The sequence below is a fragment of the Nannobrachium achirus genome (assembly GCF_963921795.1).
Source record: "Nannobrachium achirus genome assembly, chromosome: 10".
Taxonomy (NCBI): Eukaryota; Metazoa; Chordata; class Actinopteri; order Myctophiformes; family Myctophidae; genus Nannobrachium; species Nannobrachium achirus.
This window is the reverse complement of record NC_137819.1, coordinates 61,500,078-61,572,166: the sequence shown is the minus strand read 5'-3', so window position 1 is coordinate 61,572,166 and position 72,089 is coordinate 61,500,078. Positions and strand designations below refer to the sequence as shown.

The window sequence follows — 72,089 nt, the reverse complement described above, 5'->3', positions numbered from 1 at the left end:
TGAAGACTCGGTAAAAGCTTCTATCTGCGCCCCCAAGTGGTCAACATCCGATATTACCGGTGAACATAACCATAATAACCAATTCAATGCACTTTGTCCAAAATGACATGACGTGTTGAATTTTTGTGGGACCCATAAAATATCCCTGGGACGCATCCGAAAGACACTCCTTGGGTCCCGGGACTCATTACATTAAAAACCTATTAACATCACTGTGTTCTCCTGAACACCTCTCCTGTCTTAAATAACGAGACAACGGGGTTATGTTATGCTGCCAGTCTCGTAGCACCTTCTTCCTGGTTACATCCGTAACCTCTTATCCACTGCAGCGTTTATGAAGCGTGGGTGTGTGGTTGCTTCTTGCCGCCACCCACCCACTTATGATTTCCATAATAAAAAAATATGTATTTTTAATACCTGGTTTGAAAATGACTTGTACCTTGGTTGGTGTGTGTGTGTGTGTGTGTGTGTGTGTGTGTGTGTGTGTGTGTGTGTGTGTGTGTGTGTGTGTGTGTGTGTGTGTGTGTGTGTGTGTGTGTGTGTGTGTGTGTGTGTGTGTGTGTGTGTGTGTGTGTGTGTGTGTGTGTGTGTGTGTGTGTGTGTGTGTGTGTGTGTGTGTGTGTCTGGGGTTGGCCTAGATCAGGGCTACTCAACTTTAGATGGCTCAGGGGCCACTCAGCAAAATGCCAAAAGCCAAAGGGCCGCAAGCTAAAAATGACTGATGTTGTATTTTGGACGTTTACAATGATTTATAACACACTTCATGACAAGTCTAATAATTAAGGAAACGCACAGAAAACAGCCACATTTCCATCTATATATATTAAAGCCAGGCCAAACCTCATTGAACCAAAAGATTGTCATAAATGGAATGATGAAATTATCAAATTTTATCAAATTAGGCTTTATTTACAAAATGTGAAGTGAAAATGAACAGATCTGGTTCAATCTTTTTGTAACCGCCCCTAAATAACACTGAGAAGGACCAGACTAATATCCACAACAGTGTCTGGGTATGCAATGCTTGTGAACTTTGGCAATGTAAAGGTATGTTTTCTCATGCCAATGAAGCTACTTTGAATTGAATTGAACAGATAGTAACAGTCAGAATGCAACAATTCAAATCAATGACTCAAATAATATCCTCGAAATTAAACTAAGTCTTTCTTCTTGTAACAAATAAAATAAATTATAAAATAAAATACAAATCTTGTTTTTCAAACAAGACAAAAGGTCTCTTAGGGGTTTTGGTAAAATTACATAATTTGACTTGAAGCTGTAGCCATGACCTGACAGGCTGTTATTGATCCAGACCTGTAAATAGACGTTTATACTTATTATTCAATCACTCAAACCCCAGTATCCCTATTCTTGGGGGACATTCACCAAAAATAGCCGATCTGCAAGCTCACCACAAGATGTGTTGCTTGTAGATCGGCTATTTTTGGTGAAGAGAGTTGTTATATGGAAAAATAACTCAAGCTCAGTTCAACTCTGCCTCAGTTGCACTGTACTTATAAAACAGTTTGATGCTTTGAGCTTTGTAAAACACAACATCTCGTTGGAGGAGATTTGTGGTAGAATAGTTCCCTGGCTGATGCTATCTGTTGGAATGCGGTGCTGACTTTTTTTCATTGACGGCGGAGCCGCAGAGACAAGGGCTACGTGTAACGTGCCTACGGGCAGTTCCCCTCTTCATTAGCCTGAAACATGACAGTCGCGACCGTTCATATCGCACGACCGCCATGCGCCCAGTCTCCAGTAGCCCGACTGCGGTTATCTGCTGCAAAATCTCCGCGAATTTGTCTGTCTGACTGTCTCGTTGTACCAGCTCTAGTGGAGTTGCATCTCGCACTGCTGTCAGTGCTGCGCTATGGCTGCGCTCTGTGTGTTGACTGCATTCGCTTCCTGACTACGGAGTGCACTGAGGCTCAAACATCACCGCCTTTGACAGGCTTAGAAAATTAAATATTTTTTTATTTGTATGATCATGACGGGCCGCACAGACATGCGGAAAGGGCCGCATGTGGCCCGCGGGCCGCGGGTTGAGTAGCGCTGGCCTAGATCATGACACCGCTCAGATAAGGGGAAAAACCGCCAGGTCTGAAGCAGCATGATCTCACCACCACACAGATTGCGAGTCTCTTGTTTATCCAGTTGCATGTCTGTCTGTCTTTTCCCCTTTCAACTCACAGTTTGTCTGTTTGGCCTCTCAGCCTTGCCTGCTCTAAAGTCTGTCAAATTGCTTACACAATAATCTGGCCCGGCTCCAAGGTGCACTTTGACGCGCTCTCTCCCTCTCTTCACCTGCCTGCGTTCTCTTTTATTTTCCCGCCCCCTCCCTTTTCCTCTTAATTCTCTTTTGTTCTGTTTTCCACCCCCCCCCCCCCCCCACACACACACCCACACACACACACACACACACACACACACACACACACACACACACACACACACACACAAAACCCCAACTGACGCCTCTCTCTCTTCTCCAGTCTTCCGATCTCTCTTTTCTTAACAATAAGTGTACCTCACTCTTTTAACGCGGCTAAATGAGTTCTCAAGCTCTCAAGCTTTGACTAACACGGCTAAATATATACCAAACTGTATAATGGCTGGAAGTGTGTGTCCCACATTTTGTTCGAGCCAATCTAGGTCAGGCCTCAAAGCTTTGCTTTAGCAGGTGGCTATCGTCGTGCAGAACGAGAGAGAGAGAGACGTTGATAGCAAAGGTCATCCTGGTAACCGACGTGTGTCCTCTATCTAAATCCTCCTTTTGTTCGGGAATTTCTTTCTTCTCGTTGCGTATCCTGTTACTCGTAGTCGATTCCTTTCGCTAGGCGCTAGGGCATTCACCAAATATTCGAATACCGTATTCAAATATCAAAGTCGCTTATTTTTAATTATTTTTATTGTTCTCTTGGCATAGATAGGAAGTCATAAGAATGAGTTGTCAATGCCCCTGGTGGATACAAATGTTTAATGCTTTATACCAGGGGTTCTCAAAACTTTTTAGGCAGTGACCCCCAAAATAAACATATATGAACTGGGGACCCCCACCCTGACAAGCACTTGGAACTGGGTATTACATTTTAGTGTGACTCGGTTCCGCAGATAAATATTGTGAAAATAGCAGATCTACATGCTCACAACGCCTCGCAACGCTATTTTCACAATGTTCGCCTCTTGCTTACTTAATATTTGACAGTTTGTCCAGTCCGGTCGAATATTCGACTATTCGAATACTTTGAGGTCGAATAATTCGAATACTAAAAATCACTATTCGTGAATGCCCTACTAGGCGGGCCATAATAACATTTCCCCCCTCGCAGCACGTGTTTTGCTTTTCCTCGGTCCTTCTGCGTCGTCGGCGACCACAGTGAAAGTGCGTAACTATGAACCCTCCACAGAAGCCAAACAGAAAACCCACAAGAGATGGTTACATCACAAGGAAGTGGCCATGAAAGGTCAGTGAATCCATCCCCCCTCTGGCAGCAGTGAACCCTCTCAGCTGATGTGGATTGTTGGGTAACTATAATTCCCAGAAGCTGCTGTGTGTGTGTGTGTGTGTGTGTGATTATCCAGTGGCGTCAGTTCAGCAAAAGCTAGGGTATGGCAAAGATGGGAGTCCTCATGGAAAAGATGCATTACATTTTGTATAACACGGTTCTATTGTGGAAAATAGCAGATCTACATGCTCACAACGCCTCGCGCTGCGAGGCGTTGTGAGCATGTAGATCGGCTATTTTCACAATGTCTGATTTTTGTCAGTTTTTTACACAGGTTTCTACGGTTTCTTGGGCTGGATATGGCAGCCTGGAACGGTTGTTCAAGTGCAGCTACTGTAAACTTGGCATGTTGGTAAACGTGCCACAATTAACAACAATGCATTGCAGCTGACCTGCGGAACCTGGGAATATACCATTCTGTCAAGATGGGGAGAATACAAGTGTGGAGAATATAATTATAATACCTTGTTAAAGTGACAATTTTTGTCAATTTTTTTGTAGTTATTTTACTGTAATTTAACAACATAATAACCAGCGCAGATAGACAAAGAGACATTCATTGATTTATATTTAAAAGTAACTTTTATTCTCCCCCCTGGATACCCCAGGGTATGGCAGCTGCATACCCCTGCCATACCCAATTGACGCCACTGTGCTTATCTAAAGCATACTTAACAAAAGTGGCTCGAGCTTGAGATTGGCACCTCCAAGCACTGCACTGCTGAATAAAAGAGGCAAAAACTTGTGCAATTCGGTGACATAGGTTCCTGCGTTGTGTCTACTAAACACTACCCCACACACACACACACACACACACACACACACAGAGCCGCACCAGTATAGAAGTAGGTCAAGCCCACACGGTCACAAGGCTAATTAGTGATTTAAGCGGCGTGTGGTGTGGTAGATCATCCACAGACACACAGACTCACTCGGTGAACTCATTAGCCCCGGCAAGTCAGCACTTTGGAGTGCCACATCAAAGGAGCCCGGCTTTGAAATAGGAGATCCACGAGGATCGGTGTCGAATACACACAGCGAGAGACAAACACACACACAACCCTCTGCACTGTGCTAAAAGTCAAGCATTCCTCCTGCCTGCTTGTGTTGAGTAAATACGTTTGACAGCCGCTTCTGTTTTTCCCAGAGCGCTGCTGCTTGGGAGACTGTGATTTAGCGCGTGCACGGCACGCACAGCGTCTGTTTGTGTGCGTACGCATATCGATATCTGCGTCAATGAAGCGAGTGACGTGAAATCTGTGAGGGTTCCAAATGGCTGTAACTCTTTGAGTTATGGGCATCCCTTGAAATAAACATAAAAAACTAAACGTTGAGAACCATTGCTCTCTATTGCTCTTCAGGGGTCTTAAACATTTTCAGGCCAAGGACCGCTTAGTTGAGAGATAAGCAGGGACCCCCACAACCTGTTCATAGATTCCATTTAGTTTCATCATTTGACAGCACAATCATCAGTGTATTTTGGATTCATGTCAATTTGTGTTTTCAGATATTTAACCTCTTGAACCGTCAATACTTTACGTTTCACTCTGTACTTAGTCAGCTTTTTTCCCCCTCTACACCAAAGCTCTTTGCCTAAAATAGCCGATCTGCAAGCTCACAACGCCTCGCAGCGCGAGGCGTTGTGAGCTTGTAGATCTGCTATTTTTGGCTAAAGTTCTCCGAATATGGACGCTACGGTTCAAGTGGTTAATATGAAAAAGGAGGGGGGAAAAAAGTTGATATCACACAAAGATTTGGAGGTCCCCCTCTACAAACTCTGAGGACCCCCTGCTCTGTTTCTATCTCCATCCTGGGCTGTACACTCTTAAAAATGTTGGGTCAAATGTTCAACCCTTTTGCTGGGTTGACACTGTTGGGTCAAAGGTTGGGTCAGTTTGACCAAACATTGGATTAAAAATACTTTAAATTAGTAAACCATCTGTTGGGCTATGGATGGCCCGCCCACATCATCAGATAAAATGCATTGAGTTCATAACCCAAGTGTTGGTATAGGCTTTTGAATTCGAGTTTACCCAACACATGGTTCACTGCATTGCACCAACTTGGGTTAAAATAGACCCGCCCTCTCTGTCTATCAACACATTGGTTTGTGAATTGCACCACTATTGGGTTAAACTAAGTGGGTGGGCAGTTACCCAGCATGCAACTGTGCTCCCATACAGATATTTCTTACAAACTTTTCCATTATTTTATGGTTTTAGATAGAGAAAACAACATTGTATTGTAGATGATCGCAGTGGATGTAGCCCAGTCATAATCCCTAATTAAAAAATATATTAAAAAACATAGTTGCTTACAGAAACAGAAACCATGACTAAGATGGTCCAGACTGACACATACAAACAGGTTTGCTGTTCTTTTAATGTGAAGCACCACATACTCTGTTGTGTTCAAAGTTGTGATATATTGCCACGACTAAATGTATAATTTACTCCACAAGCATTCTTCCTTAAGTAGATTAAGCAGGAAAAAAGTCATGGAAGAAAATGTTGTAAAAAAAATGAATAGATTTAGAATGAGCATACAATCCCAACCACAAGGTCACTTTTAAGCCATTTTTGGGTGTTAGATTCCAACCCATTAGCAGTATCACATTAACCCAACAGCAAAGTCACTTTTAACCCATTACTTGGTTGTACAATCCCAACCCAACATGCTGGGTCACAGCCTTAACCCAACCCTGTTGGTCTGCAATAACCCATGTTGGGCTGGTCCAAAACAGTGTTACGTGTTGGGTTACATAAATAACCAACTTGGGTTGTTTTTGACCCAACAATTTTAAGAGTGTAGTGATGGCTCCAGCTCTGGTAGCAGGTTTTATTGGTAGAGCCGTGTGAGAGCACATTCTGTCCCATACGGTACGGGAGGCCCGTCAGGGGTAAAGCTGCAGGCTGCAGGCTGCCTTATGTAACACATTGTATGGCCTATACAGTGTGTCTGTCTGGCGGTCCCATTTTCCATGGATTTTGTTTTTGCCCACTGACCCTGACACGGGGACCTGCCCACCATCCAGTGCTTGTTATGAAATGATGATGAGGATGATGTGTTTTAGAGGGATGCCTGTTGCACAGGGCAGCCGGGATGCTGACATGAATTTAGTGTGTGTGTACTGTGTGTGTGTGTGTGTGTGTGTGTGTGTGTGTGTGTGTGTGTGTGTGTGTGTGTGTGTGTGTGTGTGTGTGTGTGTGTGTGTGTGTGTGTGTGTGTGTGTGTGTGCGTGTGTTTGTGTGACAGTGGTGGAAAACGTACTTACATTCTTTACTTAAGTAAAAGCAATACTGCAATTTAGAAGTACTATGTTAAGTTGAAGTCCGGTATTCAAAATTTACTTGAGTAAAAGTACTAAAGTATTGGTTTCAAAATGTCATACAATCAAAATGTATACAAATCATTTGAAAATAGCCGATCTACAAGCTCACAATGCGTCGCATCGCGACACATTGTGAGCTTGTAGATCGACTATTTCTATTTTCAAATGGCCAATATGTATATATGGCTGAAGTGTAATGTGTGTTTTGTAATCAAAATCAAAATCTACAAAGTAACCATAACTAATGAAACTGACTAATTTGAAATAAATGTAGTGGAGTAAAAGTACGATATTTGGATCCGAGATGTAGTGGAGTAGAAGTAAAAATATTGCAAATTGGAAATACTCAAGCAAAGTACAGATAACTCAAACATGTACTTAAGCACAGTACTTAAGTAAACATACTTACTACTTAGTTACTTTACACCACTGGTGTGTGAGAGAGCGGGGTGAATGAGGGCGAGCGAGTGGACTTCCCGGCAGTAAGCCTGTCCCCTGCCGCTCCTCCAGTAGTAGTGTGTCATCCAGTGACTGTGCGTCTCTAGGTAATTAGAAATCCACTTAATCCTAATCTCTAATCTCATTGGACCAAACACTCTCTGCCATCTGGCCCGTAAACACACACATATGCATCCTGACTGAAGAAACAGAACGCACATGCGCAGAGATGCCTGTGTTGATATTTAAAGGTGATACACCATGAAATTTCACTTTTCCTATTTTAAAACCTTTTTTTGGGGTCCCACTAACACCTTCTATCCTCTCAAAGTCCCATTTCTGACCATTGTGTCTTTCTCTGGTTTTGGGAAGGCGGAGGTTAAAAGCATCCCACGGGTTCTCAAAACAGGCTGTCCAGATTTGCTGCCGTCGATGATGAAATGAGAGAGGCTCTCTATTCAGGAGTGGTAATTTAGCCTCAAACCTTTTGAAAAGCGTTTTTGGGACATAAACAATATGACATAAATATGTTTTAAATGCATGGTGTATCACCTATAAAGGACAACTTTTTTACAACAAGAGTTCATATTTTAGAGAAAAGAAAAGATGAGTGTTTAAATGTTTTCATTTACTTCTTTCTATGGCTTTAGTGATTTGACGCTTTAGTGATTTGACCATTTTGATTTTGCATGCATGCCCCCAGGTTGGGGGCAAAACATTTTCAAAAAACAACCGGTTAAGATTTTCATGAGAAAATGAAAAATGCAATGATAAATCAAATAAAAATCAAAGAAATTCCATAAATTATAAAACAAATATTTAAGAAGTAGTGAAAATAGCCGATATGCTAATGTCACTAGTTTGGGTCCTGGGTGAATGTGTGATTTCTATTTTGGGTCTTGGGCTAAAAAGTTTGGGAACCACTTCTTTAGAGTGTGTATAGGCACACTAGCACCCTCAGAAGGTTGAATGTTAGCAGGTTGCTGCATTCTGAAGCAGGCACTTGCACACAGGCATCAAAGGGGGCTTGAGCCCCTGCCCTTTTATCTGTATGTAAAAAAAAAAGTGCCCTCTCCAGATAATGAATGCAGTTTTTACTATGGTGAAATAAATCGATTATGCTTAGTTCAGTGTGGTGTCAAGTACCGAAAATAGCCGACCTCCAAGCTCACAATGTGTAGCCATGCGAAGCGTTGTGAGCTTGGAGGTCTGCTAGTTTCGATATTGTCACCAAAAGGCCCTTTTCGAAATTTCAGCGCCTGCCTCTCTAACAATCTCTGCACGTCCCTGTTCTGAAGGTCTCAGAATGCCTGCCTGCTTCAGCGATGTGTGGAATACCAAGGATTGTCAACAGACGGTGAACTCTCTGCGTTTGTTGCTCGAGGCAAGGCTGTCTGAAAATTCTCAAGAAAATAAAATCTCGAGTTCACATACCAATGTTGGCATGAGGTCGATTTATCAGACAACACAAGTCCCAGACAGTTGATAAGCGTGTGTGTGTGTGTGTGTGTGTGTGTGTGTGTGTGTGTGTGTGTGTGTGTGTGTGTGTGTGTGTGTGTGTGTGTGTGTGTGTGTGTGTGTGTGTGTGTGTGTGTGTGTGTGTGTGTGTGTGTGTGTGTGTGTGTGTGTGCGTGTGCGTGCGTGTGCGTGAGTTCTGTTTTGAGTACAATGTGTCCATACTTCTGACATTGTTCTCTCATCACCTCTCTTAAAATATGTGCTTGCTTGCACCCATTGTGTATGCACGTGCATTAGGGCATTCACGAATAGTGATTTTTAGTATTCGAATTATTCGACCTCAAAGTATTCGAATAGTCGAATATTCGAAAGGACTGGCCAAACTGTCAAATATTAAGTAAGCAAGAGGCGAACATTGTGAAAATAGCAGATCTACATGCTGTGTCATGTCACGGCCTAAAAAGGTTTGAGAACCCCTGGTATAGAGCATTAACGAATTCATCCACCAGAGGCATTGACAAAAAAAAAAAGACGAGAATATTCGACTTCGGTGAACAACGTGGAATAGTGACTTTGATATTTGAATATTCGAATATTTGGTGAATGCCCTAGACGTGCATGTGAGTGATTGTGTGGATTTGTGGGTGCGTGCATGAACCCGCATGAGTGCATGTTTTAGTGTAGAGATTTTCAAAGTGGGGGCCACCTTGGGGTGCCGGGTGGCCGGGTGGTCTTACGTTTTTTTTTTTTTTTTGCCTTTATTGATAGGATAGTATACTAGAGAGAGATGGGGAGAGACGTGCAGCAAAGGTCGTCGGGAACGGGACTCGAACCCGCGACACACTGTCAGCATTGGAGCCTAGGTGGTATAGTAACCCTAGGTGGTGTGCGCCTTGACCCCACAAGGCCAGCGGGAGCCCCAGGGAAAACTAATCATAAAAAGGTACATGTACGTATATTCAAAACTACTTTAAGATTAACCTCGTGTCACCAGGCTTTCTCGGGGGAAAGGTATTTGTTTACAACGGGCTGTTTGATCCGGTCTAGGCAGAAACCACAAGCAGAAGAAGTGGCGTCGCTTTGTTTTGTTTCCCCCCGTTTGTTTCCCCAGTCCCTGTTTAAATGCTGCAGTAGCCTAGTGAATGTCTAGCCAGTCGCTACCAGTTGGACTAAAAGATGCATACGAAAACCAAACAAATTTTCCAAAATCAAAACTACGCCGCATCAAGGTTTTTTTTAGGTAGGCCCTGAAAGTATGTCCTTGAGAACAGGGGGACACATGCTTCTTTCAAAGGAGGAGGAGTGAGCAGGCCGCTTCTTATCACCTTGACAGGGGGAAGTTTCCCTGGTATAGGACCGTAGCACATGTAAGGAACACGGTATTCCATGTAGATTCTCTATTTTCACAATTTCTGCCTCTAATATTTGACAATTTGGCCAATGTTTAATTTGTATTAAAGTATTAAAAAGTCCTTAAATTGTCACTTTAGAAATGTGCTTGATACCTTCTATAGTATATACACTTAACTTTATGTTGGTTTGTTTACTGTTGAGTGAGAGAACAATGTCGCTCATTAAGTTAATCACCTGGGGACCCCCCAAAACTATTTGGGGACCCCCCTGGGGGCAGGTTGAGAACTATACTGTTCTACAAGACAGCTTGTAGGTCTGCTATTTTTGTAAAAAGAAAAGCAACTTCGCAATAGGGTGGCAGAGTAAGGGTCCTTGGCATGGAATGGTTTGGGCACCCCTGTTATGTTGCGTGCATGCTTATGCACATGCACATCTGCACGAGTGTGTGTGTGTGTGTGTGTGTGTGTGTGTGTGTGTGTGTGTGTGTGTGTGTGTGTGTGTGTGTGTGTGTGTGTGTGTGTGTGTGTGTGTGTGTGTGTGTGTGTGTGTGTGTGTGTGTGTGTGTGTGTGTGTGTGTGTGTGTGTGTGTGTGCGTGGTGGGTGTGCTGCCTTGGTATAGAGTCATTGTTTGACTGGTTTTGGGAAAGAGGGCAAGACAATACAACACAAAGGTGCCCGTTGCATAACGGTGGGAAACGCAACACGGTCAGGTGTAAGTCTATCAGATAAGACGGCATTGTTCGTCTGCGCGCACCAGTGTGCACACGTGTACGTGCGTGCATGCACGTGTGGGTCTGAAGGAGGCTGAATGAATGTCTTTATTTACATGCCTCAGATTATATGAACGGCACAGAGGCCGTTCTCATGAATGAGCCGGTTTTCTCCCACGGTGTCTGTGTAGAGTGATGAGTTTATGGATGTCATTTCATTGAAGGCAGATGAGTCCAGGGGCGTCACAGGGGGGGGGGGGGGGGGGGGGGGGGCTGAGTTACTAGGGCCCAAGGTGGAGGGGGGCCCTTAATTATTTAGCTATTAAAAAATCGCTAAACAGTGTGCTGCGAGCTTGTAGACCTGCTATTTTTGAAAAGTCGTGAAAATTTGTGCAAATCTTTGTAACTAAAATGTTGCTTCATAACCTGACTTTCGCCAGATAGTTGCAGCAGTGCGTAACGCTCTGCCTTACATCTGGGCTCTCTCGGGCACACTCGATGTAAGGGGCGGGCCATTTTTTGAATTTCTGTAGCTGGTGATTGGATGTGGCCGTTTCTATCACAGTCTGGGAGTGCCAACTCCAACCACTCATATTGGCCTGTCTGCATGACGTTGCACCCAGAATCCGCCTCCTGGGTTTCCACGTGGTCTGCAATCAGACTCTATTGGCTCAGAGCCGCTCAGAGCCCGCCCATAGCTGCCGCTGATTGGTCCGGCCCGGGACTTTACGAGTGTTATCAACTCTGGCCGAGCAAGCCCAGATGGTAAAGCAGAGCGTTATATACGCAATGCTGCCACCATCTGGCGAAAGTCAGGTTAGTTGCTTCATGGAGCCCCTGGAACTAAATATTTTGATTCTGGGGGTCCTATACATGAAAAGGTTTGAGCACCACTGACATAGAAACATAGGTTTTTCAAAAAACCTTAGAACGATTTGAAATATTCAAAGACTTGCACAAATTCTCAAGAATTTTGATGCGTCATACAATGAATGATTGACCACATGAACCCTAGAGTCCGTATTCTGGGTGCAAACATCCTGCCAAAATACCTGATCTATAATCTTGCATGGTGTGGTATTGTGATGCATTGTGAGCCTGTAGATTATTAGAGAGATTTGGTGTACTGCGAACTACTAGCAGACCTAGTATAATAGGGTTAACCAATTTTCCTTTTATTTACAGTAACAATTTCATTTCCGTGTGAACGTAAACACCCCAGTCTACATCATCCGGATTTAGTGAATTTCCACAACATGGACGCGATCGTTGCTTCCGGGGCTCTTCAAAATAAATGCAGTGAATGGTGTCACAAAAATAATGGCATCCCAAGTGTTAAGGATGGGGAGAAATTAATAATAAATAAAATTAATAAATACAAATAGTGAAACCTGCAGAAAAGGATGTTGAAAGGGTTGACAACAGCCGTGACATACAAAGGTTGATTCGATATGCTCAAGTTTCCCGATTCGATTCGATTTCGATTCATAGGGTGACGATTCGATTATATCACGATTATTTGCGTTTTCCTGTGATTATTGCGATTTTTCCCCAAAAATTACAGCTTTTTTATATTGAAACATTTTAAAACAATTCTAAACAATTTAAAACATTAAAAGTTGAATCATATACTTCAAATCAATGCATCCAAATAAAGTCAGTCAATCTTTCTGACATTTATTTCAGCAAAAGTGCCAGTGGTACAACATTACAACAACATGTTCCTGGTCAAGATGCCAGAAAACACAGAACACAACAGTCATAAAAACATTAAAAAAGATCGCTGTGCTGCAGGCCTACAGCACTGTGCTAGCTTTAGCCATAAAATGACATCCTCATGACCTAAAACTGTTCCTTTACTCTGACTGAAAGTGGTTATTTCACCTTCAGGTTAATTTCGCCTTTTTCTTTTTTATAAATAAATAAAATCGGGAAAATCGATTCTGAACTTTGAAAATCAATGAATTGAATCGCCGGCATTAACATCACGATAATATAGTAAATCGTTTTTTTTTTTTTTTTGCACAGGCCTAGTGTGAACCCTGTCACAGGTGTATAATGAGGACACGTAGCCGCGCAGCGTGGGGTGAGCGGGTTGGTGTCTAACGCAAGCGAGGACACGGTGTGCTTTTGTGACAAGCATCGTGGTAGTATATAAGTGATGCATGCATCGTTCCCCAGCCCGGCACAAACCATCACTTATTGATGCCTGCGCGAGTGCGGCTTATAGGGGTTGAACAAGTTCACGCTGCCGTGAGGACTCTCTCTGTGCGTTTCTCTCTCTTTCTCTGTGCGTCTGCCCGTCTCTGTCTCAGTTTCTCTGTCGCTCCGTCTCCTCTTTGTCACCCTGTCTGGTCGTCCCCGGCTCCCACACTCTGTGCTCTAGAGAGGGAGAGGAGCAGGGACGTGCAGAGAATGTTTAGAGAGGCAGGGGCTGACATTTCTAAAAGGGCCCTTTGGTGAAAATATCGAAAATAGCAGATCTCCGCTGCGACGCGTTGTGAGCTTGGAGGTCGGCTATTTCCGGTGCTTGACACCACACTGAACTAAGCATAATACGTCAAAGTCAATACGTATAACGGCGTGGATTTCTACACAGAGAGAGCAATTCTTTCAACATAAGATGCTGCACTCAAGTTCAGGAGAGTTTGGACAAGGCTTGAATTGAAGTTGAAATTGAAGGCTTGAAGTCTTGAATGCTGCCTTCAGGAGGTATGGCATGGAAAGAGGGGCATTTGCATTTCTTTCACCATTATTAAAACTGCATTCATGGTCTGGAGGAGAGGGCACTTTTTAGAGACGGGTAAAAGGGCAGGGGCTCAAGCCCCCTTTGATGTCTGTGTGTGCGTGTGCCTGGAGAGGAATACGGGAGAGGGTGGGGAGAGAGAGAGAGAGCTGATTTGATGTGAACAGCCTCCAGGGGAGCTAGCTTAGGTTGGGCGTATGCAAGCATCCCTTTATATCCCTTCTACAGTAGCTTCTCTCTCTCTCTCTCTCTCTCTCTCTCTCTCTCTCTCTCTCTCTCTCTCTCCCTCACCCTCTCTCCCTCACCGTTCACATTCTTTCTACATCTTCCTCTCTGTCTGCCTCTCTCTCGCTCGCTCCTGATCCCTCTGTCTTTCTCATTGCGTCTCCTGTGTGTCTGACTCTCTCTCTCGCTCTCTCTCTCTCTCTCTCTCTCTCTCTCTCTCTCTCTCGTGCCTGTCTGTTTTTCTCTCTCCACCTCTCACTGTCTACTCTTTCTCAGTGTCTCTCTTCCTCTCTCTCTCTCTCTCTCTCTCTCTCTCTCTCTCTCTCTCTGCTGCATATTTCCTGCCTGGTTATGTAAAGCGGGGCTTCTCTCTCTCTCACAACATCTCTCTCCTCTCTCACACACACACACACACACACACACACACACACACACACACACACACACACACACACACACACACACACACACACACACACACACACACACTTTCTCTCTCTCTCTCTCTCTCTCTCTCTCTCTCTCTCTCTTCCACAAACCAGAGTGTGACATTTCTTCCTGTTTTTCCAGCAACCCAGTGAACCCACTGCCAGGGCATGGCTTCATATGAGGGCAGAGACACACACACGCACACACGCACACACACGCACGCACACACACACACACACACACACACACACACACACACACACACACACACACACACACACACACACACACACTGCACATTGTCACTCTAGTTAGATAATGTGTACATACATTAAGACTGCAGCATTGTTTTAGAACAAGAGAATTCTGCTTAGCCTCCACATTTTGTGCCTGGCTGACAACATAAATGTCATTGTTCTACCACTCACTGTGTGTGTGTGTGTGTGTGTGTGTGTGTGTGTGTGTGTGTGTGTGTGTGTGTGTGTGTGTGTGTGTGTGTGTGTGTGTGTGTGTGTGTGTGTGTGTGTGAGATAAGAGTGTGTAGATACTGTAGCAGTGACCACCAACCGTCTCTCTGGTTTGGACTGTTGTATCAGTTTTACTAGTTAACAGTCTTTCTAGTTAATAGCTTACCGGTCTTTCTGCCACTTAAACCCTCTGTCAAAAAGAGCTGAGTTGAAACTGTACTTCGACAGTTTTTTTTTTTTTAGTTTCAGTTTGTTTTCATCTACAAGCTCACAGCGCGCTGCATTGCAACCCGCTGTGAGCTTGTAGATCTGCTATTTTTGGCTAACGTGTTGAAAAAGTTTCATATTTTCAAAAATAGTGGAAATAGCAAATCTACAAGCTGACAACGCGTCGCGATGCGACGCGTTGTGAGCTTGTAGATCGGCTATTTCCACTATCAATGTTATTTTTCAAGTATAAAGTTGTCAAATTATGTCAGTAATTTCTTTGTATATTTAGGTTATGTGTCATATCTGCCATGTGCAACTTCAAAGCCTAAAAGCCAAACAGAAATGTAATTATCAATGACAGAAACACAATTAAATCGTTAATCGCAATTATTTGAGTGACAATTAATCGTCACGTAAAATGTCATAATCATGACGGCCCTACTTGTCAGTGTTTGTAGTCAACAGTTGATCAGTCTATATATCTAGTCTATATACTGTATCTATAGGTATATCAGCTGATCAGTTGATCAGTCTATATATCTAGGTATATATCAGCTTATCAGTTGATCAGTCTATATATCAAGGTAACAGTTGATCAGTCTATATATCTAGGTATATATCAGCTTATCAGTTGAATGATCAGTCTATATATCTACAGGTTTATCAGCTGATCGGTGTTTCTAGATATCCTGTTTATCAGTATTGGGTTGCATCCTTCCTGCCTTGTAACTGCACTCCTCCTGCTGCAGAGAGAGAGAGAGAGAGAGAGAGAGAGAGAGAGAGAGAGAGAGAGAGAGAGAGAGAGAGAGAGAGAGAGAGAGAGGGCGTGCCACTTGTAAACGGTTGCACCTTCACCTTCTACATTGCCTGCTTGTCTGTCGCCTGTGTGTGTGCGCGCTGTAGCCGGCTTTTTCCCGCCAGTGCGGTCCTTTTTCAGGGGCGGGGCTTCCGCAGGGTGTACAGCGGCAACAAAGAACCAGAGCTTCCCGCCCAATATGCAAATGAGAGCACGGTGGGCGGGTCTGTGTGCGCCTCCCCTTCTGCAGTGCTTAACCCTTTCCGCGCCGCGACTTTTTGGATGTTTAGACGCGCGCAGACCGACCGGGGACAGGAGAGGCTTTGTATACCGTGTGTCTGTTTCTTGTGTGTGTGTGTGTGTGTGTGTGTGTGTGTGTGTGTGTGTGTGCACACACAAGCACATGGCTCATGCATGTTTTTAGGGGCCGTTATGCAACTCGGTGTAACTTTAGGTCTTATAACTGAGAGAGCATGTGGGCCAATTGCAGCTGCACACACACACACACACACACACACACACACACACACACACACACACACACACACACACACACACACACACACACACACACACACACACACACACACACACACCATACATACCTCTACCTCATCTCAAACAAAGGGCCCTGTCATAGAGAAGTCATATGGCTCCGCAAAAGGCCAGATGGGGACTTACCATTGTGTCATGCCTTGTGCAAATAATACCTTAAACATGACTAATTATATATTTTATCAAGTATCATTATTTTCTTTAACAGGGATCTTTGCCTATAAGGCTGCAGATTAAAATGTTGAAACAAGTGCACCATAATGTCAGATTTATCACTTTAATGGATTGGCCTCCTCTGTTCTCTGTCATCTCCGGGGAATGCCATGCGATAGGGCGACATATGATCCTAGGCACGGGGTTAGGTAATGTGCTCTGTCAAGTCTTTCACGGGGCATGTTGTTCATGCCATGGGCTTTGTGCGCGGAAAATGGTATTCATATAGTCGGCCGATGACATCTTATGCGCCGGGTGTCGCTTTTCACGCCATACAAATGTATCGCCATGTGATATTTTTACGATGGCGTTTCATTGGTAGATTACAAAGCATAGACGTGGTACTTAACCTGGTGGGAGATTTAAGTATGGGGCTGTTTCGGTAATGGAACTGCGCTGATAGAGGCCTATATTATTACATTGTAGACATATGATCAGCGGAGATGTTTTGATAGTCTGTACTGCTGTTTGCTTGTGGTGTTTGCAGGCTTGCACGCGCTACAAAGAACGGCTTTCTTCCTACAGGGGGTAAATTGATGTTTTAACTCTCAAATACCTGGAACGCGCCCGAGTCGCGTTAGATTTGAACCACTTTAACCATTAGTTTATGCTTTAACTATTGGGGATATACAAGCTCACAGCACGCTGCGAGCTTGTAGATCTGCTATTTTTGAAAAATCTTGAAAATGTGTGCAAGTCTTTGAATATCTTTGACCCGATCTTTGACCCGACTTCTAAATCCTTCCTCTAAATCAGCTGTTCTCAAGCTTTTTCATGTCAAGGACCCCCAAAATCATTTTTTTTCGGCCGCAGACCCTTATCTCAAAATATGTTGTTCCAGGGACCCCCCAGAAGCAGAGATTTGAGTTACAAAAGTCTGCTTTGAAAAATATATATTGAAAAATGTGCACTCATTTTCAAAAATAGCAGATCTACAAGCTCGCAGCGCGGCACTCGGTGCCGCGCTGTGAGCTTGTATATCTGCTATTTTTCAATAGTTAAAGCATTCAATAAGTGTAGGCCTAAATGAATTAAAGATGTTTGGGGCGGCATTTCTGCTTTTATTTTCGCCTTTTTATTTTCCTATTGACACTGTGCAGAGAGAGGGGAAAGGCGGGAGAGAGAGAGAGTGAGCAAAGGGCCTCCAGTTGGAATTGAACCCGTTCCAGCCGTGGGAAGAACTTTATCCTTCCTTTACGTATCATCGTTGTCGGGTGGAAACCTTGTACGTCCAAAACTTTCCTTTTTTGTTGTTATTATTTTAAAAACGATTTAAAGTAGTGAAAATAGCCGATCTACAAGCACACAGCGCCTCGCATCGCAAGGCGTTTTGTGCTTGTAGATCTGCTATTTCCTCTACCTTCGTGCAACACTTTTGTATGATGAAGAAGGCGGGCCTTAGTTTACGAAAAAAACATACAAATTTGAAACTTGGAGATACAAGGTTTCTTCCCGACAGTGACGATATGGTATGCATCAGTGGTGTAAAGTAGATGTATTTTACTTAGGTACAATTTTGAGGTATTTGTACTTTACTTATTATAATATTTCCAATACTTTTACTTCTACTCCACTACTGTCTCGGAACCAAACATTGTACTTACTGCGCTGCATTATGGAGTTATGTTCATGAACATAACCTTTCATTGGCCAGAGTCTAGGGCTGTCACGATATGACATTTTACATGACGATTAATTGTCATTCAAATAATTGGCGATTAGCGATTTAATTGTGTTTTTGTCGTTGATAATTACATTTCTGTTTGGCTTTTAGGCTTTGAAGTTGCATATGGTAGATATGACACATAACCTAAATATACAAAGAAATTACTGACATATTTGACAACTTTATACTTAAAAAAGAACATTGATAGTGGAAATAGCCGATCTACAAGCTCACAACGCGTCGCGATGCGACACGTTGTGAGCTTGTAGATCTGCTATTTCCACTATTTTTGACATGGAAACGATTATGACGATTATGAAAAATAATCACGATTATGTCAAATAATCACGATTAGACGATTATGTAATAATTGTGACAGCCCTAGCAGAGTCATTCTCTATACTAAACTAAAATGTCACTGATATACTTGACAAAACTGCCCATTTTAAGTCATTTTCACTGCTTCACACACACACACACACACACACACACACACACACACACACACACACACACAGTTGCTGTGAAGTTATGTGTGTATGGTGCGGGTGGAGTGGCAGTTGGTTACTGTTGGTAATAACAAAGCCGATTTGCATTTCTGCGATGAACAGTGTCTGTTGATACGGTGGCTGTTATGGCGACTTATCTACTAAGTGTGTGATAAATGGAGAGAGAGGGACTGTCCGCGTGGGCTTTACTCAACTCCTATGAAAGGCGGTAGGTTTAGTCAAGGGGAGGGAAACCGCTTTTGAATAAGTTGGTTACAGTTTGTCTGATAAGGTGTTCTCTCCAGAGCAGTTAACGGTTAAACGGTTTGCCCGGGCCAAGCCCTGTGGCAGCTTACAAACCCTAACAGACAAAGGACTTAAGCCAACAAAGTGGGGAAAACCCAATTTGCGAAACATTCCAGGGGAACCTTTGGATTATCCGAGCTACCTTGACTGTTGGCAGGGACATGCTGGGCCCCTGATTCAGTCCGGGAAAAATAGTTGTAGAGGCCCTCATTGCATGCTGTAGAGAGAGATCTCTCTCTATAGCGCTGCTGCTACTCAAAGATTTGTGACAGAGTGACAAGCCAGTGGGCCAATTACATGAATTATATTTCGTCGTTGTCGGGTGGAAACCTTGTATGTCCAAAACCGTTTGTTTTGTATTTATCATTTAAAAAATGATTTAAACTAGTGAAAACAGCCGATCTACAAGCACACAACGCCTCGCACCGCGAGGTGTTGTGTGCTTGTAGATCTGCTGTTTTCACTACTTTTGTGCGACGGCCTTGTATGATGAAGCAGGGCTTTGCTTTGTGAAAAAATCTACAAATTTGAAACTCAGAGATACGAGAATGGAACGAAGGCCGACATTTTATTTTTATTTTTTTCCAAATGGCCGGCCTGGACCGGCCGGGAATGAACCGGCCGTTCGGGAGTTGTCCCGCTTTTCCCAATGGCCAGCACGTCCCTGACTGTTGGAGACTCAGACATCCAGTTGAAGAGTGATCCGCTACACATAGTTGAGTTTTTGCCCCTGTCTTGTGACCTGGAGCTCTCTCCTGCTGACCCTTTCTTACTTTAATGATCTGGAATAATAAAGTAAGCGATTTATGGCTAGATGGGAGCTGACTTTGGTCAAAGCTGACTTCATTCTCTTGTTGAACGCCCTCTCCATATCCTTACCCTAACAATAACCACACCAAACCCATGACAAAACCTGAACCATACTAACAAGGCATAACTGCAACTACAATTAATTAATGAAAGCACACCAAAAACATACCTAAACGTCTATATTTAACCATATTAACGGTTCCTAAACTTAAAGGACACCACAATGCACCACAATCTTTCATGGGCAGATATGACTTATGGGTGCTAGTAGTGTTACTGTAAATAGTAATAAAGAAATTGACGGCTTATTGTGTCTAAAAAGACACATTTAGGCACTTGCACACATAACCCCATGCACTGAAATCAAAGTCATTAGAATTGCTAAAACAATAGAAAGCCGTAAATGAAAACATTTTAACACTCATCTTTTCTTTTCTCTAATTACAATCTAAAATATGAACCCTTGTTGTAAAAACCAAAGTTATCCTTTAACCTGGTGAGTCTGCGCACTAGCTTTGAAAAATGTCAGATCCCCTCTAGTATATTGCACACTTAATTCACATTGACAGGGGAAAGGAGGCAAGTGTAATTTTGAGGACTAATGGACCTGAATATGCTCAGGTGAAGTACTCTTTGGAGCACTTCCTCACCTGTCTATTAGGCCAGTGGTTCTCAACCTTTTCAGGCCACGACCCCCAAAAGAAGAGTTCTCGATCGAACCCAGTTCGATTTGTGCGTCTTGTCGCATGCGGTAAAAAAAACTCATCACTCCTTTTATGACTCCTTTTGGGATCCGCAGCACCGATTCCGCACAGCATTGTACACCAAATCCAATGTGTTTTATTCATGCAGCAAACGAAAAAAAACGAAACTGTCCTGTGTGCAAAGGGCTTAAGCTAATCATCTGGGGACCCCCCTTATTTAATTTGGGGACCCCCCTGGGTCCCCACAGGTTGAGAACCACTGTATTAGGCCACAAAGCCACCCGATAATCCTCAGTGTTAGTTCATTCATTAAATTCATAGATTTGTAAGTTTTGAGTCTTGACAGTATACACATGTTACATCAAGACCCAGGGTTTTACTATGTTTTATATACTGGAACAACTGCAAATAAATGACCACTCTCTGTGTTCTCATTAACATTTGCAGTCATATTTCTGGCTTGATAACACACTAAACTAAGCATAATCAAGTGAATACTGGAGATGTGGCGTACAACATAGATTTATACACAGAGAGGGCAATTCTTTCGACATAAGATGTTGCATGTGGAGAGTTTGGACAAGGCAATTCTCTTGAGTGCTGCCTTCAGGTATGGCATGGAAAGAGGGCATTTGCATTTCTTTCACCACAGTAAAAACTGCATTCATGGTCTGGAGAGGGCACTTTTTACAGACTGCTGAAAGGGCAGGGGCTCAAGCCTTGTTTGATGTCTATGTGTGTACGTGCCTGCTCTGTGCTCTCATTAACATTTGCAGTCAATTGTCTGTTTTCCGTTCCCTTCTCTCTCCCCATCACCCCTCTGCTGCTATGGAGGTTTGCCTGCTATCTCTACAAGTCCACCACCCTTATCATCATGTTCATTTGGAGTTGGATGCAGGTGCGTCACAAGGAGGGGAAAAGTGGGACTGAGTTACCAGGGCCCAAGGTGGAGGGGCCCTAATTATTTTATACTTTAGCTATTGAAAAATAGCAGATATACAAGCTCCCGGCACGGCAACGAGTGCCGCGCTGCAAGCTTGTAGATCTGCTATTTTTGGAAAATTCGTGAAAATGTGTGCAAATCTATATGTATTTTTTAAGCAAACATTTGTAACTCAAATTTTGCTTCTGTGGGGGGGTCCCTGGAACGGAATATTTTGAGATGGGGTACCGTGGCCAAATTCATAATTCATTTTGGGGGTCCTTCACATGAAAAGGTTTGAGCACCACTGACATAGAAACATAGGCTTTTCAAAAAAAACCTTAGAAGGTTTTGCACATATTTTCAAGATTATTCAAAAATAGCAGATCTACAAACTCGCAGCACGGCACTCGGTGCTGTACTGTGAGCTTGTATATCTGCTATTTTTCAATAGTTAAAGCACAAAATAATGCGTAATAACGCATTCCCAGTCTAAATAGGTTAAACCCCCTCCCCCTATGAAGAACACTCATTGGGGGGGGGGGGGGGGGGGGGCCCGCAGTGAATCCTTGGCTTGTACCCAGGGCCCAGAGTTTGGTGTGACGCCCCTGGTTGGTTGCATCCCCCTTGCAGCAGCGGACTGGGGCAGCGCCACCCTACAAGATGCTACATTTGTGCCATGGTCGCTCTTCTCTTTTCCATATATAACTTCTCGCACCCTCTCCTGTGTCCCCCTGCCCTACTTTACACATTCCAACACTCACATACTGTACAGCACTTCCAGGCTAACAGTTGACAGGGTTCGCTTTGCCAAAATATCTGTTAAGCCCACTTTAAGGTCACCGGCTTAGTTGGCTATCCTTGGTCATTGCCCGCCAGAACCCTCGTGGGCTCGGTGTTGTACAGAGCCCAACAGAACCCAGCGCTCGTGTGTTTTTATCGTAGTATTGCTGAAGAAAAGAGGCCCTCCTTGCTCTCATTGAACAGGGACCCCTGATTCAGCCCGGGAAAAAGAGTTGGAGAGGCCCTCATTGCGCGCTATAGAGAGAGAGAGATCTCTCTATAGCGCTGCTGCTACTCAAAGATATGCCATTTCAGATCATGACAAGTGACAAGCCAGTGAGCCAATTACATGAGTTATATTTCGTCGTTGTCGGGTGGAAACCTTGTATGTCCAAAACTGTTTGTTTTGTATTTATCATTTAAAAAAATATTTAAACTAGTGAAAACAGCCGATCTACAAGCACACAACGCCTCGCACCGCGAGGCGTTGTGTGCTTGTAGATCTGCTGTTTTCACTACGTTTGTGCGACGGCCTTGTATGATGAAGCAGGGCTTTGCTTTGCGAAAAAAATGTACACATTTTTAAATTGGAGATACAAGGTTTCTGACCGACAGTGACGATTTACTTTGTTGGCCGCCCAGCCCCCAAAATGGAGCGAAGGCCGACATTTTATTTTTAATTTTTTCCTAATGGCCGGCCTGGACCGGCCCGGGAATGAACCGTCCGTTCGGGAGTTGGCCCGCCTTTCCCAATGGCCAGCACGTCCCTGTCATTGAATATAGCTTATCAGCCATGACTCCGAAACTAAAAATGACTTGATGAGGAAGTTTTGACTGGCTCGGAGAACACCACAGCTTGTTGTGTCTCTGCGTTCCCACAAGGTCAGGAAATTAACTGTACCAGGGGTCTTCAACAGGGGGTCCGGGACCCCTAGGGGGTCCTCAGAGTTACTACAGGGGGTCCTCCAAATCTTTGTGTGACAGAAACTTTTTTTCTCCTTTAATCACTTGAACAGTAGCATCCATATTTTGAGAACTTTAGCCAAAAATAGCAGATCTACAAGCTCACAACGCCTCGCGCTGCGAGGCGTTGTGAGCTTGTAGATCGGCTATTTCCGGCAAATAGGTTTGGTGTAGAGGGGAAAAGGTACAAGTTCAGAGTGAAAGGTTAAGTTTATTAAGTATTGACGGTTCAAGTGGTTACATATCTGAAAATACTAATTGACATGAATCCAAAATACACTGATGATTGTGCTGTCAAACGATGAAACTATATGGAATCTATGGGTTGTGGGGGTCCCTGCTTCATCTCTCTCTCAACTAAGGGGTCCTTGGACTGAAAACGTTGAAGACCACCGAACTGTACTATTGAATGTGTAGAGATGCTGTTGTATTGGTACTGTATGGCATGATGGCTGTGTAGTTTTTCCTCAATATGATCTCAAGCTGCCCCCTTGTGGTTAGATTAGCACATGGCTGCGTGTGTGGGGGAATTCTACTAGTGAAGAAAGAGTTGAGTTGTACTTAATTTATTCCCTGTTGTATGACTTATTATGAGCTTGTAGAACTGCTGTTGTCAGCGCACTACTCTGTCATGTGACAAATCATGCTTAAACAGTGCAGTCTTTAGCAAAATAAGGCTGATTTAGTTCCGCAGAGTGAAGTGTTCGCTGTTACTTAGGCTTCAGCATGAATGTATTCAATGCATCTCCTTCAGTGGTCTTCAACGTTTTCAGTCCAAGGACCCCTTAGTTGAGAGAAAGATGAAGCAGGGACCCCCACAACCTGTTCATAGTTTCCATATAGTGTCATTGTTTGACAGCATGATCATCAGTGTATTTTGGATTCATGTCAATTTGTGTTTTCAGATAATTGAGGAGGATGATGTCTGTTAGCACTCTATCGACTTGATCTGTGTAAATAATACAACTATGGTTTCTAGGAGACTTAATTCCATTGGTATTTTTATTATATATATTATATATATATATACGGTATATATATATATATATATATATTTTTTTTTTCTTTCTTTTAATTTATTGTACTTAACCTTGTTTGTGTAACTATTTTTCTTTACTATCGTGCATATTGTGTACGCTGATTTATTGTTTTGTATTTACTTTTATTGTTACTGTCTTTATTATTTTTCAAGGAGTGATTAATGATAGCAATATGGGGGGAGGGTTGGGGAAAAGGGAAAAAAAAAGAAAAAGAATGTCTTTGCAATATTGACTTGTTTAATGTACAATGTTGAAACATATGTGACATGAATAAAGATATATATAAAAAAACAAAAAAAAAAACACTTTTTTACAGGTGACAACCCAAACCACAAAGCAAATTAAGCTGGGAATGTAATTGTACCGCCAACTTGTGGGAATTCAATTGAATTGAATGTGATGATGTATATCCCTCTAAGGCCCACTGTTGTAATATTACAACGTTTGTATTTTATCCAAAAAAAGGTTTAAATCATTTTATTTTAGCTCCCCCTACCACCTAAACATCACCATTGGATTCTATTGTTTAGTATTACAATGCCATTGGCCACAATATTTGCATATAAATACCCCCCACAGGGGCTGACATTCACACCTGCCACACCCGCTGACATTCCAGAGTTTTGACGAACAACATCTCACTTTTTCATGGAAGCTATTCCTCACAAAAACATAAGTAAAATGCCTGTACTATTTTTTTGGGTGATCATTAGAATGTCTAGAACATGTACATATGTTATTATTGTGAAAAATATCCCCCATATGTAAATTAGAGCATGATTTATGATTTATGATTTATGCCTATAAAACCTTACAAAAACATTTTTTTGAAAAAAACATTACATTTTCCTCTTATTAGGACTCCTACAACACCATCTGATTTTTTTCAATTTTTTATTTCAAGTATTTCTATATTTGGGCCTTAGAGGTATATATTCAAGAAAATGCATTGTGGATACTGTGTTTGCCTGTTTTTTTTTATTGAATACAACATTGTTAACAGTACAGTACAGTCAAAGGTTATTTTAAAAGGATAAAACAAAAAGCCCTATGGGGCTTGTTTACATAATGTCATACTATTTTTAAAGTTGCAAACTGTAGTTTGTCTCTCAGTTCTTGTATTGTCACATTTAAACCATTATTCTTGTAGGACCACTTCTGGTTGACTAAGAGGTTTTGCCTGAAGCTCAAACTAAGGCCATGGCTACACGGAGCTGGATATTTCATATATCCCTGTTTTTTAGATATCCACATAGAAAAATATCTAGGTCCACACGACAAAGATATCTAGGTCTAACAAGCACACACACAGTAAAGTCTTCAGAGATATCCGGGTTCCCTGTCTACACGGATCCAGTAAATCGGATATTTTTCGATCTCTCCACTTATTTATCCGGTTTCAAAAATATCCAGCTTCGCAGCCGAAATATCCAGCTTTGTGTGGCTGCAAGCCCCAAACGCATACAAAAATGTCTAGCTTCAGAAATATCCAGCTCCGTGTAGCCGGCGCCTTCGTGCAATATCTCCCCAGCCTAAAACAGGCTTTTCATCTTAGCTCAGCAGTGGAACATCTCAGCCCTTGTGTGCGTGGAACCTGGGTTTGAATCTCGGGTAGGACATCAATTCTACAGATTGCAGCTTTGAGTTGAAAGAATGGGATAGTTTCAGTGGGTGTCTACCAGGTTGCTGACCAGATGTGTGCCATTTGTGTTTGACTGGAGCATCTGTGTGTCACATCACACAGCTCCATTAAGCTTAATTTATAGGCCTGTCGCAGGGCGCTGACAACAATAGACGGCGTCTTACTACTCATGCCTGATTTACACCCCGTTGTGTGACAGTGTACCATGTTGAAAATTGCCTTGTTTTTTTGTGTGGGACACTATGCCATCTGTATAATTCAGGATTTTAGGCCTGTATTGGAGTCCTTCTATGTCTCCCGAAAAAAGACTGTGGGCTCACACAAGTTTAAAAAGCGAACCTAACAATCTCTACGTTAGGAGCACTTCCGTTTTGCCTTTGAAGTAGCATAACGTCACTGTCGGGCAGAAACCTCGTATCTCCAAGTTTCAAATGTATTAATTTTTTCGCAAAGTAAAGCACTGCTTCATCATACAAGGCCGTCGCGCGAAAGTAGACGATCTACAAGCACACAACGCCTCGCGGTGCGAGGCGTTGTGTGCTTGTAGATCTGCTGTTTTCACTAGTTTAAATCATTTTAAAAATAATAAATACAAAACAAACGGTTTTGGACATACAAGGTTTCCACCCGACAACGATGATAAATAAGTCCTGATGTGAATCCAATGAGTTGAAGCATGTGAAAATGTAAAATTTGAAAATATATTTTAAAGATATTTTACAATCTATTCCTGTGAACAGAAACACTCAGTTGACAGACTACTGTGCATTTCAAAGTTCTCATGTTCAACTGGGTGCCAGAGTCCAGTGAGGAGCTTCAGTGCTCTCTCTCTCCTTAAAAATGATACACCATGCATCTAAAAAGTATTTGTCATATTGTTTATGTCCCAAAAACGTTTTTCAAAAGGTTTGAGTCTAAATTACCATTCCTGAATAGAGAGCCCCCCCCCCCCAAAAAAAAAAATCTTTTTGAAAAAAAAAAAAAAAATGAAAAAAAAAAAACTTTTTGAAAAAAAAAAAAAAAAAAAAAAAATTGGAAAAAGAAAAAATCTTCAAAAACGGCCGTTTATGACGTCACAAACGGCAGCAAATCTGGACAGCCTGTTTTGAGAACCAGTGGGATGCTTTTAACCTCCACCTTCCCAAAACCAGAGAAAGACACAACGGTCTGAAATGGGACTTTGTGAGGATAGAAGGTGCTAGTGGGACCCCCAAAAAAGGTTTTAAAATAGGAAAAGTGAATTTTCATGGTGTATCACCTTTAACGTTTCCACACCTCCACCTAGTGTTGATTTTGGCAGCAAATCTTTGATTTAGTTTTAGTCATAGTCTTTTGAATAAAATGTAATTTAGTTTTTGTCATATTTTAGTCATCTGAAATGATTTAGTTTTTGTCTAGTTTTAGTCGACTAAATGTACAGTTCATTTTGTCGAGATTTTGGCAGGCCTTGATGGTGTGCGTAAAGGCAGATTTTACTTACTTGGTTTACTTAGTTCAAAAATTCACCACTCCTGAGTGAAATGTCTGGGGCTAAAGTCTGGTGCAACGCACATGTCCTGGACCTGGTGAGAGCAGGAGTGGACATGGTGAGACGTAGGAGGGGCCCGGACAGGAGTAAATCCACAGAGCCTGGTCCTTACAAGTGCCAGACTTCTTTCCCTAGTCTTGGCAGAGTATAGTTCTGGAGTGGTGGAGTGAATGGTCCTGTCTTTCCCTAGTGGGACTGATCGTGGGTAGCTACTGGGACGTAAGTCGGGACTTGATCAACCCCGGCTGGGTCACCCAGGTGAGGGGTATGATGTTGTGAGACCCGAAACCCAGATGAGCTTGGGCTACATCACTGAGGATACGTCCCAGGTGCATCCATGCCATGTTCTTTCGTTATAGTAAGTAAACTCTGCTCGGTGGTGCAGTCAGTAGTGCTGTCGCCTCACAGCTAGAAGCACTAAGAGTTGAGGCATAACATTTAGCATAACATCTATTAACACCCTATTAGCATCTACATCTACACAACGCCTCGCGTTACGAGGCGTTGTGAGCATGTAGATCTGCTATTTTCACAATTTCTGCCGCTAATATTTGTCAATTTGACCAATTAATTTGTCATTTTAGAGGTATTAAATAAAAGGTCCTTAAATTGTCACTTTAGAAATGTGCAGATACCCTGTATATACTTAAACTATATGTTGGTTTGTTTACTGTTGAGTGAGAAAACATTGTTACACATTAAGCTAATTCATTTGGGGACCCCCCTGGGGTAACCCTAACCCACACAACAATAAAATAAGATCTGGTTTTCCCAGAGGTGACCTGGTCCTTTAACGAATCAACATTTTAGTCTAAATAAAAGACGAACCACGCGGACGCACAACATCCATGGTTGAATGTAATAAATGACAAGTTTATTGTTGCACAAAATGTACAAAATAACAAGCAAATGGACAGCCCCCCCCCCCCCAACAATGATAGCCCCTCCCCTCCCTCAGTTTAGTCATTCGCCAATATGAAGTTGGAATCCTGAAAACCTATGACTACGGCAAGTCCGATGGTCCAAGCCAAAACGCATGGTAATTCTGAGAGACGACACATACCCAATTTCAGCATCACTGAACAATTAAAAATGAATAAAAACACCTTATTTACACATTTCTTGTCGGAACTTTTACAACATGCCATCTATATATTTATACAGAATATGCTTGTGCACATACCCCTGTATAGAAAATATATTATAAGTTCAAATTATGATAGACTAAGGGCTATAGACATCCAAAGTACAGCACTCCTTTTGAATCTCTGAATCTTTTTTTTCTTTTTAATTCTCATTTTTAATACCCATTTATTCAATTATTTACTTCTTAACCAGCCTCGCTAAAAAGAAACAACTCTAATGGACTGTATGCAGTTAGTTGTATGTGTGTTTTTCCTCAAGAAAAGGCCAAACTAATCTTGTAGATGGGCGGGAAAAAAGCCTCACTTATGTACACTGAAACATTCTGATCCCCTGTAGGCGACGCGTTATTTGGAATTGCACATGAGTTCTGGGCAAACCCCGCCCATGGAAGCTTTTGATTGGCTGAACTGGCGCTAGGGAGCGCTCCTTTTTGTCCGCTTGGACCGCACGGAGGTGCGAGGTGAATAGAATGCGTTTATCGTGGGCTTGCCCACTGTGCCCTTACGGCCTTACGGCCTTGCTCTCTGGCCCGCTCTTCGCGGGCACTCGCGCCTGCGGCGCTCGGGCGCGAAGAGCAGGACCAAGGTCCGCTGGCCTTCGCGCCGCTTGCAATGTCGTGGACAATAATCAAACGGCTCCGCCCAGAACTCATGTGCAATTCCAAATTAAGCGTAGGCGACTGTTGTTTCCGTGGGAGACGAGCGTATGATTGGCTGAACGGGAGGTGGGGAGCGCGCCGCTGTATTCACTTGGAGCGCGTGCAGTGTGGCGTAGACATGTCGGACTCTGAGGTACCGAAGGTATTAGGGGACGAGGATTTACGGTTTTGTCCCTATCGGAAAACATAACTCGGGACGGCGCTGAGTCGTCCGAAGCAGACTTTGCGACGTTCGGCGCGGCGACTCGCTCGCTTTAGCTTGCTCGGCGTCGCCTCTCGTGGGTCAAGTCTGCTTCGGGCGGCTCGTCTCCGCCGGTAAACGAGCGCTCCCTTACGTCTCACCTCCTACGGAAACAATAATAGCCTCCTGTTAAGAGAGAGAGGGAAAGTGTGTGTTTGTGTATGTGTGTATACTTGTATTAATATACTCGGTGGTAGATATTAAGAAACATTGTGACCTGGTCATCCCAAGAGAAATGGTTTGTTCACCGGTGTCAATAGACGATCTACGACGGGGGTCTTCAACGTTTTCAGGCCAAGGACCCCTTAGTTGAGAGAGAGATGAAGCAGGGACCCCCACAACTTTTTCAGATTCCATATAGTTTCATCGTTTGACAGCACAATCATCAGTGTATTTTGGATTCATGTCAATTTGTGTTTTCAGATATTTAACCACTTGAACCGTCAATACTTAACTTGACATTCCACTTTACTTAGTTTGCTCTTTTTCCCCTCCCGATCTACAAGCTCACACCGCCTCGCAGCGCGAGGCGTTGTGAGCTTGTAGATCGGCTATTTTTGGCCAAAGTTCTTAGAATATGGACGCTAGGGTTCAAGTGGTTATTATAAAAAAAAGTGAGAAAAAAGGTTTCTATCACTCAAAAACTTGGAGGACCCCCTGTAGTAACTCTGAGGACCCCCTAGTGGTCCCGGACCCCCTGTTGAAGACCCATGCAATAGACGATCTACGAGCTCACAATGCCAAATCCATCCATAAAACTATGTCCCGGGGGATGTCCTCACAATTATAGTAATACAAACGTATGTGTGGTGTTGTGTTTTGATCTGGGCGTGTGGTCATTTGACTGTCATTATTACCCAGCATTGTTACAAGGCTAACTCCCCCCCCCCCCCCCCCACACACTTCCCATGGCTGATGATGTAAGAAGAAGAAGAGCGTAAACCAATCAGCTTTGGCACTGGTCGAAGGATTAAGGAGAGAGGGCGAGATCATTTAGCGACCTACAACCGGGTCGCAACGCGGTCGGTTGTTTTCAGCGACCGGGTCGTGAAATCTTCCGACCGGGTCGCTAGATGTACCAACCGGGTCGCTAAATCTACCTTGTTGATTTACCTTGTTGATTTAATCTACCTTGTTGATTTAGCGACCCGGTCGCTGAAAACTACCGACCACCTTGCGACCCGGTTGTAGGTCGCTAAATGATCTCGCTCTTAAGCCCTTTGCACACAGGCGCGTTTAACCGCAGGGATAAAACGGACAATATACTTTTTTGAAAAGAAAACAATGATTCTCTACGACCTCATGCACACCGGCTCCGAATTAGCCGTGCGACGAGTGGCTGCCGCCGTGCATTTTTTTCTCGATCGAACCCAGTTCGATTCGTGCGTCTTGTCGCATGCGGTGAAAAACTCATCACTCCTTTTATGACTCCTTTTTGGATCCGCAGCGCCGATTCCGCACAGCTTTGCACACCAAATCCAATGCGTTTTATTCATGCCGCAAACGAAAAAAACGCAACTGTCCTGTGTGCAAAGGGCTTTACTGGGATTAAGTGTGCTGCGGTTTTTCCCCAGAATGCCTTTCTTCAGCCTTTACCGTTGTCCTCTCCTGACACGCAATAACGGGGCCACGTGTTGTATTTTATTCCCTCTTCAAAGCACCCATTTAAAACCACAAGAATAGATGAGCGCAGTTCGTGGAGTCATGACTTTCCTGAATTCACGTGTCCGTGTTGATCAGAAGGCTAAATGAAGTTATCACGTCCGGTCCGGTGTGGTCTCGCACCGGTTGGAGCCCAAGGATTTCTTATAAGCTATTTATTGTGTCCTAAACCACGTTAGCACCACAGAGAGCGAACAACATTGTTCAAAGTAAAGCCAAACAAACACACACACACACACACACACACACACACACACACACACACAATGGTTTTGTGTGGCGAACGAACCGCATAAGCCGAGCACCCTACTTAAGATGTGTTTTTTGTGCCGTGGAAAAAAGAAAAAAAAAACACATTTCCCATGATGCAAAATGAATGGCTGGATGACAATGAACGAAGAGGAATTGGGACTGTAATGGGAGGCATTCTAAAAGTGGAAGGTGGCTTTATCTCCTGGTGTCCTTCCCTCGCCCCCCTGTCCTTCAGCTGCACTGATGGGAGGTGGGGGAAAAAAGAAAGAAGAGATGAACAGGCGTAAAGCAAATCTCCGGAGGGCATCCATCACATTGCTCAGTGCGTCGCCTGAGGTCAGTGCAGCCGAAGGAACCGAGGCCAGGCACCTCGCTCTGGTCCAGAGCGCCCTCGCTCTGGACCAGAGCGCCCTCGCTCTGGTCCAGAGCGCCCTCGCTCTGGTCCAGAGCGTCCTCGCTCTGGTCCAGAGCGCCCTCGCTCTGGTCCAGAGCGTCCTCGCTCTGGTCCAGAGCGTCCTCGCTCTGGTCCAGAGCGGCAGCCACTTCTCACTTCTCGCTCTGACAAGGCGGCCGGCTCACAGACAAGGACCAGGATTTCTCTGCCCTACGAGGGCTCAACTTCCAAGTCAAAATAAACCAAACTACTTTGCTACTCAACCCAAACTAAGGTAGTTTTGCGTTGCTGAAAGTCTATTCTCCGCGGTGGGAAACCTCTCAGCACCCCACCCACTCTGTAAAATACACTATTTTTGTCATGAAATAAAACGCATCCAACTCGACCGCCGCAGACACAACCCGGAAATAAGAATACTCAACAGCGGCGGTCGAGTTGGATGCGTTTTATTTCATGACAAAAATGGTGTATTTTACAGAGTGGGTGGGGTGTTGAGTAGAAATGCTCCGATTGCGATTTTTGGGGCCGATATCGATTACCGATCAACTGGAATCAGTATCTGCTGATACCGATATTTCTTCTTACAAAACATTGACATTGTCTATTAAGTATAAACATTAGGAGATTGCAGACTGAGGTCCTTTAGTATCCAATTCAACTTGTAGGAGTTGAAGCTGAGGTCCCACAGATAAATATTGTGAAAACAGCTGATCTAGCTTGTAGATCGGCAAAGCCGATACCGATCAAAGCCGATAGAGGCATTATCGGCCAATCGTGATCACTCACCGATCAATCGGCACATCTCTAGTGCTGAGAGGTTTAGACTTTCAACCACGAATAGACTTTCAACAACGCAAAACCACCTTTGTTTAGGTGAGTAGTGAAGTAGCCGGCCGCGTGTCAGAGCGTCAAGTGAGAACTGGCTGACGCTCTGGTGGACCGGAGCTACAGGCACCCTAACCACACCACTATCACGTCTATACAGCCTCCAGAACTGAACCTCTGCATGCCTCCACCAGGCTTGAGGAATTGGATTGGTTGAAAGAGGCTTTGTTAAAACCTCACCAGTTTGCTAAGTGGAGAGTCCGTGTTGCTTTCAAAGTGTGTGCAAAAATACCCGTCAAACTAACGTTGGGATGTGAACCTGTCCTTTTTTCCTCCTCCTCCTTTTAATACATGTGTTGTCTTTGATTCTGCGATATAGCTTCCTCTTATTTGTCTTTAGTACTACCTATGTTCATCTGGCGTCTGTGTTGCACTTTTCTTTAATATATATCTATACTTTATTCTCCTGGCTTTCGTCTTTATTTCTTTTTTTTCTATTTTATAAAATGAGAGACAGAATGATGGACAGCTGACAATATATATAATTATTTTCCTCTTTTTTTCATCATCAGGTCAAGTTGTGAACCTGCGCATCGTTTCTCGTTCGTTGTAAACAAACAGGTTTATTTATTTTTTTCTTTTCCAGCCGCTGGCGTTGGTTTCCTCCTTTTTGCTCCTCGGCCGCTCCTCCTTTCTGTGCCCTCTTTCCCTCCTCTCGCCCCACGTCGCCTCCTCTCTGCCGGAGGCTCTCATTGCAGGAGGGCCCTGATTTGTTTGGACGTGCTGTCATCGTTTAGATGCCGTGTCGTATACCTGGAAGAGGAGAGATTAAAACCCATTCAGAAAGGGTACACATTATTGTGTATCATTACTTTATGATTTAACTATTGAAAAATAGCAGATATACAAGCTCGCAGCGCGGCACCGAGTGCCGCGCTGCGAGTTCCAGGGACCACCCAGAAGCAAAATTTGAGTTACAAACGTTCGCTTTGAAAATACATATATTCAAAGATTTGCACACATTTTCACAACTTTTTCAAAAATAGCAGATCTGCTATTTTTCACTGGTTAAAGCATTCAATAATTCTAGGCCTAAATGGGTTAATACGTATGAGACGGGGGTCTTCAACGTTTTCAGGCCGAGGAGGACCCCGTTAGTTGACAGAGAGATGAAGCAGGGACCCCCTCAACCTTTTCAGAGATTCCATATCGTTTCATTGTTTGACAGCACGATCATCAGTGTATTTTGGATTCATGTCAGTTTGAGATATTTAACCACTTAAACCGTCAATACTTAATTAACTTGACCTTTCACTCTGTACTTTGTCTGCTCTTTTTCTCCTCTACACCAAACCTCTTTGCTGAAAATAGCCGATCTACAAGCCCACGACAACGCCTCGTAGATCTGCTATTTTTGGCTAAAGTTCTCTGAATATATTATTTTGGACGCAAGGGTTCAAGTGGTTGATACATAAAAAAGAGAAAGGAAGTTTCTATCACACAAAGATTTGGAGGACCCCCTTTAGTAACTCTGAGGACCCCCTAGGGGTCCCGGACCCCCTGTTGAAGACCCCTGGTATGAGAGATTATGCATGGAAACAGACAATCAGGTCCATTGAAATTAACCTGAAATATTTACTTACATAAAAGTATATGTTGACCAGGGGTGAAACGATCAATCGGATCATTTATTAATCAATTGGCATAAAATTAATTGAATACATTTTTTGTAATTGAATAATCTTTTTTGTGTATGTGTATCACAGCTTGCTAAAATTGGAATGTTTGATTTTGTTCCAAAAAGAGGAGAGAAAAAAAAGGGAAATTTGGTTCAATTCATTCAATTTCAACATGCTGGCCTACATGAATATACTGTTAATGAATTGAAATGATCTACAAAGTAGATTGAAAATCATTAGTTGCTGCCCAAGGTCGATCAACACTTTTCATATGTGCTAAAGGATGTGAAAACTAAAGGGTCATTTAACAATGTATTAATAATTATGTTCTCATTTTTCATTCTTTGCTCTCCATATTTTCCTTCTGTTACTATCTCTGATTAATTGATTGATTTGAATACTTTATTAGAAGTTTGCATAGGAAAAGGTACAGGACAGTACAGTTCACTGATATAAGGTAAACAACTAAAAGTATAAAGACCACAAGAAAGCTTTTGGGCTTTAAATTGGGGTCCCTTTAAATTGGGGTCCCTTTTTACTTAATTCATACGACATTAAATGACAGACAAAACAGTACCATGCAAAGATATCAGTTTCGAGCTGCAGCAACCTTTAAGTGACTTTTAAAAGCGGTTTTAAAGGAGGGTAGGGATTTACTCCTTTAAGACCGTCTGTATATTCCACATTTTTGCACCATAACAGGAGAGCAAATGTAACCCTTTGTTTGAGCCAAATCTGAGTTGGACGTGATTTGTGGAGCTGCCTCTGGTGTTGTAATTGTACAGCTCTCTATCTCTCTCTCTCACACACACACACACGCACACACACTCACTCACTCACGCACGCACGCACGCACGCACGCACGCACGCACGCACGCACGCACACACACACCCACCCCTACCTCAGTGCGTTGAGGAGTCCCTCCACACTGTTGGATGGTTGTTCTTTCAGCACCTTGATGCAGCCCTTCATCTGCAGGGTACAAAGATCAACACAGTGTTAGATATGCTGTCTTGTAGATCAGCTATTTTCTACACGTGACACCATTTTACGGAAAAGTATAAATCAGTCTATATAGGGAAAGGTCAACCGACAGACACGCCTCACCCACACACATTTAAACGTAATAATTAATGTCTTTGAATATTTCAAATCCTTCTAAGGTTTTTGGAAAAACCTACGTTTCTATGTCAAGTGGTGCTCAAACTTTTTTCATGTGATGGACCCCCAAAATGATATGTATTTGGCCACGGACCCCCATCTCAAAATATTTAGTTCCAGGAACCCAGGAAATGTTTGTTTAAAAAAAAAACATGTATTCAAAGATTTGCACACATTTTCACGACTTTTCAAAAATAGCTAAAGTTTTAAAATAATCAAGGCCCCTCCACCTTGGGCCCTAGTAACTCAGTCCCACCCCCCCCCCCCCCCCCCCCCCCCCTGTGACGCCCCTGTATATGTATAACTGTATATGTGCAAGCTCTCTATGTTTTTGTTGTTGTAGATCTTGTGTGTGTGTGTGTGTGTGTGTGTGTGTGTGTGTGTGTGTGTGTGTGTGTGTGTGTGTGTGTGTGTGTGTGTGTGTGTGTGTGTGTTGCGTGCGTGCGTGCGTGCGTCTGTGTGTGTGTGTGTGTGTGTGTTTGCAGCTCTTACATCGATTTTGGAGGTCTTGGCGAAAGCCCCCACAGGGTGGACGTGGTCGTAGAGGATGATGACGCCCACCATCACCCGCATGCAGAACAGCATGGTGTCTGTGTTAGTGAACCTACAGCGGTATTCCCTGTGACAGACACACAAAACACTGTGTTAGTGAACCTACAGCGGTATTCCCTGTGACATTCAGAACAGCATGGTGTCTGTGTTAGTGAACCTACAGCGGTATTCCCTGTGACATACAGAACAGCATGGTGTCTGTGTTAGTGAACCTACAGCGGTATTCCCTGTGACATTCAGAACAGCATGGTGTCTGTGTTAGTGAACCTACAGCGGTATTCCCTGTGACATTCAGAACAGCATGGTGTCTGTGTTAGTGAACCTACAGCGGTATTCCCTGTGACATACAGAACAGCATGGTGTCTGTGTTAGTGAACCTACAGCGGTATTCCCTGTGACATTCAGAACAGCATGGTGTCTGTGTTAGTGAACCTACAGCGGTATTCCCTGTGACATACAGAACAGCATGGTGTCTGTGTTAGTGAATCTACAGCGGTATTCCCTGTGACATACAGAACAGCATGGTGTCTGTGTTAGTGAACCTACAGCGGTATTCCCTGTGACATTCAGAACAGCATGGTGTCTGTGTTAGTGAACCTACAGCGGTATTCCCTGTGACATTCAGAACAGCATGGTGTCTGTGTTAGTGAACCTACAGCGGTATTCCCTGTGACATACAGAACAGCATGGTGTCTGTGTTAGTGAACCTACAGCGGTATTCCCTGTGACATTCAGAACAGCATGGTGTCTGTGTTAGTGAACCTACAGCGGTATTCCCTGTGACATACAGAACAGCATGGTGTCTGTGTTGGTGAACCTACAGCGGTATTCCCTGTGACAGACATACAGAACAGCATGGTGTCTTGTGTTAGTGAACCTACAGCGGTATTCCCTGTGACAGACATACAGAACAGCATGGTGTCTGTGTTAGTGAACCTACAGCGGTATTCCCTGTGACAGACATACAGAACAGCATGGTGTCTGTGTTAGTGAACCTACAGCGGTATTCCCTGTGACAGACATACAGAACAGCATGGTGTCTGTGTTAGTGAACCTACAGCGGTATTCCCTGTGACAGACATACAGAACAGCATGGTGTCTTGTGTTAGTGAACCTACAGCGGTATTCCCTGTGACAGACATACAGAACAGCATGGTGTCTGTGTTAGTGAACCTACAGCGGTATTCCCTGCCACATACAGAACAGCATGGTGTCTGTGTTAGTGAACCTACAGCGGTATTCCCTGTGACACACGCAAAAGGTACCATTTAAAAAAAGAAAAGGCTTAAAAAGTGCAGCTTGCACCTCGGACCGTCACAATTATTACATGATCGTCTGATCGCAATTATTTTGTTATAATTGTCATAATCATTTCCATGTTGAAAAATGTTAATACATTTTCGAAAATAGTGGAAATGGCAGATCTACAAGCTCACAACGCGCCATGTGACTTGCGACGCGTTGTGAGCTTGTAAGTATAAAGTTGTCAAATATGTCAGTAATTTCTTTGTACATTTAGGTTATGTGTCATATCTGCCATGTGCAACTTCAAAGCCTAAAAGCCAAACAGGAATGTAATTGTCAATGACAAAAACACAATTAAATCGTTAATCGCAATCATTTGAGTGACAATTAATCGTCATGTAAAATGTCATAATCGTGACAGCCCTAGTTGCACCTTTATCTCTGTTAGTCAATTTTTTAACTATCTGAGAAATGGATATAAATGTTCTGCCTTATCCGCGTAGACTGAGCCAATCGAGGACTGCGAGCATCTGAAGCACTTTGTAATCACTGTCCCAGGTCACTAACGACTCCTATATTCGATTTGAGGCAATTTAGTTATGCTAAATTAACGCTGAGATGAAGGGCAGAGGTGCACACTTGCTGTAACTCAAGCACTTATCATCAATCTATTGCCTCAAGTAGGCTACTCTGCTCTTACTTCACATCTCAATGGGACTAGTAATTGGAGTTGCTGGAGTTTCATGAGGTAGGGATGGTGAGGTAAAGGGGGATGGAACAGAGGATGGGTGAGGTAAAGGGGGGATGGAACAGAGTACCGGCAAACTAAAGGAAGACACTTACGGAGTCTCCAGCATGACGCGGCAGACACAGGCCATGGTGCTTAGACAGTCTGTTGTGTCCTCTATGGGCAATGTCTTATTCTGGAAAAGGAGATAAGAGCACACTGGTCAATAGAGAGAGAGTGTGTGTGTGTGTGTGTGTGTGTGTGTGTGTGTGTGTGTGTGAGAGAGAGAGAGAGAGAGAGAGAGAGAGAGAGAGAGAGAGAGAGAGCAATTTAGAGATACAAGTTTATCCACTAGCACACTAACAGCATTTAACCACAAGATGGAGACAAAGCACATGAGTAAAACATTTATTTGCACTTTTGCAACAAACAAAAACTAAACTAAAAACATGGCCAAGGCGGCAACTGAAGTTTTTTATCACTCGTCACTGTCTGGCCAAAACCTCTTAAACTCCATTTTTGAGGTTTTAGATGTTTTGGCATAAATCAGTGCTATTGAACACCCTTTACATCTGAGTGTTAAAATAATATTGAACCAATGAAAAGTAGTAAAAAGCCCTTGGGTCAAAACCTCCTAACTCCACTTGAGCTAATTTTCCTGAAAATTTACATTTTGGATTGAGAACTCTAAGGTTTCGGCCCGACAGCGGAGAAATGCATGTTCTGTCCAGAGTAGACGCATTGAAGAGAAGTCAGAAAATTATGCGCATTATTTAGCAGAAAAGGTGTTTAACCATATGAACCCTATAGCCTCTCCATTCTGTGCACGTCTTAATAGCTGAAAATAGACGATAGAAATAGCAGATCTCCAAGTTGGATCTTGTAGATGAGATATTTTCGCTATTTTGTATGCAACAAACTGTTACATACAGTAACAGTTTGTTGAAGTGTTGAAATGGTTAAAGAAAAAAGAGGGATGAGAGGTTTGGCGAGTAGGTTTGGTTTACCTCTGAAACAAATTTAGTGGTGGCGTTACTCAAAGTCTTCAGCATGGGCGTGGCTTCAGCGTAGAACAGAGACATCCGATTGGCCATCTCGTTGTTCACCTCATTCTCAGCTTCCAGCTGTGAACCAATCAAATCCTTTAGTTCACTGCTTCTCAACATGTGTTCTGGGGATCGCCCACCCTGTAGACAATATGCCTTCCGGTTGGTTCCAGATTTCTAGCGGAAGTGCTGCGTTTAACGGACGTTACGTCATGCGGTGCGGGTCTGTTTACATTCCCTAGCGAAAAAACTCAAATAGATTGTAGCTCTTAACTCGCTCTTAACTCTTTCTGTGCGAAAACCGAATAATCTCGGTTCTTTTTTCCATTCCAATACTAATTTTTTAATCTATTTCGCATACCCTGAGCTGCTAGTAGCGACGTGGGTGGTCCTGGCTCCTCCACCGCCTCCCAACGAGCCATTCTACTTGTCCCGATGATTTATTCCATTGAAAATGGTTTAGAAAAAAGTTTAGAGCCCCCCCAAAAAAACGCTGTTTCAGCAAGACGTATTAAGGATTACAAGAACCGACATTATTCAGTTCCTTTAGTAAAATGAATTAAATAATCGGAGGCATCAACGATAGCCCCGGTCTAATTTAGCATCCTAGCACAAGGCCGCGATTCTGTTATCACGGCCCGTAATGGGAAGAAAAGGCCGCAGCACGCCGCCCACTCCAATAGAAAAACACATCTTTACAGCGGATTTTCTCCGGATTGTGTTCCGAGGCCAGCAGACAAGTTATTTTGGCGGCTGAATAACTTTAGATCGCTCTTCTAAAAAATGATATAGTCGATTGCTAACTGATAGCTAACTTCCTCCGGCTCGCTAGCATAGCACTCATTCGAGTGAAAAGCCAAGCCAGTTCAGGCTGGCGACCCGGATGTGATAGTGAATGCCTACGGGAGAATGGCTGGCACTCTAGCGGCACCTAGCGGCGCCCGGCAGCTATTGAGTTAATAGGTGTAACATTGCTTGAATCAATGTTTTAGTTTATATATTGTTTATTGCGAGCGCAACCGACGGAGCAGGAGACGTAGACCAGATTTTTTCGTGCAGGGAATACGTTTGCAGGAACACCGCACTGTGAAACAAATACAGCTTCCAGGAAAATTCAGCCCCACGGTTTCTGCCTTTTATTGTCACCAGGCTTTTCTCTTCGCAGATGAGTAAGCCTGGCTACGCGAGGCTAGGGATAGCCTGGAAACCAGACAACGCTACCATTGCAACAAACAAACAGAGCCTTGCATAGAGAGTTCTGCCAACGCAGGGTCAGAAACAGCACCGGTCATGTTGTTCATTGTACGCCAGAAATGTCACTTTTTACCCATAGATTCCGATGCATTCTGTAAACTTCCGGTTCAGCGCTTTGTCACTATTCGCCGATAGATGTGTATGTAGAACAGGGGTTTTCAAAGTGGGTGACGGGGCACCCTGGGGTGGCGGGGCACCCTGGGGTGACGCGACGGCAGTCCAGGGGTGCCGCGAGATCATTTGATAATATTTGGAATTTATTAGACACTTGAAAAAATATTTAGTATCATTTTAAACTTGAAGTTAAAAGTTCAGTTCTAACCAAAATGGCTATTATCTCAACGTTTTCCTCGCAACATAATCATTAAAATATCGTCACTGTCAGGCAGAAACCTCTGTCGCACAAAACTAGTGAAAACAGCCGGTCTACAAGCACACAACGCCTCGCGATGCGAGGCGTTGTGTGCTTGTAGATCTGCTGTTTTCACTAGCTTAGTACATTTTATAGATGATAAATACAAAACAAACGGTTTTGGACATACAAGGTTTCCACCCGACAAAGTTGCGTCAGACGGTCATGAACCAAGGAGGAATCCAGGGAAATAATATGTTGAATGTACGACCTTCGTACGGTCCAAGAGTTATAGGCCAAAACGTGAAGTGGACTGCTGTCACACCACCACGAGAAGATTTACAAATGTTGGAATGGAGGTTCTTCCTTGGCTTAATGAGAATGTGCGTGCGAAGTTTCTCAGAAATCTGGCGCTGCATTGATGATGTGTGGCATTTGGTGCAAAACTGGCGGCCGATTTGAAAAACAATTGGGTGGAAAATGCCTCATGATTTAAGACATTTTCTTCAATATGATTTGCGTGATGTTTGGACAAAATCTGTAGGTAATAATATAAAGAAATATGTTGACCTGGTGTCTCTATAACAGGCCGATGTGAAAGATTTGGGGCAGAGGTTCTGCTCTGGCCTCCAGAAAGTGCGTGGGTAATGTTCATTGAAAATAATGTGGGCGGCTGTTTTGACGCGTGCCGTCCATAGCCGGTGTGTGTCCCCTTAACGGTGCCGGAGATTAGCTGTACACACACAGACAGACGGACGGGGGTCGAGACTGTTTTAGCCCCTGTCCGTCCAGGGAGACAAATAAATATTTTACAGTGTAGATTGGGATCGCAGAAAAAACCTGAACCAATCTGAATAGTAGAGTATGTTAATACAATACAGCTAACACATGTGCAGTGTTTGTTTGATACTTTTCCATTGAGAAATGTCCACTCTAGTGTTGGGTAGCCGAGATCTACTAGTTTTATGTCTATGAAGTACATTTGAAATAGACTGCACTGGCAATTACCTATCTGTGCCAGGCGAGGGAGACAATGTACATAAAAGTGATCGTGGCTTTAAAAAAAGCATAGTACACTCCTTGCTGACAGGTGCCGCCCCAGCCCCTAGGATTGTGTGCAGTGACAATTTTCATCCTCCCTGTCCATCTTCCCTCCCCCAAACACGGTTTGTGTTTGTGTTTATTTGGATTTGCCTCTATATTTGCAACATACTGTATACACACAAAGCACTGTAGTTTGACTTTGAATCCAACCGCAATTAGGCTAAAGGTCTTCAATTGCACTTCAGCATAGAGGTCTTTGGGTGGGTCCGAGATCCGGTCTGAGCAGGGTACCGGGTCCATTCACAAGCAGTGACCTCGGTGCCGGGTCGGAGCCACTACCGTATGCCCCGGGTTCCAGTTCTCTGACCGTAAGATAGGCGGTTCCATTGATACCAGAATGGACTCAGCGATTGGCTGTTACATCTGTCAATCATCTGTTACTACATCTGTCAAGCCGGGTCCATTTGGGTCCGGCTCCATTTTCCCCGGGTCCATTTGGGTTAGGGTAGGTAAAATTGGACCTGTGAAGACCTCTACTTCAGCACCATAGCACTTTAGCGAGTGTGGTTGCTGTATAACCACACTATTGTTTGAGTCCGTTTTCTGTAGACTTTTATTCCAGTAAACCTGTTTTCAGTTAAACTCTTCTGTGAGTTTTGTGACCTTCTCTGTAACCCCGCAAATTCATTTCCCGGCGGATTCCCCACGACTCACATCAGTGCAATTTCCCAGAACTGCATCTTAAAGTTTGTAAAGGTTTCTGGTTGTGATGTACGTTCTTTGTCTCTTTTTACATGTGTTTATAACATGGTTGCATACAGCTGCCATGAACGTAAACATGGACTGAGTGTCAACGGCCTTACCTGCTGGTTGTTCAGCCTGTTCCTACTTATAGTCCTCCTGTAGTAGCTGAAGTCATTCTGAATGGCTGGGTTTGTCATCTAGAGAGAGAGAGGGGGGGGGGGGGGGGGGGGGTGATGACATGCTTAATAAGAAGTTATGGTCACTGTCGGGCAGAGACCTTGCATCTCCATGGTTCAACTTTGTTTGGTTCCTGTAAATGAATGCCTGCCTTGTACAGTGTCACAAAACAGTAGAAGAAATAGCCGATCTGCACGCCGAGCTTGGAGATCTGCTATTTCTGCCATTTTTATTTTCTTAAAGAGGTGGTGCCATAGTTTTGTACGTTTTCTGTTTTGTATGTGTCTATGGAGTTAACATTGCTCTAATAGACCCCCCAGGTGTGGTTATAATATGCAAATATGTCTTCCATGTGTAGTTTTGGTTACTTCCTGGAGGCTGAATGCCTCCCATTTGAAATACACTGATTTAATGACACCATAAAATCATCAACTCCCCTTTTTAACACTTTCTGTACACTTTCGTGGAAAAAAAGATCTTCCTCCAAGTATAATCATAAAGCCTGATTACTGATGCAAGAACAATAACTTCTATTACAGCAATAACTTCTATTAAAGTACGCAAACTTTCTAGGAAGAGAAAGGCTGTGGTTTATATTGGCATGGAATCCCCATGTCATTACGTCGGTTTATGAACTTTCCACAGCCCGCCGTGTGCCATCTTATTATAATGAGCGCTAGTGAGGACCAATTAAATGAAGATAAGGTTGAAAATGGGTGAGGTGTAGCCTGGGTGCCAGCCTGCTATGCTACGTTCCGTGGATTGGTTTTGTCACTTTGCTTCTCAGTCTGGCAAGCCCTCCATTTGACTCCTATTTCCAAAAGTCACCTGTTATGTAGGCGACGTTGTTGCTGATTGGATGTTGTTCCAACGAATCAGAGTAGGGTTAGGGTAGCTAATGAAATAGCCATAAAATCGTAACAATTCAATGAACACTTACAAGTAGGCCTGTGGTTGTAAAATGGTTCTATATGCTCCTGTAGAACCCCCGAGTATGTATGCAATCACTCTAGTTTTAGTAAAACATGTTTTAATAAAGATCGCATAGAGAAGAACTGCATTACCCATACGGCCAAGAATGTACATCCGGTCACGTCGATGCTCACCTTCAGTTCGTCGAAGCTGAGCGTGAAATGGAGGATCTCGGCGAACTGTTTGGCCAGCGCCTGCTCTCTCTCAAGGTGCTGCATGGGGGCGTATGGCGGGCTCGTCAGCGCCTCCAACAGGCTGCGCAGGGCATTCTCTGCATACACACATACAAAGGTATTAGCAAGTTCCAACATCTACTGTATATCTCATGTACTCATACTGCAATGGACACCGTCAAATCCTCAGTGTTCATTCATCCACTTTGAACTCTTGAAACTTTACAAATGGAACCAAATGGTCCCTGGCTTGATTCCATTTGCTTAGTTTGTTTAAATACTCAGAAATGATGCTTATCAAGCTATATTTTACACATAGGTCTACTGTAAGATGGGAGGGAACTAATGTTTCTTTAAGGCTGTGAGTCCAAATCATTATTTCCCTGCTGAAAACACAATGCGCTGCCTAAAAAACGCTTCCAAATGCTCAAGTTGAAAACATTTAAACTCTGGGTAAGCAGATGAAGATAAGACACGGTAAAATGCCTCACACGTCGCGAACACACACTGCAGGATAACCTCCTCGTGCCACTGGTGTTTCCAGCACAGCGTAATTAAGCAGCACTCATATTAGGAAAAATAAAAGTTGGCCGACACAAACACAAACATATTTTTTACAACATCTGCTACAGAAAATCTAAGACCGCCTTTCCGAAGCACAGAATGGTGCCAATTTGTATTATCCGAAAAGAAGTTTGGGCTTCGGAAGAAGTATGTATGACGACCTCAAAAGCTACGTCACATCACAGGACATAACTCAACACAACATGTATGGCTGGGACGTGCAGAGAATGTAGGGGCTGAAATTTCTAAAAGGGCCTTTTGGTGAAAATATCTAAATTAGCCGACTAGTCGGCTCTTTTTGGTGCGTGCCGTGATACCACACTGAACTAAGCATAATCAAGTCTGTAATCAGCCACTTCAAAGTCAATACTGGAGATGTGGCGTAACAGCATGGATTTCTACACAGAGAGGGCTATTCTTTCAACATAAGATGCTGCATTCAAGTTCAGGAGAGTTTGGACAAGGCAATTCTCTTGAACGCTGCCTTCAGGTATGGCATGGAAAGAGGGGCATTTGCATTTCTTTCACCATAGTAAAAAATGCATTCATGTTCTGGAGAGGGCACTTTTTACAGGCAGAAAAGCCCCCTTTGATGTGTGCACATGCTTGATGTATGGTCGTACTGCCTGATTATGGATCCCACTGGAGAAGATGGATGGAAACGGTACATAGCGCTCGTTTTCACGAGCGTCGGCAGGTTAGCTACTCACCAGCGTCGGCAGGTTAGCATTTCACCAGGTTAGCATTCACCAGCGTTAGTTTTACTGAGGTTAAGGTTAGTTTTAGAGTTAGAGTTAGAGTTAGGGTTAAGGTTAGGTTAGGTTTAGGTTTTGGTGCACCTCTGCCGCGGCCCAAGTGACTGCAATGGAGCGCTCCCTACATCCGGTTCAGCCAATCACAGGCTTCAAAAATGAGTCCGGGGCGTGGTTATCCTACTTTCCCAGTGGGATCCATAATCACACGGTAGTACCAGTCAACACTGTGTGTATTTGGAAAGCCTATGCTTTGACGTGACCTGACGTAACAACAGTGACCACGCGTGCCCTCTTTTTCACATACGTGTGCCACGCTGTCTTTGAACCCCTGACCGTGTGGAGACCGTGCAGTCAGCGTAGTAAAACGCCTCGGCACCAAAGTCTCCCGAGGACCCATCTCTTCCTCGGCATTAAAAATGCAACAGGGAGCCTTCTATAAATACAGCGCTGATGCGTTTCATCTAAAGGGCCCGGGCAGAAGCCCCCCGCTCCGCCAACTCTCCCTCCCGCTGTCTGGCCCTTCAGCGAGCATAGAGCTGTGGATACCAGACGCTGACGCGCCGGTGTTCTCCCCACACACGCAGAGCCGTGACCGCTGCAGGGCATTCACCAATAGTGATTTTTAGTATTCGAATTATTCAACCTCAAAGTATTCGAATAGTCGAATATTCGACAGGACTGGCCAAATTGTCAAATATTAAGTAAGCAAGAGGCGAACATTGTGAAAATAGCCGATCTACATGCTCACAACGCGAGGCGTTGTGAGCATGTAGATCGGCTATTTTCACAATATTTATCTGTGGAACCAAGTCACATTAAATGTAATACCTACAATTCCAAGTGCTTGTCAGGGTGGGGGTCCTCAGTTCAAATATGTTTATTTTGGGGGTCACGGCCTAAAAAGGTTTGAGAAGCCCTGGTATAGAGCATTAACAAATTCATCCACCAACTGACAACTGACAACTCATTCTTATGACTTCCTATCTAGCCAAGCTTTATAAACTATATATTTTTTAAAGAGAAAACAATAAAAATTAAAATAAGCGAATATTCGACTTCGGTGAACAACTTCGAATAGTGACTTTGATATTCGAACATTCGAATATTTGGTGAATGCCCATGACCGCTGCATAGCCCAGACGGGCTGAACGTCGGAAATACGGGTACCCGTGTAGGCGTGTAATCGAAGCAAGTGATTTTAATTAGTTATAAGAAATGATCGATTTGAATGAAATCATCGCTTTCACAAAATGGCAAATCAACAACAACCTCACAATGCGCTGCAGATTGTAGATATAGGCAGAGGTGGAAAATTTACTCCAATGTTTTACTTAAGTAAAAGTATCAATACTGCAATGTAGAAGTACTCTGTTACAAGTAAAATGCCTGTGTTCAAATGTTACTTGAGTAAAAGTACAAAAGTATTGGCATCAAAATATAGTTGAAGTAGCAAAAGTAAAAGTACTAAAATGTTTGAAAATATCTGATCTACAAGCTCACAACGCGTCACATTTCCTATTTATAAAATAGGGCTACAAGTGATTTGTGTAAGTTTTATCATATTATAATTGATATCTGTAAAGTAACTAGTAACTAAAGTTTTCAAATATTTGTAGTGGAGTAAAAGTACAATATTTGGATCGGAGATGTAATGGAGTAGAAGTAAAAGTATTGGAAATACTCAAGTAAAGTACAAATACCTCAAAAGTGTACTTAAGAAGAGTACTTAAGTAAAAGTACTTAGTTACTTTGCAACACTGTAGATAGGTTATTTTAGTATATTGTTGCGTGACACCATTGTACGAGGAAGTATAACATAGTGGCTAATCAGACTAATCAATTGTGTTGATTATTTGAAAACAATAAAACGTATCCAGAAAAACCCACTTCTCAATTTCATAAATCAAAGGAGTAATTATCGATTGGTGCAGCTCTAAATAATACATGCCAGTTTTTCTTTCTGATGCTGATTGCCATTCCACCCAAGTCTTATCTAAATCAAGGCATTGAGATGTGTGCTTGTTCTAGGAGGTGTGGGTCTAGTTTGGGAGAGCCTGCAGTGCATTGGGAAAAGATACAAGGATGTGTTCTCTGTTTTCCCCCCCCCCCCCGTTCCAGTCGTCACAGAGGCACAGAGGCAGTGGCGTCAGTTCAGAAAAAGGTATGGCAACATGACTGGTGTCTTGCACGCGCACCTTCGCGCGCGTGCAAGACACCAGTCATGTTGCCATACCTTAGCAACAGACATGATACATTTATTTTAAGAAGTACATTTTATTTTTTCCCCGTTTCTACCGTTTCTTGGACTGGATATGGCAGCCTGGAACGGTTTGTGCAGCCAAACTTGGCATGTTAGTAAACGTGCCACACAATTAACATTAATGCATTGCACCTGTGCAGCTGACCTGCGGAACCTGGGAATATACCATCTTGTCAAGATGGGAGAATACAAGTGTGGAGAATATAATTATAATACCTTGTTAAAGTGATCATTTTGTTAAATTTAGCAGTTGTAGAAAGACAAAGAGACATTCATGGATTTATATTTAAAAGTAAAAGTAACGTTTATTTTCCCCCCTTGGCCCAGGGTATGGCAGCCGCATACCCCTGCCATACCCAATTGACGCCCCTGCACAGAGGCGTCATGTGATCAGATCGGTTTCTCTGGGCTGATAGGGAAGGAAGGGGGGGTTTAAGCCGATGTCAACAAGAGGTAATAATGTTTAGAGTGCAGGCATGAATCATTGATGCATCAGCATTAATTATTAGTTGGGTAGCTTGTTATCACTGTGGTTGCAGGGGTGTCAATTGGGTATGGCAGGGGTATGCAGCTGCCATACCCTAGGTCCAGGGGGAAAATAAAAGTTACTTTTAGTTATAAATCCATGAATGTCTCTTTGTCTATCTGTTCTGGGTATTATGTTTTTAAATTACAGTAAAATAACTAGGCCTACAAAATTTTACAAAATGGTCACTTTAACAAGGTATTTTAATTATATTCCTCCACACTTTTATTCTCCCCATCTTGACAAAATGGTATATTCCCAGGTTCCGCAGGTCAGCTGCACAGGTGGTGCAATGCATTATTGTTAATTGTGGCACGTTTACTAACATGCCAAGTTTAGCTGCACTTGAACAACCGTTCCAGGCTGCCATATCCAGCCCAAGAAACCGTAGAAACAGGAGAAAAAATAAAATGGTACTTCTTAAAATAAATATATCATGCCTGTTGCTATGGTTTGGCAACATGACTGGTGTCTTGCACGCACGCCTTCGCGCGCGTGCAAGACACCAGTCATGTTGCCATACCTTAGCTTTTTCTGAACTGACGCCACTGTGTGTTGGGTGACCAGATGAGGCAGAAGGAGGTATTATTATTACACTATGGATCAATGTCTGGTCCGGGGGTCCCATCGGGGGGTTCAAATGGACCCTCATGGGTCTGTAACCATTATTATTTTTTTTTATCTTTGGGACCCCCAATCTACACTGTAAGATTATCAGTGTTAGTTTAACTCTGACGGCGTACAAATGGATCCACAAATGTATCCATTTGCACCCTCTGAGGTACAGACCCCGTAAAGGTCCATTTGTACCCCCGTGACCCCAGGGTTTTTGGGAGGCGGTTAGGGGTCCCCTGAAGCCGATGCTTGAGAAACGGTGTGTCTAGGGCTGTCACGATCATGACATTTTACATGGCGAATATGGTAGATATGAAACATAACCTAAATATACAAATAAATGACCGACATAACTTTACACTTTAAAAAGAACGTTCATAGTGGAAATAACCGATCTACAAGCTCACAACGCGTGAGCTTGTACATCTGCTATTTCCAATATTTTTTTTTAATGTTTTAACATATATGAACATTTTTCAACATGGAAACGATTATGACGATTATGACAAAATAATTGCGATTATGTCAAATAATTGCGACTAATTATGTAATAATTGTGACAGTCCTATGTGTGTCAATAGGTGGTTGTGCAGAGGGCGGTGTCCACCGAACAGATTCCTCTGTCTGTGTTCTCTCTCTCTCTCTCTCTCTCTCATCTCTCTCTCATCTCTCTCTCTCTCTTCTCTCTCTCTCTCTCTCTCCTCTCTCTCTCTCTCTCCTCCCCCTCTCTCTCTCTCTCTCTCTCCTCTCTCTCTCTCTCTCTCTCTCTCTCTCTCCTCTCTCTCTCTCTCTCTCTCGCCCCGACCATGTTCCACTGTTTCCGTAGCAACGGCTGCTTGCCTGCTAGGTCAGCCTGCTGCAGGGCTGGCTGAGATGGGAACGTGTGTGTGTGTGTGTGTGTGTGTGTGTGTGTGTGTGTGTGTGTGTGTGTGTGTGTGTGTGTGTGTGTGTGTGTGTGTGTGGTGTGTGTGTGTGTGTGTGTGTGTGTGTGTGTGTTGCAGGGGTGTCGCACCAAATTCTGGGCCCTGGGTACAAGGATCCACTCACATGTTGTGCTTTAAACTAGCTTTTTGCAAGCATTTGAATATTTCAAATCCTTCAAAGGTTCTTTTTCTTCAAAAACCTATGTTTCTATGTCAGTGGTGCTCAAACCTTTTCACATGAAGGACACCCCAAAATTATATGTATTTGGCCACGGACCCCCGTCTTAAATATTTAGTTCCAGGGACCCCCCCCAGAAGCAAATGTTAGTTACAAATGTTCGCTTAAAAAAATACATATATTCAAAGATTTGCGCACATTTTCAACGACTTTTCAAAAATAGCAGATCTACAAGCTTGCAGCGCGGCACTCGGTGCCGCGCTGTGAGCTTGTATATCTGCTATTTTTCAATAGCTAAAAGCATAAAGTAATTCCAGGCCCGTCCACCTTGGGCCCAAGTAACCCAGACCCACTCCCCCCCCCCCCCCCCCCCCCCCCCCCCCCCCCCTTGTGACGCCCCTGTGTGAGAGAGAGAGAGAGAGAGAGAGAGGGGCTGTGCATGCACATAGAGTATGGTAAGTGTATTTATGTATGCGGCAGAGAGGTGCATGTCAGGATGCGTGGTGTGTCGCTTATGAATGCTGCGCGAGTCGCTCTGCGTTTAAGTAATATAATCAGCACATTGATCATTGTTATGGCACTCCCTTGGCCTGTTACTGTACACCAGGGGTCTTCAACAGGGGGTCCGGGACCCCTAGGGGGTCCTCAGAGTTACGACAGGGGGTCCTCCAAATCTTTGTGTGATAGAAGCTTGTTTTTTTCCCCCATTTTTTATATTAAACACTTGAACCCTAGCGTCCATATTCTGCAAACTTTAGCCAAAAATAGCAGATCTACAAGCTCACAACACCTCGCAGCACGAGGCGTTGTGAACTTGTAGATCGGCTATTTTTGGCAAGAGCTTTGGAGGGGGAAAAGAGTAGACATTGAAAAGTCACGTTTATTAAGTATTGACGTTCAAGTGGTTAAATATCTGAAAACCCACATTAACATGAATCCAAAATATACTGACGATTGTGCTGTCAAAACAATAAAACTATATGGAATCTGAAAAGGTTTTGGGGTCCCTGCTTCAATCTCTCTTTCAACTAAGGGGTCCTTGGCCTGAAAACATTGAAGACCCCTGCTGTACACAGTATGTCCTCCTCTCAACTCAGCCTCCCTTTAGTTTAGTGTTGTTTTTGACAAGCAAATTTTTATTTAGTTATGGTCATAGTCTTTTGAATAAAATGTCACTTTTAGTTTTAGTCATAATTTAGTCACCTGAAAAGTTTTAGTTTTAGTCAAATTTTAGTCGACTAAATACAAGATTTTAGGGCGACTAAATCTACTGTTGATTTAGTCAACTGAAATGCATTTTGGCAGGCCTTGATGGCATCGTAATGACTGATTTTACACTTGGTTGTGTGTTGAAAATAGCAGCGCGGCGCGTTGTGAGCTTGTAGATGCAACACCTGAGAGCAACCAAACATAAAATGACTCTCGTCTCCACTAGTCCCTCCCTAACGTTTTAGTCTAGTTTTTATTTTGTTGACGAAATTGTCAATATATTTTAGTCTTAGTTTTAGTCATCACAGCTTAGTTTTTATTTTAGTTTTCGTCAGTGAAAAAAACGAAATTTTTCGTCATAGTTTTAGTCGACGAATTAAACACTGCTTTAGTTTAGGCCCTGCAGTACAGTACGCCTCACGCTACAGTAGACCTGTCATGTTCTATGGCAATGGTTCCCAACCCACTATACCTGTAGGTCCTCTGGGTAGGCCGGTCACAATTATTACATAATGGTCTAATCGCAATTATTTTACATAATCACAATTATTTTGTCATAATCGTCATAATCGTTTCCATGTTGAAGAATGTTCATATATTTTCAAACATTTCAAAATAGTGGAAATAGCAGATTGTAGAGTTGTGGGCTTGTAGATCGTCTATTTCCACTATCAATGTTCATTTTTTAGTATAAAGTTGTCAAATATGTCGGTAATTTTCGTTGTATTTTTAGGTATCTGTCATATCTGCCATGTGCAACTTCAAAGCCTACAAGCCAAACAGAAATGTAATGGTCAACAGCAAAAACACAATTAAATGGTTAATCGCAATTATTTGAGTGACAATTAATCGTCATGTTAAATGTCATAATCGTGACAGCCCTACCCGTACTGGTCTTCCATCCTGCCAGCTACAGTGTGTCTTTGCATTCGTCTGCTGAACCAGGCCTAACTAGTAATTTTCCAAGTAGACAGAATGACAGGTGAAGTAAGTTACCAATTATTAAGCTTCGTAGTATTAAGGACAACTTTAGTTTTTTACAACAAGGGTTCATATTTTAGATTGTAATTAAAGAATATAAAAGATGAGTGTCAAAATGATTTCATTCGCTTCTTTCTATTGTTTTAGAGATTCTTATTTCAGTGGTTGGGGGCATGCGTACAAGTGGCGAAATATGTAATTTTACACAGAATAAGCCCATTCCCAAGATACAACGCAACCTTTCATGGTTGCATGTGACTTATGGGGGCTAGAAGTGTTACTGTAAATAGCAATAAAGAAACTGCTGGCTTATTGTGTCTAAAAAGACATATTGAGCCACTTGTACGCATGCCCCAATGCGTATGCATGCCCCACATTTTAGCACGGTAAACGCGATAAAACAATAGAACGAAACAAATGAAAACATTTTAACATTCACTTTTTCTTTTCTCTAATTACAATCTAAAATATGAACCCTTGTTGTAAAAAAACAAAGTTGTCCTTTAATAGCGAAAATAGCCATTGGCATTTTTTTCTTTTTTTCCCCCTGAAGATTTTTTATATATATTTTTTTTCCTGAAATTCTGAAGTGAATACTTTTGAAAAAATTTTGAAACATTTTGCCCAAATTAGGGATGCCGGGTTGAAAGTGGTGCTTTAACCCATTAAAGGAGTAGTTCACCACCCCCAAGATGACTTTTTCTCTATTGATTACTCATGCCATGCAATCAAATTATTGTCTTAGGAATGCGACAAATAACAAAAAATATTATTGAACTGAAGTCTCCATGTCATTAGTAAGCAATAGAAAAAAGTCATTTGGGGGGTGAACTACTCCTTTAAGACCTGAGGAAAAAAAATGTCTAATGGTTTTATGAAAAACATATGTTTCTTCTATCCGTTGTGTTCAAAGTTTTTAATATCAAGGACCTCTGGAATTATATGTATTTGACAGCGGACCCCCAGCTCAAAATATTTTGTTCCAGGGACCCCCCCAAGAAGCAAAGATTTGAGTGAAAAATGTTCGCTTTAAAATAATATATATTCAAAGATTTGCAAAAATATTCAAGTTTATTCAATAATAGCAGATCTACAAGCTCATAGTGTGGCACTCGGTGCCGCGCTATGAGCTTGTAGATCTGCTATTTTTGAATAGCCAAAGTATAAAAAAATAATGGTTAAAGTGGTTAGGTGACACAGGTTCTAACATCTGGTAGATCATGGAAAGCAAAAAGCCGGCAGAAGGGTTTTGCCCATGCATGCTCACCCAGTCTTAGGGAGAATTCATAGAAGCGCTTGAGCTTGGCCACCAGGGGGCACACTGCGTTCCATGCTTTCTCCTGTAGAGCCAGGTCTCCTGGGTTCTGGATGGCCTACAGAGGAAAAAGACACGGACACAAACAAACGTTACTTATTCTAAATATCACACACGACACGTCCCCTCTCCTGTCTCCCTTCAGAGCAACGTTTCACTTTGGTAATGGCTTTGGTATCAACATACCAAACCAAACCTGAATGTTGACGGTGGCCACTCCTGAACTGTGTTGAAGATGTAGCCTACTGCCATCATGTGGAAAAAGTTGAAGTGGTCTAACCATATATATACAGAATATATATAATATATAACGTTAAAGTTCATATTGTGCTTTTCACAAGAAAAACTAAAACACATAGCCGGGGAGCCACGGGCCCAAAATTTGAGAGGACCTGTGATGTCATAACATACTTTTTATTTTAGTTTTTTCTATTAATTTGGCCGAAATCTAGCCTAAAGAATGTTTTTCATGCAAAACAAATGCTTGCAATGGATTCAGAATCATGAAGAACCCCTAGTTAGACCCCTCACATGCTACTTAAAGCAGATTAAAGTTTTGTATTATTTTCCTGTATAGTGAAGTCGATGGGACAGTGAATATACAAATGGCCATAATCTTTTTTTGCAATGTTTCCGGCAGAGCAGGCCTCTCATTCTGTGTACCTTAATGACCAAATGAATAGAAAAAAACAAAATAAAAAGTATGTCATGACGTCACAGGTAAAACCCTATTCTTTGAGCTTTTGGGCATGTGGCTCTCCGACTAACAGAATTTCAAAGAAGAGAGAAAATTACCGCTTCACCAGAAGACCCAAGTGGTCACAAATGGTAAATGTATTTGGCGCCTTTATCCAATTCGCTTTACAGAGATTGTGCATTACATCCACCCATTCACATACACTACCATGCAAGGCACCAACCTGCTCACTAAGGGTTCAGAGTCTTGCTCAAGGACTCTTCGACACTACTGTAACTCTGGGGGAGCCCGGGATCTAACTGGGAACCCTCCGTGTTCTAATGACAGTTTCTCTACCCCTGAGCCACTGCCGGGGGTAACGCACTTGTGGTCACCACTTGCGTCACTGAGAAACAACATCACTGACGAGCACAGTTTCTGTTTCGAATTAGCAATGCATGATGCATGACTGGGGCGGAAGAATGGAATTGTTTTGGCCTTTAAAGCCCTCGTGATTAGGAGGCAATGACAGAAATCTGCTCCGTCACTATTTGTTAGAAAGCCAGTTCAAAGACATCAACGGGAGTCCTTCATACAAGTGTGGCAGATGTCATACCGTTGCACTGCAACATAAATAATTACTTATTCCTTGAATATAATCGTTATTCGACACCCAATTCTAAACCGTTTTCAAGAAACCAATCGACAGTCTCTGTCATTAAGAGCATGTCAGAATGTTTCTGGCCGCGCTGGCCGAACCAGCACGTGGGTGTAATTCCGCACTAGACAGCAATAGCCAACTGGCCGTGTATCGACGCTTTAACACGTGTTATCGACTGGTTAATGTGCGCATGCAGCCCTCCTCTCACTTCTCGTATCTCTTGGCCCGCCCCGTTATAGGACTGCAGCTCTGCTAGGATCCCATGAGCCTCCTCCAGCACGGCGCTGACCTGGTTCCATACCGCCGTCTCCGCCTCCGTGGGCTGGGCATCTGGAGAGAGAGAGAGAGAGAGAGAGGGGGAGAGAGAGAGAGGGAGAGAGAGAGAGAGGGAGAGAGAGACACACGAGAGCGGGGGAGAGGTACAGAGGGAGGAGAACAGGAGGGAGAGAGAGAGAGGAGAGAGGCACGAAGCAAACAAGTACGAGAGGGAGAGGGAAAGAGGGGGGGAAACGGAAGAGAGAGTTGGAGGTGTGGACAGGGGGTCGAGAGATAGCGAGGAGGGGATGATAGAGAGACAGAGAGGGATGGAGATGATGTTTGACGGCGGAGGAGAGATAAACCAGAGGGGGGGGGGGGGAGAGAGAGGGTAAAATAGAACGCACCAGGGGACGGGGTGGGGGAGAGAGAAAGGAGTTAAGAGAGCAGAGGAGACGCTGATGCGATGTCAAGTGATATAGCCCTTAAAAGACCAGATAAAAACCTGACATCAGTCACCAGTCTAACCACTTTAATCCCCTTGAAAGGTATCATCACCACAATTCAGAGTAATCGAATGCGAGTTGACTCGAGCTGTTCTATGAGTTAACACAGCCATGCACACACATCTGAGGTCAGGAGGATCTGGCCTGTGAACTGTAGATTAGATTTATAGATTAGTCATTCTGATTGGAATACCAGATATGAACCCAAGCCACGAGTCATGCTCTGTCACACTGTACGGTTTTGATTAAGGAGTAGCCGGTGCTTGTTTTGGATCTACATGTAGACAATAATCCGATGTAACTTTCGGGGGATAATTTAGAACCGCATGTGAACTGTGAATGCCACGTACAAAAGTTCATTTGGCAAAGATTTGTATGGAAATGGAATGACTCCAGTCCCCCATTAGAGAGATGTAACGATCTCTACTTTTAGCTCTATCACATTTCGTCACTGTCGGGCAGAAACATTGTATCTCCAAGTTGCAACGTTTTTTTGCGAAGTAAAGCCCTGCTTCATCAGACAAGGCCGTCGCACAAAAGTAGTGAAAACAGCAGATCGACAAGCACACAACGCCTCGCGCTGCGAGGCGCTGTGTGCCTGTCGATCGGCTGTTTTCACAAGTTTAGTTCATTTTTTTAAATGATAAAAAGGAACGGTTTTGGACATTCAAGGTTTCCACCCGACAACGACGATTTACTATGTACAATTTTGTTAGACTTTTTTTTAGGCTTGTCATGAGAATGAAAAAAATATGTAAGACGTAGATCGTAAAGTTTTGCTATTTTGTTGTATGAGTGAGTTTAAATAGCTTAAGTGGTGAATGCTGAGATCAACTAAGCAAGCTGGGGAGGGCCTTCAGGCATACCGTACTTACTGTACACAGTGTACACATTGAACGCTGTACACAAGCTGCATGCACACCATTCTGCTGCAGGGCATCTCCCACTAACAGCTCTGTAATGCATTGTTTGCCTATGCAGTGTACTGTTGGCGCACACGCCGGAACACGTGTGTGTGTGTGTGTGTGTGTGTGTGTGTGTGTGTGTGTGTGTGTGTTGCACAGGGGCGTCACAAGGGGTAGGAAAGTGGGACTGAGTTACCAGGGCCCAAGGTGGAGGGGCCCTAGTAACTTTAGCTATTGAAAAATAGCAGATATACAAGCTCACAGCGCGGCACCGAGTGCCGCGCTGCAAGCTTGTAGATCTGCTATTTTTGAAAAGTCGTGAAAATGTGCGCAAATCTTTGAATATAATATGTATTTTTTAAGTGAACATTTGTAACTCAAATTTTGCTTCTGGGGGGTCCCTGGAACTAAATATGTTGAGATGGGGGGGGGGGGGGTCCTTCACATGAAAAAGTTTGAGCATCACTGACATGGAAACATAGGTTTCTTGGCACACATTTTCACGATTTTTCAAAAATAGCAGATCTACAAGCTCGCAGCGCGGCACTCGGTGCCGCGCTGTGAGCTTGTATATCTGCTATTTTTCAATAGTTAGCATTCATGGGGGGCCCGCAGTGAATCCTTGTACCCCAGGGCCCAGAATTTGGTGTGACGCCCCTGGTGTTGCATACGCAAGGGTTTTCTCCTCTTGAGTCATCTCCGTGCCTAATGTATGACTCAGGTACAGAATGTGACATCTGCTTAAAGCGTGTGTGTGTATGGGAATGCCTCCATGGTAGGTAGTGGTGCCAAATGTCCTCAGGCTTATTAGCTTTCATTGTGTATTTACAGGCTGTCACGATTATGGCATTCTACATGATGATTAATTGTCACTCAAATAATTGTGATTAACGATTTATTTGTGTATTTGTCGTTGACAATTACATTTCTGTTTGGCTTTTAGGCTTTGACGTTGCACATGGCAATTATGACATTAAATATACAAAGAAATTACTGACATATTTGACAACTTTCTACTTAAAAAAGAACATTGATAGTGGAAACATGCGACACGTTGTGAGCTTGTAGATCTGCTATTTCCACTACTTTTTGAAAGTGTTTGAAACTATATTAACATTTCTCAACATGGAAACGATTATGACGATTATGCAAAATAATTGCGATTACCTCAAATAATTGCGATTAGACGATTATTATGTAATAATTGTGACAGCCCTATGTGTATTATGTGCAATAATACTTATCTGGGTTCTTTTATGATCTATTCTCGATCACGTAAAGCATAACCTCACGTGGTAATTTAACCGTAAGGTCATGTGTTAAATGAATAAATGTATTCAATCAATTAAACAATTTGGGTTTGCGCAGGGCCCAGAATTCCAAGCTGTTCACCTGAGTGAACCTGAGCGCTTTGTACGTTTAGTGCATCCAAAGTGGAAGTGTAAAATATACAGTAACAACATACAGCTACTGCCACTGTTTCTGTCTTGTCCATCCACTAACAATGGAGCAAAGATCCAGTGCATTATTTATGAAATAGTAAGGGTAGACATGAGTATTATAAATAGTATTATAAATAGTATGGGTAGACATGAGTATTATAAATAGTATTATAAATTGTATGGGTAGATATGAGTATTATAAATAGTATTATAAATTGTATGGGTAGACATGAGTATTATAAATAGTATGGGTAGACATGAGTATTGTTTTTCCCTGTAATCCTGGCATCCATGCCAGGCTTAGTTAGGCTCATGTCCAGGTTTAGTTAGGCTCATGTCCAGGTTTAGTTAGGCTCAGGTCCAGAGATGCTATTATGTTTGTTGGTTTGCCAAATGATACCAGCGTTGCTTTGCCTGTGGCTGGGAGTCCCTCTCCGTTTTGCTGATGGTCATTAGTTGCACTAGAACAGTGGTTCTCAACCTGTGGGGTCCTCAATTTATTTTTGGGGGTCCCCAGATGATTAACTAAATGTGCAACATTGTTTTCTCACTCAACAGTAAACAAACCAACAAAATATGTCAGTGTATAGAGGGTATCTGCACATTTCTAAAGTGACTTTTCAATATCTCTCTATAATGACAAATTATATTAGCATTGGCCAAATTGTCAAATATTAGAGACAGAAATTGTGAAAGTAACCGATCTACATGTAGATCTGCTATTTTCTCAATAGAACCGTGTTATACAAAATGTAATGCCTTGGTGCTCGTCAGGGTAGGGGAGTCCCCAGTTGGTTATTTTGGGTGTCGCGGCCTGAAAAGGTTGAGAACCACGGTACTAGAAAGCCATCAAGTTACAGCTACTGCCTTTCCCCCACGAAATCGACTATTCGTAATATAATCTATTCTTTTTTTATAATCGATAAACAGATTAGTTCGCTTAACTGCTGCACCGCTACACGCTAACATTGCGCTCTCCGCGGAACTTTCTGATGAACTTCAGACCAGACTTCCAACCGTGTGTGACAGAGGTGACCGGTGCCTCTGGGTTGAGCAGGACGGCTAACAGATGGCCCGGGGGAGGGGAGCGTCCAGAGCTGTCAACAGTTCAACCTAATCAATAGGCTATCCACAAGTTTCCCTGGGGGTTTACTGGAGACTATCAGGACCAAACTTCCGGGTTTAACAGCAGACATACAAGCTCACGTCGCGTCGCAGATGCAACCCGTTGTGAGCTTGTAAATCGGCGGCGGAACCTCGATGCAGACGTTTGCGCAATGCACTATGGGGCGTTGGAAACTCGTGGATAGAAGTTGGGTCTCTTCTCACTCCCTTCAAAGGTGTTACCAATGATACTAATGAAGGCTCTGTTCCATTTCATGTAGCGTCATAGTGGTTCTCAAACCTTTTATTTCAAGGACTCCCATAACTCTGAGAGTGGACAAATGGAACCAAATGGACCCTCACGGGTCCATTTGGTTCCATGTGTACACTCAGAGTTACACACCTGTTAAGGGGTCATTTGGAACCCCCAACTGGACCACACTTTGAGACCCACTGGTGTAATGGTGTTTCCAGTGAGCCAACATGCACAATATCAGCACCCTGACTCTGTTTGACCAGAATGGAACAGAGCCTTCATTAGTATTATTGGTATGGTAACACCTGTGAAAGAAGTGAGAAGAGACCAAACTTCTCTTAAAAATGGCTGCCGTGCATATAGCCTATTAGTCGGGGCGAATCCCATACTTCCGTGACCGTGAGAGCAAAGGTCCGTTTCTCAGTGGTTTTGTCAACTATGAAGGTTAAATAACAAATTGAGCTCCCATGTCCCTCGCAAAAATGCGGGCAAAATGTTTGCAAGCATTTGTTTTGCACGAAAAACATTCCTTGGGCTAAAAACGGCCAACAAAACTATGGTTTAGTGATGAGTCATCACTGTTCACAGTCTTTTGGGGTCCGTTTTTAGCCCAAGGAATGTTTTTCATGCAAAACAAATGCTTGCAATGGATTCAGAATAATTAAAAACCCCTAGTTTGACCCCTCACATCCAACTTAAAGCTGATTTTTTGGGAGTCCTTTTTTCCTTTATAGTATAGTGTAATAGTAAGTGAATGAGACTGAAAATTACCCTAGCTGTCAAACATTTTGCCTGCATTTTTGCAAGGGACATGGGAGCTCAATTTGTTATTTAACCTTCATAGTTGACAAAACCACTGAGAAACGGACCTTTGCTCTCGTGGTCACGGAAGTATCGGATTCGCCCCAACTATATTCCAGGTCCTTTTTGAAGTTTAAAGAGAATCACTGCCGTAATGAATGAAGGTGTGATTCGGCCTTAGAGACGACCCCTCTTCTCTCGCCATCGGTGAGCCTGCCCGCTCCTATACTGTAACACACAATCTGTCAAAAAGTAGGAAAGAAGCTGTTAAGGGATATGTTTGGGAGAGGAGGAGGAATTACGCTGGAATAGATTAAGGCTTAAAGTCCATTGACTGGGAGGATGAGAGGGTGGTGAATGGAGGTGGCCATGTGTACTTGGTTAGAGTGATACACACGCACGCACGCACGCACGCACGCACGCACACTCTCTCTCTGATAGATCATTCTGGCTCACACAACGGGTTAGAACTGAGGGATAGATGCAGAGTTAGAGGGATAATGATGGACCTTTTGTTACCATTGTCCCCAAGCGATAGAAAGATCAATAGGACTGGCATTCATTGTCATTTCTTTTATATTTACGCAGAGTCCAAATTGAGGTCAGAGCATTATCTCATGAATGTCTTTTTTATCCTGGAGAGTCTATTTTAACCATCCCCGGTGGGTGAACGTATACACGCATAATGGTGTAACGGTCCCCATGTCCTCTTCTCTACACCTCATACTCCCAGGGAAAAGAAGAAGAAAAAAAAGTGTGCTTGAGTATATTTTCTGAAACGGCACTAAGCTGCACTCAATTGAAACATGGGGCCCTAATGTTGTCCATGCTAAACCCTTAACTCCTAAACTTCTTTGCCTTTTTTTTTTTACTATTTTGAAAAACATTTTTAAATACTTCGAATGGCCGATCTACATCGGCACGTAGTGAGCTTGACGATCAGCTATTTAAAATGTTTTTCAAAATAGTAAAAAAGGCAGAGAAGTTTAGGGGTTTAGCATGGACGAAAATAGGGCCCATAGTGTGTTTAAAGTTATGATCAAGATCATAACTGATGTCATCATGTTACTGACGTGTTCTTGGATACTTTTTCTTTATCAAAATGGTGCACTATTAATGCACAATACTACTGTACTAATGTACAACCAACGTTTCGTAAACATTGTAGGCATGTACTTAGAGTACACTTGTAGCATATCGTCGTTGTCGGGTGGAAACCTTGTATGTCCAAAAGCGTTAGTTTTATATAATTTAAAAAAATGAACTAAACTAGTGAAAACAGCCGATCTACAAGCACACAACGCCTCGCAGCGCGAGGCGTTGTGTGCTTGTAGATCTGCTGTTTTCACTACTTTTGTGTGACGGCCTTGTCTGATGAAGCAGGGCTTTATTTCGTGGAAAAAACATACAAATTTGAAACTTGGAGATACAAGGTTTCTGTCTGACAGTGACGATATCAATGACCGCCACATACAGTATTACTGTATACTGAATGTAATGAAACACCAATGTCTAAAATACCCTACGTAATGTAAATAATATCTACATATTTAAGCATGTGTGTGTATGTACAGTACACACACACACAGATTGTTTATAAGGGAAATAAAACAACATTTGATCAGAGCATTACTATATCGTCACTGTCGGGCAGAAACCTCGTATCTCCAAGTTTCAAATTTGTAATTTTTTTTGCAAAGCAAAGCCCTGCTTCAAAAGTAGTGAAAACAGCCGATCTACAAGCACACAAGGCGTTGTGTGCTTGTAGATCGGCTGTTTTCACTAGTTTAAATCATTTTAAAAATGATAAATACGAAACAAACGGTTTTGGACACGGTTTCCACCCGACAACGACGATATTATTGTTTTGATTTTCTCTTTTCTCTTCCATTTGTCACCCCCACCGTGCACAGCAGTGACTACTTTAAAGTTTAAAGCCTTTCATTCTTCTGTGTAAAGTTTAAACAGAAGCTGAGTGGCGTTTGAATACCAGTCCCTTGAGCAGAAATCAAAACAAAAGATTAGGAGCGTGTGAGGCAACAGGGGGCCGACAGGGGGCCGACGGGTGCATTAGTCAGGGAAAATTAGCAGAATAACTGTCAAATCTGGGAATAAATTCCTTACCAAACAATTTCTTCACCAATGTGTTCGTAAAGGTGTCTAGTATATCTAACAAAGATTGAAATTCAACATCCCTAGCAAAATGTTTGACAGCAAGGGTAATTCTGTGTCTCATTCACTTACTATACACTAGCCCACGAAAAACATTCTTTGGGCTAAAAACAGACCCAAAAGAACTATGGTTTAGTGATGAGTCATCACTTTTCACAAGGTGTATGGGGTCCATTTTTGGCCCAAAGAATGTTTTTCGTGCAAAACAAATGCTTGCAATGGATTCAGAATAATTAAAAACACCTAGACCCCTCACACCCCACTTAAAGCAGATTTTTGGGAGTCATTTTCTCCCGTATAGTAAGTGAATGAGACCCAGAATTACCCTAGCTGTCAAACATTTTGCTAGGGATGTTGTTAGATATGTTACTAGACACCTTTACGAACACATTGGTGAAGAAATTGTTTGGTAAGGAATTTATTCCCAGGGTTTTTTTTTATTAATTAAAAATCATTTTAATTCAATTTATTAAAATTCCCTGACTACATTGAAATGATGGCACACTGTAAACAGAGAGTGACGGCAGGGTTCCATTTGGAAAAAAATAATACATTAAAAAAAGAAACCGAGACATTTTCTTAACCAATTAAGCCCTCTATACTTTTTTTGTATGACAAATGACGAAAATAACTGATCTACTAGCCCACAATTTCAATTCAATTCAGTGTCACAACATGTCACATTGCGATGTGTTGTGGGCTTGTAGATTTGCTATTTTTTTTGCTATAGGCCTGTATAAATCTTTAAAAAAGAAAAATGTTTTGACACATTTTGACATATTTGCCCAAACTAGGGATGCCAGGGTTAATGAGGTTAACATAGGCCTACATGTTTTGTTAAATAGTTACATTATGAAAAGATCAAAAGCAGAGTCATGGATTTGACCCCATTCTAGAGTTCTCAACGGGCCTGAAAATGAAGGCCCGGCCCTAAATGGGTCCTAACTGGGCAGTTCCTAGGCCCGGCCTAGCATACAATTTAGGCCTTACCCGGCCCGAAAACTTCGGGTCAGGTAGAGTTGGGTTTGGGAAGAATTTGAAAACTCAGAGCAAAAGTAATGTACTGTAAATAAAATAAAATAAATTATATTATTTTTTTCATTGAGCCCGGCCCGGCCCAACTAATTATCATACTTTTTAGGCCATACCCTTACCCTAAATTTCTGGTCGGGTTCGGGTATGGTCGGGTCCGGGCAGAATGTGAGCACTCTACCCCATTCCCCCACCAAATGGAACCCTGCGAGATGGAATGAACACCGGGAGGGAGGGAGGGAGGGAGGGAGGGAGGGGGGGGGGGGGGGGAAGCAAAGAAAACACAGAGAAAGGGAGAACTAAAAGAAAAGGAAAAATAAAATAAAAAGCGTATGGTCTCACGTTCAAAGTCAAGGAAAACTATTTGGCCATGCTCAAGTTCAGAGCAAGCCAGGACTTTCAGGAGATTCCCCATATGAGCCCCCTGGAACAGAGAGAGGGGAGAGGTCTGTGGGTGATGAGGGAGGGATGGGTGTTTGGGGAGGTGTGGCGTGTGTTTGTGTTGGTTTGTGTGTGTGTTTGTGTCGGTTTGTGTGTGTGTGTGTGATGTGCGAGGAGAGGAGTGTAGGGAGTTGGCTGACGGGTTGGGGTTGTGGTTGGAATGGTACCATGATGGAGTGGTGATGGGTGAAGGTGGGATGGCAACAGGTGATCAGATGCTCTGTAATCCCACTCTTGGTTTTGGTATTGAGAAGAAGCTCCTCCCAGAAGCTCGTCTGTCTCGACAAACATTCAGTGCCGTTATCGTTTGAATGTGACTCAATAGTTCACATGGAACCTGGTAGGGATGGGTCGATAATCGCTATTATCGCGATAAACAACACTCACAATAATCGTATCGTGGAGGTTTTAATATATCGTGAAGTTGTCCTCCGTCATACGCTGGGATCAATTAACTTTTGATCCACTTGAACCCTCTACAATTGGTGAAACACACTTGATACAGTCTTATTTTCACTCTACCAAATCTCTTTGCCAAAAAATAGACGATCTACAAGCTCACAACGCGTCGTGCTTGTAGATGTGCTATTTTTTGGCAAACATTCTGCCCCAGAATATGGACACAGGTTCAAGGGGTTGGTTGATAAATATTGCATTTTAAGAGTGTTTAGGCATACAGTATTTTGTGATATCGTAAATCGCCATTATTTTGGTCACAATAATCGTGACATGACATTTTCGTATCGTCCCATCCCTAGAACCTGGTCAGGCGATTGTAGACCTACGCCTATACCGACACCTCTGGTGTCATCCAAACTCAGTGTAATACCGATACCTCTGGTGACATCTATATTCAGTGTAATAGCTAGAAGTAGAACAGCGGAGCGCTAACAACAGCCACTAACAAACGTATGCCTGCTGCTTTGAAAACAAATCATGTCACCGTTCAGATATGAAGGACCTCCCTCAAGACTTTGGTACTGGAATTAGTTCTGCAATGCAGTTATTTTTTCCCCCATCCTCTACCCTGAAGGTTAGATGTTACCATCCACTACCCTGAAGGTTAGATGTTACCATCCACTACACTGAATGTTAGATGTTACCATCCACTACACTGAAGGTTAGATGTTACCATCCACTACACTGAATGTTAGATGTTACCATCCACTACACTGAATGTTAGATGTTACCATCCACTACACTGAAGGTTAGATGTTACCATCCACTACACTGAATGTTAGATGTTACCATCCACTACCCTGAAGGTTAGATGTTACCATCCACTACCCTGAAGGTTAGATGTTACCATCCACTACCCTGAAGGTTAGATGTTACCATCCACTACCCTGAAGGTTAGATGTTACCATCCACTACCCTGAAGGTTAGATGTTACCATCCACTACCCTGAAGGTTAGATGTTACCATCCACTACACTGAATGTTAGATGTTACCATCCACTACCCTGAAGGTTAGATGTTACCATCCACTACACTGAATGTTAGATGTTACCATCCACTACACTGAATGTTAGATGTTACCATCCACTACCCTGAAGGTTAGATGTTACCATCCACTACCCTGAAGGTTAGATGTTACCATCCACTACCCTGAAGGTTAGATGTTACCATCCACTACACTGAAGGTTAGATGTTACCATCCACTACACTGAATGTTAGATGTTACCATCCACTACCATGAAGGTTAGATGTTACCATCCACTACCCTGAAGGTTAGATGTTACCATCCACTACACTGAATGTTAGATGTTACCATCCACTACCCTGAAGGTTAGATGTTACCATCCACTACACTGAATGTTAGATGTTACCATCCACTACACTGAAGGTTAGATGTTACCATCCACTACACTGAATGTTAGATGTTACCATCCACTACCCTGAAGGTTAGATGTTACCATCCACTACCCTGAAGGTTAGATGTTACCATCCACTACACTGAATGTTAGATGTTACCATCCACTACCCTGAAGGTTAGATGTTACCATCCACTACCCTGAAGGTTAGATGTTACCATCCACTACCCTGAATGTTAGATGTTACCATCCACTACCCTGAAGGTTAGATGTTACCATCCACTACCCTGAAGGTTAGATGTTACCATCCACTACCCTGAAGGTTAGATGTTACCATCCACTACCCTGAAGGTTAGATGTTACCATCCACTACCCTGAAGGTTAGATGTTACCATCCACTACCCTGAATGTTAGATGTTACCATCCACTACCCTGAAGGTTAGATGTTACCATCCACTACCCTGAAGGTTAGATGTTACCATCCACTACCCTGAAGGTTAGATGTTACCATCCACTACCCTGAATGTTAGATGTTACCATCCACTACCCTGAAGGTTAGATGTTACCATCCACTACCCTGAAGGTTAGATGTTACCATCCACTACCCTGAAGGTTAGATGTTACCATCCACTGTCACTGAATGTTAGATGTTACCATCCACTACCCTGAAGGTTAGATGTTACCATCCACTACCCTGAAGGTTAGATGTTACCATCCACTACACTGAATGTTAGATGTTACCATCCACTACACTGAATGTTAGATGTTACCATCCACTACACTGAATGTTAGATGTTACCATCCACTACACTGAAGGTTAGATGTTACCATCCACTACACTGAATGTTAGATGTTACCAGACATATCGGTAGGTGGAGACATTCTATTAGGGATGGGACGATATGAACATTTCATATCAAGATTACTGTGACCAAAGAAATCGCGATCAAAATATCCCCAACATCCATTATCCTGGGGCGGAACATTTTGCCAAAACATAGCAGATCTTGTGAGCTTGTAGATTGGCAAGTTTGTGGCAAGAGATTTGGACTGTATCAAGTATGTACTGTATATTATAAGTATGTTTTACCAATAGAGGGTTTAAGTGGTACCGGATATGCAGCTCGGCAAATAAAAGGTGAATTGATCCCTGTGCATGACGGAGGACGATTTCACGATAAATTAAATTTCCACGATATGATTATCGTGAGTCCCCTACATCGTATCATCTGCCGTTTGCGAGACTGCCGGGAACCAAATGTCTCAGGTGGAACATCATGACGCCCCTTGACATCCAGGAGTGGGAATATAGAGCGTCTGATAATGACAAACCACATCCACAATGTCACTCCCTCAGACCATCAAAACCTTGTCCAAAACATAACCCTCCACATCTCACGGCCAGCGCCCCTGGTTCACGCACTTAACACACACACACACAAACACACACACAACACACACACGCGCTGCGCACACACTTCAAATGCATGCACACAAACACTAACACACATCCCCAGTGCTCACTTACTTTCAAAGTCCAGGAAAAAATGCGGACAATTCTCTAAATCCTTGCCAAGGACCTTAATGAGGTTCCCCATGTCTGGCAACCTGGACGGGAGGAAACAACAAAATACATACAGTACAAAGAACCTGGCAACCCAGAGAGATCCGCACATCTTTTGCAATATTCTGTTTCCTTTTGTTGATATTTTAGCCCAATACATCTGGTTTTAGTGCACTGGATATACAGTACGTGCAGGGACGTGCTGTGCCCCTGATTCAGCCCGGGAAAAAGAGTTGGACAGGCCCTCATTGCGCGCTATAGAGATCTCTCTATAGCACTGCTGCTACTTTGCCATTTCAGATAATGACAAGTGACAAGCCAGTGGGCCAATTACATGAGTTATATTTCCTTGTTGTCGGGTGGAAACCTTGTCGGGTCCAAAACCGTTTGTTTTGTATTTATCATTTTAAAAATGATTTAAACTAGTGAAAACAGCCGATCTACAAGCACACAACGCCTTGCACCGCGAGGCGTTGTGTGCTTGTAGATCGGCTGTTTTCACTACTTTTGTGCGACGGCCAAGTATGATGAAGCGGGGCTTTGCTTTGCGAAAAAACAAATTTGAAACTTGGAGATATAATGTTTCTGACCGACAGTGGCGATTTACTTTGTTGGCCGCCCAGCCCCCAAAATGGAACGAAGGCCGACATTTCATTTTGAATTTTTTCCTAATGGCAGGCCTGGACCGGCCATGAATGAACCGGCCGTTCGGGAGTTGTCCCGCTTTTCCCAATGGCCAGCACGTCCCTGAGTATGTGAGTGTGTATACACAGTATATACAGATCAATCTAAAAAAAGAATATAGAATATTATGCAAAAAAGCATTGCAGATCCCTTAGCACCCCAAATCATAACTGACTGAGGAAACTTCCCACTGGACTTCAAGCAACTCTGGCTTCAGAAGGTTGACATTTCTCTATTATAAATCCTTGTTTTGAGTGGTCTCCTGTAATTATTGTAATATTTTGAAATGTGGATTTTTGATATTCAAATCTTAACAAAACCGGGTTGGGATAATTCACTGCATGTGCAATGTATCTAACCTGACTTTCGCCAGATGGTTTGCAGCATTGCGTATGCCTGCATAACGCTCTGCTTTACCATCTGGGCTCGGTCCAGCACAACCGATGTAAGGGGCGGGCCATTTTTTTCAAATTCTAAAGCAGGTGATTGGATATGGCCGTGCCAACTCCAACCACTCATATTGGCCTGTCTGCATGACGTTGCACCCAGAATCCGCCTCCTGGGTTTCCACGTGGTCTGCAATCAGACTCTATTGGCTCAGAGCCGCTCAGAGCCCGCCCATAGCTGCCGCTGATTGGTCCGGCCCGGGACTTTACGAGTGTTATCAACTGTGCTGGAGCGAGCCCAGATGGTAAAGCAATGCATAAGCAATGCTGCCACCATCTGGCGAAAGTCAGGTTACAATGTATCTAGAACATTATGAAAGTTTTAAAAAAATATATCGTCGTTGTCGGGTGGAAACCTCGTATCTCCAAGTTTCAAAGTTTTGCAAAGTAAAGCCCTGCTTCATCATACAAGGCCGTCGCACAAAAGTAGTGAAAACAGCAGATCTACAAGCACACAACGCCTCGCACCGCGAGGCGTTGTGTGCTTGTAGATCGGCTGTTTTCACTAGTTTAAATCATTTTTAAAATGATAAATACAAAATGAACGGTTTTGGACATACAAGGTTTTCACCCGACAACGACGATATGAAAGTTTCAAGAAAATGTACTTTTACACAATATTCTCAATTTCTCGAGATTGATCTGTATGTATCTAAAATAACATTCTCTTTTGCTTTACTTTCATTCTTTTGTAAAGCTCTTATGGCATGGTGTTGTAGAGCCTCGTAAACCACCAACTTCCTGACAATGCGTTTACCGGAAGTTGGTGGTTTAAGAGGCTAGCGCTGTAGGGGCTTGAAAGGGTCTGTGTGTGTCTGTGAGTTTGCTAAACTCGCAAACCAATGGACCAATCAGAGACAGATCTTTCTTTTTCTTTTTTCAAGCTGCAAGTAGGCCAAGGATGTACTATTCAAATATACATGTATGTTTTATATTTTATATTGAACTTTTTCAACTTTAATTGAACTCAATGTACAGTAGGTCCGATAGAGCTGCAACCTTCCCCAAATATGTAGATGAGTGACATCACAGTAAGACAGGGGTACAGGGGCGGTAACATAGGGTACGCCTGGGAGCTCAAGCGTACAGCTATGAGAGCCGGGTCTTTTTGGACCGGACCGTATTTTTGTCTCTCTTTTTTCCCCCAAATGGCGCTATAGTCCCAACGTTCCCATTGACTTGCTGGAGGTCGCCGCGACCCCCTTACACATGCTAATTGCTTCTAATCTAATACACAAGTATGTCTGTGCTAAACATGTTCAACCGGTTCTTAACGTCTGTATCCCAATTGTTGCTGTTGCTGATTACATGTAGCCTACTCAAGTAGCCTACTGTAGGCCTACTTTATTTTTCTTTATGGAGTAGGCTTATTTCCAAGTTTCAATAGCCTACTTTTACTTCTACTCCACTACATCTCAGAGGCAAACATTGTGTGCTACTTTTACTCCACTACAAATATTTGAAAATGGTTAGTTACTTTGCAAATTCGATTATTATAAAGGCATAACCACTTCAGCCCTCAGCCCTACATTTGGGCTATTTGAAGATACAAGCTCACAATGTGACGCATATTGTGAGCTTAGATCTGCTAAAATATTTTATACAAACAATTGTGAAGACCTGTCAAATCAAATGGGACATTCTGCATAATGACTACTAGACTACTGTACGGGGTAAAAAAACTTCATCGCCCCTGCAGGGGTGTCCAAACTTTTTTCAAAGGGGGCCACATTAGAAAATATTAAAACACGCAAAGGCCAACTACATCTCCTGACATCATGTTTTTTTGGGGGTGTGTGCTCTGAACAAAACACAATTCACATTACCAAATGTAACCAGACGTGGAAGGTAGGGCATTAACGACTTGTGATTTTTGCAAGTCGACTCGACTCATGAGTAAAAAGTTGAGTTGAAGTCGACGTTATTGTTTGATGACGTACGTCATCACATCACACACAACCTCCCAATTATTTTGTGGGGGTCCCCAGATGATTAACTTAATGTGAAACATTGTTTTCTCACTCAACTGTAAACAAACCAACATAAGGTTTAAGTGTATAGAGGATATCTTCACATTTCTAAAGTGACAATTTAAGGACTTTTTAAAACCTCTAAAATGACAAATTAAACATTGGCAAAATTGTCAAAAGAGAGGCAGAAATTGTGGAAATAGCCGATCTACATGCTCACAGAGCATGTAGATCTGCTATTTTCACAATTTTCAACTTCAACTTTAGACTTTCTCTGGTGGGAGTCGACTTGTGTAATGAAGTGGACTGAGTCGACTTGTCGACTTTTTCATTACTGCCCTGGTGGAAGGTAAAAAATACATAAAATATCCTTTCTTTGACCCCTTCAGAACGAGACAACAGGGAACAAGGAATCCTGAATTATACTCTGTGAAAATATTCTTGTCTGACGGTGCTGGCAGGCCGTTTATAATACAATTTAGGAATGAAGCGGCGGGCCGTATAAAATTTGTCCTGGGGCCGCATTTGGCCCCTGGGCCGCACGTTGGACACCCCTGCAGTAAGATGGAATGGAAGTTATTAGATGTCGTGTCAGCCTTTTTGCACGTTTCTCATTTCTCTTTTCCGCATTTCTTCTTCCATCTTGGCCTCTCGTCAGACATACCCGTCACAGATGACTGATGCTAACCACAACTTAAGTTTGCATTGAAATCTAGAATGCATGTTGCATTTGATTAGAAAGGACTGTAAATCCAGCCATCGAATCACTTAGCGTGCTTCATTGGGAGCCGCTGTAGAGCTGAGCGGGGGGGTTTTAATCCGTTTACATTGCTGTTGTAACTTAATAAAAAGCCCTGCATTATGGGAGGCTCTCTTGCTTAATACCGTTCATGTACAGGAGTCTATAGAACCTTTATATGAGAGGAGGCAAGCTCTCTGACGGCCGTGCCCATGGGCAATAGAAAAGCACTGTAATAAAGCAACTCTGATAATAGGCCTAAAGGGAAGTGGGACAAATCCATTAGGACAAGATTCCTTTATGAACATGTGTGTGTAGTACATAAAGCTGATATCTTCTATGATGGCGTATAAATTAAACATTAGATGCGAGCAGTGTTGTGCTTGCATAATGTGCAAGCAGTGTTGTGCTTGCATCTACACTTCTACAGTAACATTGTGTACATCCACTAAAGGGGGAAAAAGATAACTATACCAGTTTTTGCTTATTTTTCTGGTTGAGACCTGACTGTGTTCTTTGGTTTCCGGGGGAGACAAGATACAGGTTTGGATAGAGATGTGGATTAGTGTTTCCCAACCACTGTGGGACCTTTGGTGTGCCCTTTGAAATGCTTTGGTGTTCCCTTTGAGATGCTTTGGTGTTCCCTTTGAGATGCTTTGGTGTTCCCTTTGAAATGTCAAAGGGAACTGGGGGGGACCCAGGGAGGTCCCCATATGATTTTGGGGGTGTACCCAGATGACGGTGAAGTCACAGTTTAAAGGTTCTACACCATGCATTAAAAATAATTTATATAACATTGTTTGTGTCCCAAAAAAACGTTTTTTCAAAAGGTTTGAGGCTAAATTACCACTCCTGAATACAGAGCCCCCTGTCAGGACACATCAGTCGCAACTTCCGAAATTCGAAGTTGCAACTGATGTCATTTTGTAGTTGAACCAGACCTTTCCGATGAAAGGTTTGGTGGTGAGAGACAGGCCTTCAGTCTCCACCTGCTATGATTAGAGAGAGAACCTGGCTTTTTTAAGAGACTGAAAAGAAGCAGCCACCAAGTTTCACTTCCTCTTCCACATCCTTTTACATCTCTGTGCTAGGTGTGTGCCACTGCCACCACGGCCCACGGGTAATGTAATGTAATGTATGCCTAGCGTTAGCATGTTTACGAGATGCCACCGTCCTGCGAAAAGCACAGGCCTTTTCACTGCTGCTCAGCAGTAATTGCTGTTGCAATGCAGCACCGAGGAGACAGAGATGGGAGAAGGGAAGGAAGTTAGAGTTACCACCCGCACTGTGGCTGAGAACACAGTACAGTACGCCTTACTGTGTTCTAAGTAGATGCTTCTGGATTTGTTCGCTCTGTGTTGTCTATTTATATTGTCACTGTCGGGCAGAAACCTCGTATCTCCAAGTTTCAAATGTGTATGTTTTTTTCATAAAATAAAGCCCTGCTTCATCACACAAGACTGCCGCACAAATAGTGAAAACAGCAGATCTACAAGCACACAACGCCTCGCGGTGCGAGGCGTTGTGTGCTTGTAGATCGGCTGTTTTCACTAGTTTAAATTGTTTTTAAAATGATAAATACAAAACGATACAAGGTTTCCATCCGACAACGACGATATATATCCACCTGTTTCCACGGGAGTTTACTGGAGATTATTTGGACCTGTTTGGACCACACTTCCGGTTCAACAGCAGACAT

At 42.9% G+C, this 72,089-nt stretch overlaps 1 protein-coding gene across 2 annotated transcripts; it reads right to left on the bottom strand.

The window, feature by feature from the left end:
• Positions 1–33,219: 33,219 nt before the first annotated feature.
• fam49al (family with sequence similarity 49 member A, like) lies at positions 33,220–66,591 on the bottom strand (the record flags this gene model as incomplete). Of its 2 annotated transcripts, none has more annotated exons than XM_080734491.1 (10): positions 66,516–66,591; positions 54,469–54,590; positions 52,876–52,981; positions 43,559–43,695; positions 42,395–42,472; positions 38,843–38,959; positions 37,952–38,031; positions 35,804–35,930; positions 35,052–35,122; positions 33,220–33,283 (listed from the first exon to the last, which is right to left on the bottom strand). In XM_080734491.1, the coding sequence occupies exons 1-10, from the start codon at positions 66,583–66,585 to the stop codon at positions 33,220–33,222; spliced, it is 972 nt and encodes a 323-aa protein (XP_080590617.1). In that variant the 5' UTR covers positions 66,586–66,591. The 2 variants fall into 2 exon arrangements, with proteins under 2 accessions (XP_080590617.1, XP_080590616.1); XM_080734490.1 differs by lacking the exon at positions 66,516–66,591 and adding an exon at positions 63,076–63,184.
• Between the last annotated feature and the right edge of the window lie 5,498 nt (positions 66,592–72,089).